Source organism: Pyrus communis, chromosome 2 (genome assembly GCF_963583255.1).
Source record: "Pyrus communis chromosome 2, drPyrComm1.1, whole genome shotgun sequence".
In the NCBI taxonomy this organism is placed as follows: Eukaryota; Viridiplantae; Streptophyta; class Magnoliopsida; order Rosales; family Rosaceae; genus Pyrus; species Pyrus communis.
The window spans coordinates 29,909,032-29,980,295 of NC_084804.1; the positions used below are offsets into that span (position 1 = coordinate 29,909,032).

The following is a 71,264-nucleotide window of genomic DNA, read 5'->3' on the forward strand; positions in this document are numbered from 1 at the left end:
TTTTGAGTGGTCAGGAATTCCAGTTCTTGTTTGTTTCCATTAAGTTAGTTTGAAAACCTAGATTCGAGTGCATAGGAATTGCTCACAGTGGATATTATGTTTGTAAATTAAAGTTATCATGTTATTTCTTGGAATCCATGTAGGGAATTATGGTGAGTTCCTTTATTAAATTCATGAAATGATTTGTGATTTTATTAATTGATTAACATAGTTAAATGTTAATATTGTGCATCTTTGATTCATTGAATCGCTTAATTGTTGTGATTGTGGATTGTGTTGGAAAATGTTGTGATATAGGTGAATGACAATCTTGTTTCACATGCATATGATTTCATTATATGTAGACGAAAATCTAGCAAGGCATGCTCAATTGGTTCCCTTGTGTGATTTTGGAACTCTATGTTCTTACCAGTTAATGCCTTGAGAATTTTAGAGCTTAAAAGAAGGGTGAACTACGAATAGCTTGATTCCATTGTAGGGTATGTAGGCAGTCTAACATAGAGGTTCAATGATCAAGTACGTAGTAACGTCGCGTGTTGATCCTGAACGTAGCTCGGGATCAAGGAGTGACATATAGACTCTTGCATTTGATCCCCATATACGCACATGCACATCACCATCTAAAAAAGAAACAACCATCTTCACCATATTCCTTTCGGGAATTGGCCGTGTCTTAAAATGTTTGTCTCAGTTGTAAGAATTAAGGTACGAATCGTTGTAAGGTTTGCAAGAGCACTAAGCTCAAACTGGGAAATATCAGAATAGAATTATTTTTACTTTCTAATTTATTTATGTTCAATGATTTCAGTCTGGACAAGTCTTTAATAGAAAAACTATTCTTTATCTTAGTTACCTACAGAAATAATAAGGATTGCAAATATGATGAGAAGTGGCTAACTTTTTTTTATCACCAATCTGTTCATTTTCTTTCCACCATTATTAGTCATCCACTAGCAAAGTTGTCTCCAAAAGGGAAGGATTTGATGATATGAGAGATAGAGATGGGAAAGACACTACTAGAAAATATCACTTTGTCGACAAATTTTAAATTGACAAAGAAAAATTTTGTTGGCACAAGAGTCATCTCCAACAAAAATTTTAATTTTGTAGGTTAGGGTCTAATGTTTTTATTTTTCTTTAAAGATCAACATTATTTGTAACCGCTCACCTAGCTTTAAGCTTATCGAGAGAAAGCAATGAGGAGTTGTGCCTATGAATGGAGTTCAGCTCCTCTTCCTTTTATTACACGGGAGCGAAAAACAATTTAATCATAAAAAAAAAAGTCATGGAATCTTCGTGATTTAACTTGTTTTCTATACCTTGTATTGTTTTGTTTTTTCCTCGACAACGTCATTCATTGTTCTTCATTTGCACATATACTTTTTTCTCACGCTCTCAAGATACGTTCAAAATTGATATATAACGGTAGGATGTAAGGGTGCGAGCATTAGAAATACACAAGGGCATTACTAAGTTTTGAAACAAATTTGTCTGTGCATCACTCCCTTCTAACTACAGAGATGTACCAGACTCACCTTCATCCAATTTTTTTTTAACAATCGATATTATCTATACTAAAGGAAGAGAATGGGTTAAGCCTCATAATTTGCTAGCAATAATGTAGTTCAAATTCGCATTTGGTTATTTGGTGAGAATCGAACATAAGACCTCACTTACAAGTGAAAATGACTACCACTACACTTTCATCTATCTTAACTCCCTTTAATTTATCATCCAACTTCAAATTTACAGAAATGGTCTTTGGCAGCTCTTTGTGGTGATAATCAAAGGCGTATAATTTGGTTCAAGTCTATAAGCCTTAATTAATTAGTAGCAAAAATATGGTTTCATACTAATCCCTTGACGAGAATGCTTGCGGCGATAGTGAAAGGTGTGTAATTTGGTTCAAGACTTTAAGCCGTAAAAGTGGGTCCACGCGTTGGACTAGAACGGAGATGGAAGAGGAGGGGAAAGGAGATAGTTGGGAGCCGCCGACTCCGGTGAGAGCTCCGACTACTGTGTTTAAGTTTTTATTTATTTATTATTTTTTATATATATCTTTATTCTTTAAAAGGGTAAAATGGAAACTTTGAATTCTGCTAGGTAAGAACAGATAATTATCAGGTGTAAATAGTAAAAAACAAAAATAAATTATTAGTAAGAGAAAGGAAAGGGCTCGAAACTATTATAAGAATTTGAGAGACGAGAGTTTTGAATCTAGAATTTATGGATAGATACCAAACACCCTATCTATTAAAATATTTGACTACATGTAACACTATGTTTGGATGAGGGAAATAAACATGAAATTTTGGTAAAAGTCAGAATTTATAAATTGATAGGTACCAATTCACTTGTTTGGATTCATAAACATAGAAATTTAGAATTTCCGCATGCGAAAAAAACTTGGAATTTGTGACCTTCAAATCCCAAGTTCAAATTCTATGTAAATAGGTGTCATTTCTTAACTTCTATGATTCAGAGTTTAAAAATAACAAATTCCGTATTCAATTTCATTGTTCATTTAGGTTAACCAAACAAGAAAATTTACAAATTCTAGAAAATAAAATCTCGTCATTTCAATTTCTGTCATTTTTAAATTCCTTAGTAATCTTAAATTTCTTCATACAAACATAGTGTAAGTGAAAATAGTAAATCCCAAAGTCTTATAGTGGTAATAACACCCTCTATGTTAGATAATAGGTAAATTAAATATTGTGAGTGATGTAATTACATCACTAAAATCAGTGATTACTCTATTTAAATGAGATGTTTTATATTCGAATCTTGTAAACAACAAATTTGATATCAAATTAGGTTGTTCATTGCGTAACTTAGCCGAATTCTTCATTTCCTTTACGTAAGATATCATTATACTAAAAAAAATACCCATGCAGAATTCATTGAAGTTCACTGTGAAGAAAGGGAGGGAAAAAACCATCCCACGGCAAAATGAAACACGACTTCAAGTCTCCACCTTAGATCCTTGTTATTTACCAATTTTTCCATTGAAAATGTGCCTTTTTGCTAAGGCCTTACCGCCCCCATACCTCTTGTCAGCCTAAGTGTAGGGTTGCTGCCTATTAGCTGTCCCTACAGGATCCCCTTCAGATTCTTTTGGTGATGATTCAGGAGTTTTATGAATCTTATCCGTTCATCGTACATTGTGTGATCAGTTTTTATAAGGTACTGTTTGTATTTAATTTTAAATAAAAATATTTAAAATAATTTTTAACTGCACAATATACGATGAACGAACATGATTAACGGATCTTCGGAATCCTCACAAAGAGGATCCATCTAGGATTCAGAATCTTTAGCTGCCCTGCACCATCATTTTAATATTATGTCGGCCGCCGCCTTCACCAAATCAGTCACTGGCCCAAAACCAATGCATTGGACAACTGGGCTTTCTTTGAATTAAGCCCAAGATTAATTATCAACCCAAACACTTGTCAGAGAGAAGGAAACAGAGAGAGAGAGAGGGAGAGAGAAAGAGAGCGCGCGCGTAGAGACAGGAAGGCCGGAAATTGAGAAAGAATGCCATGCTTGCAGAGAGTGACTGAGATTTGAAACCCATGCCTACCTCAGCTAATTAAAAAGGTGAGAAGTCGTTTTCAAATCTTTGTGCTTTAGGGTTACGTTTACAAACTCCATTTATTTCATAGAGTTTCAGATTCGAAATTGTATTGTGGTCAGCAAGAATTCGAAAAATACTTGAGCGTGCAGATGTCTAAGAAGTAGCCATGGATGCAGATGCATATGGCCTTTCCATGGCTGCTGCTGCTGCAAAGAATCAAATGGAAAGTTAAAATAATATTTTGTTCCTAACCTCAAGATCAAGTTTGATTGGCCAGGACAGCTTGGTCCGACGGATCCTGAGAGAACGATCCGGAGAGCAATCGAACATGCAAAGGTAGTGATTGAAGGTTTAAGACGTATAGGTGTTTCAGGATTAGTGCTGTAGGCTTCTGTTGGGGCGGTGAGTTCATTTTCCTATGTCAAAGACCATTGTTTTTTGTTGGGATTAAGAAAATGAATTAAGAAAATGAATTGAGTGCCCCAGCAGTAATCTTTACGTTGAACCAAAACACTATTAGGTTAATTGTACTGATCCACGCATCTTCTTTTATGTGCAAAATCTCTACTAAATTGCCCTACGAAAAAGACATAAAACTAATTAAATTCCCAATATATCTGAGAAATATAACTTTTAAAAGTGTGACAATATATGCAGCACCAGGATGTTGCAGAACTCACTGCCCCAATTTAACAAACGTACATATGCATTCAGGACACTATTACATAGGAAGCTTAGAGAAATCTTAACCCTTCTTGGGTCACTTCCAAATATTTAAAATTGGGGAGAAGACAACTTAATATATGCAAAAAACAATTCACAAAGGGACGCAACGATATATAAAGAATCCAATCATTTTTCCCCGTACAAGAATCAAGGAGAAAAGAAAATATTTGCATAAGAATGATCCTTCAAAAATCCAATTCCAAAATAGTAGAAAAATAGATATGCTCCTGATGCCAAAAGCAATCAAAAGAGAAGAGAAAACATTGACTTTCCAATTTATTCCTTTATATTTCTTGTGCATCGAAAATAAACGAAAGTTGTACATAAGTAGAAGGAAATTGAAGACTTTTCAACACCATATCAAACACTATGATTGGAGTGATCATAAGAAATGAAATTGAGAAAGATTAAACTATCTCGCAATCATTATGGTGTGTGTAGGATATACAATAGATATGTATTTGTTCATAAAATGGAAAGAAAATAGAAGAAACGAATTAACAAAATTGAAGGAAACTATGTACTGTAGAAAATATATATGAGAAGAAGACATGGTTCTCTTGACTCTGTGGATTACATTAACTATATGGAATTTAAAATTAAAAAATAGACAAAAAATAAATAACAAATAGGGAGTAAGAGATCAAACAAACAGTGAGTGGTTCAATTAACTTTTTTCTGTCGGTAGCGTCTGTCAATCCTTTAATCTGCAGAATCAGCTTGAGAACTCTTTCCACTAAACTCCTACCATCAACACTCCTGCTTCAAAAGGGAAAGCAAGAGTAGTTAAATATTTGAATTGCACCAAACAGATTGACTGATAAAATATAAACAAACATGACACAACCAATGGAAAAGTAAAAGAAAAGAACGTAGTGGTGGTGAAACATATGATTGGAATGAATATCACCAAACGGGAAGTAATAAAATATTGGAAACTGAATGAGTTGGAAAAAAAAAACTCAACTGCATTTTCTTATTCTTCTCATACGTTCATGTGGCTCCTTTTGCATCTTTATCTCTTCTAATTTCAAAGAACACAACAATGAAAACAGCTTCTTTTCCTCCCCATTTCTCACCATCCAAAAACAAAGCACCCATCTTAGTGGTACATTACACAAAATCCCATTAAATTCTTCACCAAAAAAAAAAAACATCACATTTAATTAACAAAATATAAAAAAAAATCCAAGAAAGTAAGTTCATAACCAATAATAACCAATCATCAAGAAAAAACCCCATCAAGCCCAAACCCAAATACAAACGCCACTAACATAATCACCCAAAAGTCACTACAGTAAACACAAAACCCACCAAAAAATTACCTTCATAAAAAATGCCACCAAAAACCTATTAAACCCAGTCAATAAAGAACCTATTTGACTAATTTCAACTCAGCAGATAGTTAGATTATTGCCCATTAAACAGGTAGATCAAAGTAAGAGCATATCCAGTTAATATTATAGTACAAATTTTGCATCCCAAGGAAGAGTACCAAATTCTACCTCAACCAATAAAATTGCTATAAGCAATGTGAATTTTCAACTATTTTGACCAAATAAATAACTTTCCATTCTAATTTCATCAATTTCTCAGTAAATAAAAAAGGCAAAAATGTATAATTAGAAGCCAATTCAACAATTAAAAAAAAGTTACCAGAAATTAACTCAAGTTCGGTAGCACAGCCTGCTATAAAGTAGAGGAAGTGTATGAGTAATGGATGTCCAGGGTTGGTCCTTATGCAGAAGGAAGCATAAATGGGATATCAAGTGAGGATCTCAAGTAAATTCGCAACAACACAAAACCCAACCAGCAACAATTTGTTCATTACATCTTAAAACACCAAATTTCGTCCGAAAAATAGTACATTTAATGTAGAAAGCTCAAAACTTTGCCTCCCAAAACTAACATCTAAGAGAGCGTTGCACTTCTTATCTTTAAAAGCATGAATGGGGAACGAAATAAAAGAATAAGAATCTGCAATGAACTAAATAAAAACACACTTTTTACAAACATTATTCGCAAAAAAAATTAAAACCGTATTGAGAAACTCACCATTTTGACAAAAGAGAAAAATCATACCAGTAACTGAACACTAATAAATGATTTTAGGATACTTGACCACTAATATAAATTTGCAAGTTTAAGAGACAATGACAACCTGAATCCTTAAAAAGGTTATTTACACCTAAAATGAAACAGACATATCCAAAGGACATAACATAGTTTTCTTTTGTGAGTTTAATATCTGGACTGGAGTTTATTTTTAATTTTAGTGTGGTGTTTGCTGTTCTGATCTGCACTTTGTAGGGGTTGTGGTTGGATCGTTCCAGGGAGGTCTGTTGGACTGTTTACTGGCCTGGAACAGATGTTAAAATGATGGTCCCTTCCTTAAGAAGAGATAAGACCATATCGCATGACAACTTTTAAAATATATGGGTTCATATAACATAGAAAACTGAACAAATAAATGCACACCCAAAATTACATGTGCCAATCAAATTAAAGGATGACTGCTTGCCGAAATGATGACGGTAAGAAAGTCAAAGAGAGAAGAACAAAAGTATAAAAAAAATGAATACTTAACCTGCATATATCGCACGAAAGTGCTAGTATAATCAACTGCTCTCCTCTGTGCAAGCTTTCTCATCTTTTATCCAAGAAAACTGTCAGCATGAGCTGCAACAAACAAACCATTTGTCACTCATTATAAAAAAAAGGGAAAATTCATTAAATTCTGCACTAAACTTCTTAACAAAATTAAACCACTATTTGCAAATATCATTTACACCCTTGGCCTCACTGGCCCACCCTTTTAAATTGCAAATCTCAATAACTTCAAGATCCAAAACCAGTTCTAACGGTTTAATGCACTTTAAAGTTGAAAATCCCAGTCAACAAAATAAGTATAATGCAACCAAATTCTTGTTTAGGTACTTCCCCACAATTCAAATTGTTTTCTTTTATTCTCCATTAATTTCCAACCGAAACAGGAAAGATCCAGAACAAAATAGCAAAGACAAAGGCATAATTTGGTACAAACCATCATTAGGAGGAAGAGGAGGAGTGAGCACAGGCGGGTTGTGATACACAGGGGCCATACTGACGGCTGACGCATCATTGGGGCCGGTGGTGATGTTGAGGGTGGTGCTGCTGATGTTGAGGGTGTTGTTGCTGATGTTGCGGGTGCTGTTGTTTGTGGTGTTGTGGATCAGGGTACATCATTGTCGCCCCAAATCAAAGTACTAAGAGGAAGAGAGAGAAAAGAAAAAAAAAAAAAAAAACCAAAACCCTAGGATTAGAGAACCAAGAAGTGGAAAGTTGCACCAATTTAAACGCCTTCTGCCAAGCCAAAAATTGAATTCAATTTGCAAAAGCAGTCACACTGGCTATGAATTCAAGTCAAAGAGGGCCTAAAGAGTGAAATTTAGAGTTTCAACACAGCATGGCCTTCTCGTAGATATGGTTTCTTTTCATGAATTGAAAGAAAAACCCATCAATTGATTGACAGACTTGAACAATTAGAGAGTAGTAAAGCATGTAAAAAGCAAAAATTTAAAGCTGTTATGGATCCATATTTCACTAAAGACCACACACGCAGAAACACCCCCCCCCCCCCCCTCCCCAATTCGAGCATCATCGCTCAGGCCCCCCCTTTTTCTTCCTGAAATCCTACACCCACCCCTGTGACTGTGCAAACCATGCAAACCTCTTTGTGACACCGACATCACCCCTCCCCCCCTCCAATTAAACGCATGAAGCAGCACCCATGTGTGCTCAAACGCGTCGAAAAACATATCACGCATTCGTTATACATTTCTCTATTAACTAATCAGCTAACTAAATTTAAAATTAGCTTCCAAACCAAAAAAGTTCTGAACTTTTAATTCTACAATCATATTCAATTCTTCATCTCTTACTCTAAATCCCAATTACAGAAAGACCTAAACTTTATTTCAATTTAATATTGTTTTCCCCAAAACAGCACAATCCCACAAAAATAAAGTATAAAAAACAACAATAAATCATGAATTAAATTAAATTTCTCACCTCCACCTCTGCCAGAGCTTTCACATTCTCAACCTATCACAAAAAAAAAAAAAAAAAAAAAAAAAAAAAAAAAAAAAAATTCAAGTGAAAAAAAGGAGAACTTGAACTTCAAAATTAATCGAAAGAACTATAATATCAATTGGGGGTTTCTGCTGAAGTGAAAAGTAAGGGTTTTACATTCTCATAAGGATCGATGTCTAAGGAGAGGGTCTGTTCGTCTCCGTTCATCACTATGATCTTCATCTTCTTCAATTCGTCGCTGCGATTGGATCTCCAATCTCTCTCTCTCTCTCACAAAATATACCCAAAAACCCAAAAGCCAGAAACTAAAACCTAATCACCCAAAATCCCCAATCCTTAACCAAAAACATAATCAGTCACATATACTACATAGTGAATGAAATGCGGAAACTCAAATCAAACGCCTTCAATTGCTTAAAGTTTCAAAATTTCAATCATTTGTCGAGCCTAAATTTGAAAAATTACAATGCCCTCTTGACTAACTCCATCCAAAGATTCAAAATACCAGAAAGCAAATAATTGTACTAAAAAATAAGTAAATTCGTTATAAATTCAAATCAACTTAACAAAAAACAACAAAGCTACCAATCAAAATAGGAATTCTGCAACTACACACACTATTTACAGTGCTATGCAAAACTCATATTTGAATGAGGTCCTTTACTATTGAACTGAAAGATGGCTGTTTTTTTTTTAAATTAGGATGACCTTACCAATCAAACTTACAGTGCTATGCAAAACTAATATTCGTAATCTATACCAGCTCTAGCTTGCCTCCACTCGTAACAGCTCCGATCTGAGAAATACAACGCAATTTCTGAAAAAAAAAAAAGGAGTCAGAAAACCTTAAAATCCCCAAGAACCCTAATTTATAAACTCCCAATCAAACGCAAAAAGGATAGAGGAAACCCAAATAAGGGGAATTCGAGAAATTCAACATACCTTCATCGACAATGGAGGCGGTTGTTGTCCGTCACTGTACCTCCATTTCGCGCCCACAATGTTTGAGGCTTTCAACCGTCACTAATCGGTTTGTGGGCTTCACATCGAGAGATAAAGGGACTTACGAAAACAGATCCCACTAACCTCCCTATTTAAAAACAGAACATGATTTAGGTGATTAAAACTCATTTGAACAATCAGCAAAACTTGAGTGAAAACAATTAACTAATTAACCACTTGCACCCTGCTCACAGTGAAAAGCAATTTCAAATCAACAACCATATGAATCCAGATTCATTAACAACCACTTTTGCCATAATTTTCTTCTTTCATTCAATTGTTTGAATGACCAAATGCCAAGTTTGGCACGGTTTCATCTGTCCCTAGATTCTTGTAAAACACGAAGTTTAAAGAAACATGAAGCTTTAAAGTAACAGAGGCATAAATGAAAAACCCTGGAATAAACTTAACTTAAATGTAAAATGGCAATTGGGTTAACAAATCTTGGAATAAAACTAAATCACAAAATGAAAAGCACCTCCAATAAATTGACATTTTATACTTTTGGCTGGCCAAAAAATATCTATCTTTTCTGGAATATGCAAATAAAATGCAAATTGACAAAAACATTGAAAGAAGCAAAGCAAATTACAAAACCTTAAACCAAATGACAACTTGGAAATGGAAGCAAATGTGAACTGTTTTTAATCATTTAGGTTCAAATGATTGGCAGGAGAAAGGGCCATTCTTTGAATCAACATGATAAAAAACAGAACATGATTTAGGTGTTCAAATCACCGAAACTGAGAAAAACAAATTACGAAATTTTTTGAGAAAAACAATTAAATTGAAATGCACAGAACAAAACAAATTGAGAAAAACACTTATTAAATTGAAAAGCCTTCATTAGATTAAAGTAATATTTTAAGTCATGAAATTTAGGTCTTGAGTAACATTCACTGTTTATAGACTTAAATTTTGTTTTTTAGTAAACTTAAATATTTGAGTTTGGAGTCTCAGTACTACGGTCTAATATTCCTCTTCACTTGAAAGTGAGAGGTCTTAAGTTCGAAGTTCATGGATGGTGAATTCGATACCAAATTAAGTTGCTCATTATGTGACATAGCCAAACTCCCTCTTCCCTTAGTGTAAAATATCAATGTACTAAAAAAAATTTGAATTTGGGTCCAAAAACTGAAGTTGGTCTTATAGAGAATTTACACGTGAAAAGCCCTAATAAATTATCTATACTAAAGCTCAATATGGAAAATAAACACAGTTTCTAAGTACAGTGAAGGACAAAAAAGCCCCTGTTTCACTATCATTTTTCAGTGCTATTTTTTTTAGCTACATTTTAAGATGGCCAAAAAGGCCATGCCTCTTCAACTTGTCGAGAAATTTTCTGTTGTTCATAACATAAATGGTACACTAAATGTTATTATATAAGCGATGAAAATTTTTATTTTTTATATTATTAACTTTTTAATACAAAAATCTTACTATTTATATAAAACATATAACGACTCACATCGTGTGTTCTGGGCATGTTAAAAAATCTTTCCAATTTGTAAACCCACCGTTTCTCTAGATACTTCCCAGTTCCCACATTGTTTTTCTCACCGCTAAAACGCTCACTGCGCTGCTTGCCTCTACTCTCCCCGTTTTCCTCCTCGCCTCATCTGCTAAATTCTCTTCAATTCTACCAACTGCCGCAACCGTTCAGACTTTCTCAAAGGTAAATTCTTTTCTCATCCTTACAAAATTTGATATTGATTTTGAAAATAGTGAAAACCCCATAAAACAAACTGACTTTCTCAACCGAAGATTATGATATATGTTTCGCATTTGATTATTTAGGATAATTACATGCGTGAGGATTATTAAATGATATATTTGATAAATACGTCTAATTTTAAGGTAGGAGCCTTTAGATTACAACTCACTTTATGGTTTTGCATTAGAAGACAGATCTGTACTCAACATCTTAAGCAAGTCTGGAAGAAATCTGCTGTTAGTTGATGCTCTGTCTCCGTCTCTTTTTGCCTGCTTTAATATGCTTTCTTATGATCTCTAACTTTATAAAGTTTTTATTTTTGTTTTCTTATTTTGATTCGGAAGATTTTCAGAGAATAGCTTCAATTGAGTTAGGTTTTGTTCAATTTATTCTCATTAGTTTCATTCCAATTCAATGATTTTGTGTAGCGCTGAGTTTTCTGTTGGAGAATAAATTTTCTTCATAGTTCATTCAATTTTGTTTTATTTTCTGATTTGGATTTTGAAATGTTACCAGGATGGGAAAGGGATCGCCAATTTGAAATCAGCTCTTCAAGTATGCATTCATTCCAGATTTAAAACATCACTTCTGTTTAGTATGTTGTTTATCATTTTTTATCATAACACCATCATGCGGTGTTATTGTCCGTCCTTGTAGTTGTTAAAATATGCTTTTTTGAGTTGTATATAGAACTCTTAACGCAGAATTAGTAAAATACAGGTGCAGAATGAACGACTAATCAATGTGGGAAACTTTTGGAAATGTATATAACTGTAACTTAGAAATCTCCCATTTGGATTGCACTTATGCTTTGAATGCAAAGTAAATAAAATGTAATGTAACTTAAAGAGTTATTTTAGAAATGAATGGGTTGATTTGTGAATTTATGGAATTTTCAGAAGTATCTATTATGTGTATAGTGATATATGTGTTTATGAATGCAATTAAGTTGTTGGTAGCTTTTGAGTATCAATTGCTTATTATGTACTTGTTATTCAAACTCTCTCTTTATTAGGGAAATGATTCATATTTGCTATAAACTACGAATTTAAAACCCACAGCAGAGCACGACACTTTTGCTAGTTTTGACCTAGAAGCAAATGGAAACAGGAAACGTAATTCCAACTACGTAGTTGATAACACTGAATTTGATCAAGTAGAAATATTATACAAAGCAAACTTATAGAACCCCATTATTGTAATATAACATAACAACATATGCTGAAGCACCAGAAATCATAAAAAACATGGCATTGGCCTTGAAGGCCCAAACATTTCTCTAGCCGGTAGACACATCAAGCTAAGTTCGGCGTCCCCTCGTCACCCTTGCGGTTGTTGGCTTTCTCCTCCTGCTGAATGTCTCCACAAACCATTCATGCTTCTTGTCTGCCAATGTGTTTCCAGCAACCACTCCCACTATTAGTCCGCTAATAACTCCCGGCAAGACTACATACTAATCAAACTCAAATGGAAACCCAGCCTCTTCATCTTCTTCAAAGCTTGATCGTGGCGGTCGCCTCGAGCTCTCAGAAGCCTCGCATTTCTTGGACAAAAGCTCTCCACACAGACCTGAGTTTCCTTGGTATGAATCTTCTAGGAATGTACCAAATTGTCGGCCAAGTGGTATAGGCCCCCAAAGATGGTTATACGACACGTTGAAGTACCCAAGGAAAGTGAGTTGTGCCAAACTACCGGGGATCATTCCTAAGAGCTTGTTTTGAGAGAGATCCAACGATTCAAGAGCAGTCAAGTTCCCTAGAGATGAGGGGATTTGACCAGAGAGAGTGTTGTTGGAGAGGTTTAGCACATGAAGTGCTCCTAGACTCCCAATGATACTTGCTGGAATCTCTCCTTCAAATCTATTACCTGAGAAATCTATGAGTCTCAGATCATAGGGGGTCTCATAATATGTCAACTCAACACCTTTTACAGGAACTATCATCCCGTATGAAACTTGAAGGTAATATCCATATTTATTTGTGATGTCGTTCGATGAGACTGTAAAGTACCGGCTTCCCTTGTTCGTGACAACATATTTCATGAAATTCCAGTTCTCCATGTACTTAGAAGGCAACATACCTGAAAACAGATTGTTGGATAAATCAATGATGCATAAGTTTGGGAACTCATGATCAGTTGGAGGCTTCCCAATTATCCCATGAAATGCATTCGACCCCAAAAAGAGACCCCTCAATACTGGAAGTACCCCTAACCAAGAAGGGAAGATGTCACTGATCTGATTGTTGCCAATGTGAAGATATTCTAATTGAGTGCAATCGGCCATTGATCTTGGTAGCTTCCCCTGTAACCGATTATAACCCAACCCAATAAATTTCAAACTATTTTTGTTAGCACAAAATGGAGGAATATCACCGTGGAAAGAATTAAACATCAAATGCAGTATTTCCAAGCTACTGGACTTCCCCAAACACTGTGGAAGCATGCCACTCAGGTTGTTGTTGCCCAAATTAAGAACTTGAAGATAATTCAAGTTGCAGAACAATGGTGAAACTTCTCCACTATAATTATTGTAGTCGACCATGTAAACCGTGATAGATTGTGATGGAATTGGCAATGACCCTTGTAACTGATTATTAGCAAGATGAAACACTTGTAGATTTTTCCATGGAAGAGTGATTAGATTCTCCTCAAAGCCTGTTAAGAAGTTAGAGCCGAGGTTGAGATTGACCAAAGTTTCTCTAGTTGCATTCCAGAGCCATTTTGGTATTTGGCCATGAATGTTGTTACTAAAAAGGTTTAGGTCTCCCAATTCGTATTGATTTTTCAAAAATTCTGGAAACTCTGTCAAGTTGCATTCACCCAAGTCTAGAAATTCGAACTTTGGAAGAGTAGCACTCGAACCAGATTTGACACGCACGGATAACCTATTGTTCGATAAACCAAGTACCTTCAACTTTTTGAGGTTGGAAAACTCATCAAACTTAACTAATCCACTCAAATTATTATCGGCAAGGCCAAGATGTTCAAGATTTCTGAGGTGGAAAAGCGACTTAGAAAATTCTCCTTGCAAATAGTTGGAGGCGAGACGCAGATGAGTTAATTGGGTAAGGTTTCCGAATGAAGATGGAACATAGGAATCAAAACCACAGTTTGAGATATCAAAGTAATTTAAGGAATGAAGGTTTCCGATAGAACTAGGAAGTTCACCAGAGAAATTTGTCTCTGAAACAACCAATGTTTTGAAGGAATTGGTCCTGTTAAAAGTAGGAAAATAACCATTTAGGTCTGTGTTCGAATATAATCTAAGCTCCTCTAGGTTTGGTAGGTGGAAAATGCCTACTGGGAATTCCCCATACAACCCACAATAGCTTAGTTTGAGAGATGTGAGAGAAGATGCATTGACTAAGATATCAGGCACAGTGGAGTATATGCCGACATCACTAAGATGAAGTTGTTTTATGCTGGTCAAGTTTTGGACTAGGATTCTCATGATGGACTTCCTAAGCTCCAAACCATTATTGTAAGACAAGACAAGGGTAGACAGTTTGGATAGCTTTGAAATTTCAGATGGAATTTGGCCAGAAAATACAGAATATGAAAGGTTGAGATAAGACAGACTCGAAAGGTCATGACCCAATCTCGATGGTATTTCAGACGAATTGAAGTTGTTATCTGAGAGGTCAAGCATCTGCAAGTGAACAAGTCGGAAGAGGGTGCTGTTGGAATTAATAGAACCATAGAGACAGCTGCTCTTGAGGTCAAGGCCAATGACACGGCCAGACTCCGCATGGCACTCAACACCATCCCACGAACAACAGTTACTCTGATTTTGATCTCCTTCTCGAGCCCAAGATGCTACTTTCGGATAAGCAAAAGGAGATCCAGAAGCTGACTTGTCTATCGTAAAGCTTTCCTTGAATTGTAACAAGAATGAATGCTCGTCAGCATGGCAAAGTGTCTGTGTCTGAGTCTGCACATATGAAAAACAGTGAGTAGCATTGAGTAATAGCAAAAGAAGACAATGCAAACAGGTAAATTTGGACAACAAAGATTCCATTTTCATGGCAGTGTGTTTCTGGTTATAGGAAATATAGTTTTATGGCTCTCATATAATTAAGAGTAGAGAAGTTAACTCCTTTTATAGACACAACTCATGCAAAGTATAAATAAATAAAAAAGCATGAGTCGATTGATTAGTGGGTGATGAATTGATGTCTCAATCAATTGAAGACTTGGAAGTCATGAATTGATTAGTCGATTGATTAGTGATGAATTGATGAATTGCAACGGCTCTAGCTAGCCTAGCTACTATAGGAAAGCTTTGCGTATTTATTAGGCAACCTCAATTGAAGTCAAGCGATTAAGGACAAGGGTATTAAAAATTCGGCAAATTTATTTTCTAACTTTTGAAAATCGTTATAAGCGTTAAAAAAAGTATTATTTTGCACTCTTTTTTCTTTATTTTTCACTAAAGCCTCTTTGCCTAGGATCGAATTGGAACATGTAACTCTTGAAGGTAGAATATAGATTACTCATTAAAGAAACTTATCAATTTCAATCAATCCGCTCAAAAAATGGGAGAATTAGTGCCAAGCCCTGATCTTGAGAATCCTCTAGAAACGTGCTAACATTTGGAACATCAAAACATGATGGGAAAATCAATAAACAAGACACCACAAAGTCCACATTAGATAATCAGCGGAAAGATAGTTTCTGATAAATACTAGTTCACTGTTGAAAGCTGAAAACAATTACCAATTAAATTTCCTTTATTCAATCCTTCAAAAGAAATCTGAAAATTGAAAACTAAAAATCAAAGAGAAATGTTGTAAACACTCTAGTTTTCTAACCGTACACACATTTGTTTAATCCTAGTCGTTGTTTTTGTTTCATCTGTTCAATGCACTGATTAGATATAATGACGTGTGTGTAATAGGAGAGACAAGTGTGTGGTTATTTCCCAAAAGGATAGGGCAATAAATTGGTATGAATTTGTTATTTACCAAATTCGAGTCTAAAATATCTCATTTACAATTAAAGAGTAATATCACTAAATCGCAGTACTAAATGACTTCATTTCTCAAAATTAAAAACTAAAAATTTAGGTCATCAAAAGGACTCTTATTTTTTCAGATTATGATGTATGTTTTTGTTTTTATTTATTTTTATGTCCGGATTAAATATGCTTAGGATCTCACATAATTAAAGGTGGAGAAATCGACGTCCCTTTTTTGGTAGACAGTATATACAAAGTTGTTTCTTTCAATGAGCTACGAGAGCTATGGACTACAAAAGAATCCAAACAAATAGTGATCCTAAACATACAAGAAGTCAAGACGGTGGAGAAATGGGTGGTGATCGCGAATATAACAATTTGCTCAGACCATCGCTTCAAGACTTGAAGTCAAGTCATCGTTTGATAAAATCAGCCCATCCCCATCACTTGAAGACTAGAAGTCATTCATCGTTTGCATGTAATAATTTACAAACTCGATCATTTAGTTTAATATGTATGTTTGTTTGATCTTAAAGAATGTGAACATAATACTTTGAGCAGATAAAATCACTTGAAGACTTGCAGTCAAGTCGTCGTTTGCATATGTGACTCATCTCAATGCTTATTTATCTTTTTAATACAGGTTCTAATTCTGTGTATATATACTCCATACCTCAATTTATTTATCGTTATACTTACTTATCTCATGTTAATTACATGAGTTGAAGTTCTTCCATGTAGTAGGATTTACAATATATACACACAATTTATTCAATAGTACGTGAATATTAATTAATTTAGCCTTCAATTTAGGTTTAGTATTCTATTTTCTCAAGCTTTGCACGCATAAGAATCAATTAATTGTCACTCCTACTAATAAAAATGTCACTGAGGCTCCTATCTCTTTCATAAACAAAGTAACTTTTGTTCCACTAATCACAGGGATGAGGTCTCGTGAACCAGATTATAAGCCACTGATCATCAACATAAACGTTCTTGTCGAGCTAACCATGCATTCAAAGTGACAGGCCGACAAATCGATGGAAGTCTTTCAAAGTCAGCTAATATCCTATTCAGCACTTACACATATTTTTGGGTGCTCACAATATTAATTATATATTGCAGGATTTAACATGATTAATTTTATAGATAAAGTTTTTAAAAAGGAACACTTTGGATGCGGTTCCTGGCAATATTTTTTGATTGAAACCTTGTGTGTTTTTAGTTTTTTATCAAAGTTCCTGACATTAATGTAATAGTGTAAGTTACTATATTTTTTAATTAAAAATTTAAATTTAAATTTGTTTATATTAATGAGATTTTAAATAAAATTCATAATTTGTGGGATTAAAAATAATAAAATATAAATTATACTCTCTCTCTTATATATTGTGTGTGTGCGCGTGTGTATGGGTACATTTATCAAAATTAACAACAAAAAACTTATTGTACCAAAACATGAGTACATTCTTCAAAATATAGAAAGAAGAAGATATTAGGCTTAATAACATTAGTACATTTCTTCGATTAAACTTGACATGGATATATTCTCAAATCAACGAAAAAGAATGTACCCATATAAGTTTAAAAATGGATTAAAAAATTTTGAATAGATTTTATATTAAAAAATTGGGTACATTTTATATAAAAAATTTTGTACATTTTATATTAAAAAAGGGTACATTTTACATATAACAAATTGGTATATTTAAGAATGGGTACATTTAAGATTAAAAAAAAAAATTGAAAATTATATGAATGGGTACATTTAAGATTAAAAAATTGTTGGCATAAGTGACACACCCCGACCGAGATCAGGGCGTGCTGGCCGTCACACGAAGGTGACGTAACCATGTGCGCGTGCGGAAGCTAATTAAGAAGGTAATATAAAAGTACGAATAATTAAAAACCTAATAACATACAAAGTACTAGTGTATGTGAGACACAATTCAGAGCAAGTCTACAACAGTCCAAAAGGAAAAGATACGACATATGTACACCCGAAGGTGACCCTACAATGGTGAGTGTCTGTCAGAAATTGCCGGGACGCCCTCTGGGGAAAACCACCGAACCTTCTAGACCACTAGAACCTGGAGGGGCGCAAAAACAAAAGCGTGAGTGGGCAAAAACAAAGTTCTTTGAAAACTCTTTAGCAAAATACGTTCTAACCCCTCGCCGTAAAACCTGTATACTTCCCAGAAAATGAACATATATACGTATGTATAGATATGTCAATCATGTCCCATGATATGCCATTCATGCTCACAATATGCCATTCATGCTTGAGAATATGCCACAATAGAATCTCATAATAAATGTAAATGCTCAAGCGTAAATCACATCACAATATATAATCTGGCAGCCGGGAGTCACCTAACGTGACATGTACCGCTGCACCTAGAGCTCCACGCTCAACTCAATCACTGAATCTGCACACGAGTCGGAACCACCTAACGTGGTCTGCACGACAAGCTGGGTGTAATATATATGTATGCTCTAGTGCTACGATCACGTGAAGCTGTGCGATAAATCGCGGGTCACCTACAAGTCGGAACCACCTAATGTGATCTCTACGACAGGCTTGCACCTAACTTGGATCCAAGATGAGCATGCGGTGCTGGTGAACATACACGTGAAGGCTGTGCCCTGGCCCTGGACGGGAGCACTAACACCGGGGGTGCAGATTATGAGCTCTCTAAGCATTTCAACTACTATTGCATAATAAACAGGAATGTATAACCACCTGAATACCGCTTACCTGGCACTTACCTGTGCATCCACAGCACCAAATACACATGTATATATGTATGTATGTCACCAATAATACATGCAATGATGCGTAAACAACATTCATATAATGCATGGCATAAAACAATAACCTTTTCTATTTAATTTCTGGGAATTAATATGTATATAGGTATATACGGAAAACAAAAGCCCACTCACTGATAATTAGAAGGGTCGTAGCCCCCCTGCCTCGAGTGTGTACGCTCGTCCTCGGAAAACGAATCACCTATACGCGACAAAGTTACGAAAACATTAATTTAAAAGCACCTAAACAACTTCTCGTAATAACTTCTCATACATTGCTCAAATTGGACAAATGAATATACCAATGTGATCTACACAACCTCAGGATCACACCCATATTTTTAGAAAAATTTTTGGACCACGCACGCGCCCCCACGCGCCTGACCCCGCACGGACCTACGCGCCCCCACGCGCGGCCCACGTGCACTGCACACTGACGGTGTCAACAGACGCCGTCAGGAATATTCTGTTAACTGACGGAATATTCCTTCAAATCTAACCAGATTCCGTCCACTGCCGTTAGGAATATTCCGTTAGACTTAACGGAATATTCCTCTTTCTTCTCCGGCGAACCTCCGGCGCCGGCGACGGCGCCGGAAAACTGGGTAATTTTCAAACCTTGTTTTCTCCTTCGTTTTTCAACCAAATTTCACGTTCTTTATACCAAAATGAAGCCTAGGACTAGTAGAACAACGTTAGACTAGTTTTAAGGCCTAAAAATTGCTAGATCATACCTGTCTTCAACTTCAAGAATCGGCCAACTTCGTACAGGACGATCCCGACGTCCAAATTCACCCAACGAACCACTCCGAGGCTCCTTGGGACCTCACAAACACATCTACAAGCTTAGAATCTCCTAAAACAAGCTAGATTAGGTTTGCATGAACAGTGCAATAATCGGACCTCGTTGAAACGACGTGAAAACAACGATATCCTTACCTGAAAATGGCACCTTTGAACTCCTCTCAGCTCCACGAACACGATGGTGGTCTTGGTTTCTTGTTTGGTGAAGATTTGATTAGGTTTGTATGTGTGTCCGTGTGTAGAGGAAGAAGAAGAAGATGGATTCGGGGAGAGAGAGAGAGAGAGACTGAGAGACAGAGTGACAGGAAGTGAGGAAAAGAGGGAGGGAATCCCGGGAAGAAAAAGAAATACATGATTGTGTGTGGTCCCACAACCCACACAACACAACATTTAACGTACACAAACAAATTAGGGTAAAATTGTAATTTCAATGTACGTTAAAATGAAATTTGGGACGGGATGTTACAACCTACCCTCCTTAATAGAATTTCGTCCCGAAATTCAAAACAACCTCAATACACCCCTAATAGTCAAAGAATAATCTAGGATACAAATCCCTCATTCGTTCTTCTGTCTCCCATGTAGCTTCTTCAACCGAGTGACTCCTCCACAAAACTTTCACCAAATTCACCGTCTTGTTCCTCAGAACCTTTTCTTTCCAATCTAAGATCGTTAACGGTTCCTCGTCGTACGTCAAATCTGGATTTATCTCTAACGGTTGAGGAGGTATCACATGCAATGGATCGGCAACATAGTGTCGAAGCATAGACACGTGAAAAACGTTATGCACTTTAGCCAACTCCGGAGGCAACTCCAACCTGTAAGCTACCTCACCAACTCTTTCTGTGACTATATACGGTCCGATGTACCTGGGACTCAACTTCCCTTTCTTTCCAAACCGCACAACACCTCTCCACGGTGAAAGCTTCAGAAATACCCAATCTCCGACCTCATACGTTCTGTCCGTAGCATGTCGATCTGCTAAACTTTTCTGCCTGTCCTGAGCTGCTTTCAGGTTAGACCTAATTACCTGAACATTCTGAGTAGTCTCCTCGACAATCTCCGGACCTACCAAGATTCTTTCGCCAACCTCTGACCAACATAACGGAGTGCGACAAGATCTACCATACAAAGCTTCGAATGGCGCCATGCCAATGCTCGAATGGAAACTGTTGTTGTAAGCAAATTCCATCAAATCTAACCGCTGGTGCCAAGCATCACTGAACTGTAACACTGATGCTCGCAGCATATCTTCCAAGGTCTGAATAGTTCTCTCAGACTGTCCGTCCGTTTGTGGATGATATGCCGTACTGTAAAGTAGTCTCGTACCCAAAGCTTCCTGAAAGGCTACCCAAAACTTCGATGTAAATCGTGGATCACGATCCGAGACAATACTTACAGGGACACCATGGTACTTCACAACCTTTGAAATAAACAGCTCTGCTAACCGGCTCAAAGAGTATTTCTCTCTCACTGGAATGAAATGTGCCGACTTAGTGAGTCGATCAACGATCACCCAAATGCCATCAAAGCCATTATGTGTACGCGGCAACTTGTACACAAAATCCATAGTGATATTTTCCCATTTCCACTCTGGAACGGGAAGCGGCTGCGATAGCCCAAATGGCTTCTTTCTTTCTGTTTTAACCTGTTGACAAACAGCACACCTGCTCACATACTCAGCTATCTCCCTTTTCATACCCGGCCAATAGTAAAATGGTCGAATGGTATGATACATTTTAGTTGCTCCTGGGTGCATAGCATAAGCCGAGATATGTGCTTCATCGAGAATTTCCTTTTTCAACTCCACATTACTAGGCACGAACATTCTACCTTCTAACATCAACATGCCATCAGAATCACGAACTCTGAGATCTCGCCTCTTTCCTTGATCTCGAGCTCGAATTAGTTCTTGAATCTGTTCATCAGCTACCTGAGCTTCAAGCACCCGATCAACTAAGATTGGCCTAACTTGAAAATTAGCAAGTAATGCCACTTCTCGATCTTCTGCTTCTAACCTTACTCCCGTAGCACGTAAGTCCACCAAAAGAGGAATACGACTAGCGTACAACGCATTTATACGGCCATGTGACATCCTGCTAAGTGCATCGGCTACTACGTTCGCACGACCAGGGTGATAATCAATCGTGCAATCGTAATCGCTGAGCAACTCCAACCACCTCCGTTGACGAAGATTAAGTTCCTTCTGGGTGAAGAGATACTGAAGACTCTTGTGATCTGTGAAGATCCTACACTTTTCCCCATAAAGATAGTGTCTCCACAACTTCAATGCAAAGATAATAGCAGCCAACTCCAAATCATGTGTAGGGTAATTCATCTCATGGGTTTTCAACTGCCGCGAAGCATAAGCAATCACCCTACCATGCTGCATCAATACACATCCCAGACCATTCAAGGAAGCATCGCTATAAACTTCGAAATCACCGCTATCGTCCGGGAGTGCCAAAACAGGTGCATTAGTAAGACAATGCTTCAACTGCTGGAAACTTTGCTCACACTTATCATTCCACTCAAACTTAACATCTTTCCTTGTTAACCTCGTCAGTGGCAAGGCAATTACCGAAAAATCCTTAACGAATCTCCAATAATATCCCGCCAAACCAATGAAACTTCTCACTTCAGTGACGGTTCGTGGTTGCTCCCAACTCTCCACAGCTGCAACCTTCTGAGGATCAACAAGAATACCTTGAGCAGAAATGATGTGCCCCAAAAACGCGACTTGATCTAACCAGAACTGGCACTTGCTAAACTTAGCATACAATTGGTGTTCTCTCAACCTCTTCAACACCAAAGTAAGATGTCGGACATGCTCCGCTTTTGACTTAGAATACACCAGAATATCGTCAATGAAGACAATGACAAATCTATCCAGGTAAGGTTGAAATACCCGGTTCATTAAATCCATAAAAGCTGCTGGTGCATTCGTCAACCCAAACGGCATAACCAAAAACTCGTAATGACCGTAACGAGTCCTGAACGCCGTCTTAGGAACATCATCCCTACTAATCTTCAGCTGATAGTACCCAGACCTCAAGTCTATCTTAGAAAATACACAAGCACCTCTCAGCTGATCAAACAAATCATCGATACGAGGCAATGGATAACGGTTTTTAATCGTCACCCGATTCAATTGTCTGTAGTCGATACACAGCCTCAAAGTCCTATCTTTCTTTTTCACAAACAATACTGGAGCGCCCCAAGGTGAAATACTAGGCTGAATAAATCCCTTATCCACTAATTCCTGTAACTGCACTTTCAATTCCCTTAACTCAGCAGGAGCCATACGATAAGGAGTTAAAGAAATAGGATTGGTACCTGGAAGCAACTCAACATTGAAATCCACGTCTCGATCCGGGGGTAAACCAGGTAAATCCTCAGGAAAAACATCAGGGAAGTGTCTGACCACTCTCACATCCTCAATTCTACTAGGAACGGTCTCCTCTAGCACCACATGAGCTAGATACCCCTGACAACCTTTAGTCAACAACTTCTTCGCTCGCAAAGCCGAAATAACACCATGTCTTACTCCACTCTGCTCACCCACAAAAGTAACCTCGGGTAATCCAGGACGGTGAAACGTAACTACTTTCCCGTAACAATCAATGTTGGCACGATAGAAGTGCAACCAATCGTTGCCCAAAATCACATCAAAATCGACAATATCTAACGGGATAAGATCGGCGGGCATAACAACACCCTCTACTAACACTGGACATCCTGGGTACATACAATCTACAACACATCTCTCTCCTCTAGGCATAGCGAATTCTAGGTCGTACCCTAGAGGTGTGGGGCGAGGTTGCGTTACTTGAGCAAATGTATGAGAAATAACGGAATGTGTAGCTCCACAATCAATTAAGACTCTAGCAAAATAACCAAGAATGTTTAACGTACCCATTATCAAGTCCGGGTTGTTCTGAGCATCCTGCAGGGAAATATTGTGAATACGCCCTTGGCCCTGCTGTCGTCCGCCACGACCTCTGCTCGCTTGAACACCGCGACCTTGAGCTCCACGCCCTTGACTGGGCTGACCCATTTGTCTCGAAGACCCGGCACTACTAGTAGCAATCTCACCCTGCTGATATTGTCCTCCTTGGTACCATTGAGAACCACCCGTTGGAGCTGGAGGATACGGCATGTAATTGCTGGGATACGAGGGATAACCACCTTGTGAATACGGGTCCTGGGGGTACTGATACGGTCCCGGAGCATAGGGAACAACATCACCCTGATAGTGATAGGCACCACCTCTACCTGCTTGCCCATAAGTACTCGGACCTTGGATTTGCCGAATCGGTACAGGTGGCGGCAGAAAGGTCTGCTGCGGCTTCTGCTGCTGACCCTGGGGACAATCCATCGCTCTATGTCCCAACCGTCCACACGTGAAACAAGCACCGCTGATCTGCCTGCACTCGCCGAAGTGTCGGTTATTACACCTACGGCAAAATGGGGGTCGGTTTCGGCCACCATCACCTTGTCTCTGGCCTCGAGCACTTCCATAAAATCTACCTCCACGTCCTTGTCCAGAGGCACTGAAACCACCACTAGACGAACTCGAACTGGCACCACCCCTTTTAAAGTTCTGAGTTTGGCGAGGCCCAAGTGACACTTGACTTTTCCCCTTTTCATCTTTCTTTTCGTCACTGTCACTAGACATATTCTCTGAGTCCTCTATTCTCAACAGTATCTCATAGAACTCCTGGTAGGACTCACAGTGAGTAGTAGTGGCCATAGAACGCCATCTCTTTCTAGTGCCCAAGCGAAAACGACGAAGCATCTCCGCCGGATTACCAGCGACATCAGGATAGTAACGAGATAAATCAGTGAACTTACGATAATACTCGTTAGCCGTCATTTTTCGCTGTTTCAATTCAGTGAATTCCTGTTTCTTACGGTCGATATACTCAGGGGGTACAAATCTCCTTTGAAACACGTCTTTGAAAACATTCCAATCGGTCCTCTGAGCTGGAGTCAACCTCCGAAGTTCTTGTTCCCACCAAGCTGCAGACTCCATCTCCAGAAACCAAGAGGTTGTCTCAACCCACCTATCCATAGGAAGGTTCCCCTGGTTATGTAACACACGGAAAGTCTTCTCTATGTGTTCCAACCAACGTTCTGCGCCTTCGTGACCCTCATTACCTTTAAACTTATCCAACTTCAGGTTATACATAGTCTCCAGAGGAGTCCTCTGGGGAGGGCGCATCACTGTTTGAAGGGCTGTAGCAATCACTTCCCCCAACTGAGTAAGATCAGGGAAACTAGACTCATCTGAGCGACGTGGTTCCCGACGAGGCAGCATGATTCTGACAGAAGACACCAACTATTAGAATACTCACAAAGACACAGGACTGCCAAACCTAGGCTCTGATACCAAGCTGACACACCCCGACCGAGATCAGGGCGTGCTGGCCGTCACACGAAGGTGACGTAACCATGTGCGCGTGCGGAAGCTAATTAAGAAGGTAATATAAAAGTACGAATAATTAATAACATACAAAATACTAGTGTATGTGAGACACAATTCAGAGCAAGTCTACAACAGTCCAAAAGGAAAAGATACGACATATGTACACCCGAAGGTGACCCTACAATGGTGAGTGTCTGTCAGAAATTGCCGGGACGCCCTCTGGGGAAAACCACCGAACCTTCTAGACCACTAGAACCTGGAGGGGCGCAAAAACAAAAGCGTGAGTGGGCAAAAACAAAGTTCTTTGAAAACTCTTTAGCAAAATACGTTCTAACCCCTCGCCGTAAAACCTGTATACTTCCCAGAAAATGAACATATATACGTATGTATAGATATGTCAATCATGTCCCATGATATGCCATTCATGCTCACAATATGCCATTCATGCTTGAGAATATGCCACAATAGAATCTCATAATAAATGTAAATGCTCAAGCGTAAATCACATCACAATATATAATCTGGCAGCCGGGAGTCACCTAACGTGATTTGTACCGCTGCACCTAGAGCTCCACGCTCAACTCAATCACTGAATCTGCACACGAGTCGGAACCACCTAACGTGGTCTGCACGACAAGCTGGGTGTAATATATATGTATGCTCTAGTGCTACGATCACGTGAAGCTGTGCGATAAATCGCGGGTCACCTACAAGTCGGAACCACCTAATGTGATCTCTACGACAGGCTTGCACCTAACTTGGATCCAAGATGAGCATGCGGTGCTGGTGAACATACACGTGAAGGCTGTGCCCTGGCCCTGGATGGGAGCACTAACACCGGGGGTGCAGATTATGAGCTCTCTAAGCATTTCAACTACTATTGCATAATAAACAGGAATGTATAACCACCTGAATACCGCTTACCTGGCACTTACCTGTGCATCCACAGCACCAAATACACATGTATATATGTATGTATGTCACCAATAATACATGCAATGATGCGTAAACAACATTCATATAATGCATGGCATAAAACAATAACCTTTTCTATTTAATTTCTGGGAATTAATATGTATATAGGTATATACGGAAAACAAAAGCCCACTCACTGATAATTAGAAGGGTCGTAGCCCCCCTGCCTCGAGTGTGTACGCTCGTCCTCGGAAAACGAATCACCTATACGCGACAAAGTTACGAAAACATTAATTTAAAAGCACCTAAGCAACTTCTCGTAATAACTTCTCATACATTGCTCAAATTGGACAAATGAATATACCAATGTGATCTACACAACCTCAGGATCACACCCATATTTTTAGAAAAAATTTTGGACCACGCACGCGCCCCCACGCGCCTGACCCCGCACGGACCTACGCGCCCCCACGCGCGGCCCACGTGCACTGCACACTGACGGTGTCAACAGACGCCGTCAGGAATATTCCGTTAACTGACGGAATATTCCGTCAAATCTAACCAGATTCCGTCCACTGCCGTTAGGAATATTCCGTTAGACTTAACGGAATATTCCTCTTTCTTCTCCGGCGAACCTCCGGCGCCGGCGACGGCGCCGGAAAACTGGGTAATTTTCAAACCTTGTTTTCTCCTTCGTTTTTCAACCAAATTTCACGTTCTTTATACCAAAATGAAGCCTAGGACTAGTAGAACAACGTTAGACTAGTTTTAAGGCCTAAAAATTGCTAGATCATACCTGTCTTCAACTTCAAGAATCGGCCAACTTCGTACAGGACGATCCCGACGTCCAAATTCACCCAACGAACCACTCCGAGGCTCCTTGGGACCTCACAAACACATCTACAAGCTTAGAATCTCCTAAAACAAGCTAGATTAGGTTTGCATGAACAGTGCAATAATCGGACCTCGTTGAAACGACGTGAAAACAACGATATCCTTACCTGAAAATGGCACCTTTGAACTCCTCTCAGCTCCACGAACACGATGGTGGTCTTGGTTTCTTGTTTGGTGAAGATTTGATTAGGTTTGTATGTGTGTCCGTGTGTAGAGGAAGAAGAAGAAGATGGATTCGGGGAGAGAGAGAGAGAGAGACTGAGAGACAGAGTGACAGGAAGTGAGGAAAAGAGGGAGGGAATCCCGGGAAGAAAAAGAAATACATGATTGTGTGTGGTCCCACAACCCACACAACACAACATTTAACGTACACAAACAAATTAGGGTAAAATTGTAATTTCAATGTACGTTAAAATGAAATTTGGGACGGGATGTTACAACCTACCCTCCTTAATAGAATTTCGTCCCGAAATTCAAAACAACCTCAATACACCCCTAATAGTCAAAGAATAATCTAGGATACAAATCCCTCATTCGTTCTTCTGTCTCCCATGTAGCTTCTTCAACCGAGTGACTCCTCCACAAAACTTTCACCAAATTCACCGTCTTGTTCCTCAGAACCTTTTCTTTCCAATCTAAGATCGTTAACGGTTCCTCGTCGTACGTCAAATCTGGATTTATCTCTAACGGTTGAGGAGGTATCACATGCAATGGATCGGCAACATAGTGTCGAAGCATAGACACGTGAAAAACGTTATGCACTTTAGCCAACTCCGGAGGCAACTCCAACCTGTAAGCTACCTCACCAACTCTTTCTGTGACTATATACGGTCCGATGTACCTGGGACTCAACTTCCCTTTCTTTCCAAACCGCACAACACCTCTCCACGGTGAAAGCTTCAGAAATACCCAATCTCCGACCTCATACGTTCTGTCCGTAGCATGTCGATCTGCTAAACTTTTCTGCCTGTCCTGAGCTGCTTTCAGGTTAGACCTAATTACCTGAACATTCTGAGTAGTCTCCTCGACAATCTCCGGACCTACCAAGATTCTTTCGCCAACCTCTGACCAACATAACGGAGTGCGACAAGATCTACCATACAAAGCTTCGAATGGCGCCATGCCAATGCTCGAATGGAAACTGTTGTTGTAAGCAAATTCCATCAAATCTAACCGCTGGTGCCAAGCATCACTGAACTGTAACACTGATGCTCGCAGCATATCTTCCAAGGTCTGAATAGTTCTCTCAGACTGTCCGTCCGTTTGTGGATGATATGCCGTACTGTAAAGTAGTCTCGTACCCAAAGCTTCCTGAAAGGCTACCCAAAACTTCGATGTAAATCGTGGATCACGATCCGAGACAATACTTACAGGGACACCATGGTACTTCACAACCTTTGAAATAAACAGCTCTGCTAACCGGCTCAAAGAGTATTTCTCTCTCACTGGAATGAAATGTGCCGACTTAGTGAGTCGATCAACGATCACCCAAATGCCATCAAAGCCATTATGTGTACGCGGCAACTTGTACACAAAATCCATAGTGATATTTTCCCATTTCCACTCTGGAACGGGAAGCGGCTGCGATAGCCCAAATGGCTTCTTTCTTTCTGTTTTAACCTGTTGACAAACAGCACACCTGCTCACATACTCAGCTATCTCCCTTTTCATACCCGGCCAATAGTAAAATGGTCGAATGGTATGATACATTTTAGTTGCTCCTGGGTGCATAGCATAAGCCGAGATATGTGCTTCATCGAGAATTTCCTTTTTCAACTCCACATTACTAGGCACGAACATTCTACCTTCTAACATCAACATGCCATCAGAATCACGAACTCTGAGATCTCGCCTCTTTCCTTGATCTCGAGCTCGAATTAGTTCTTGAATCTGTTCATCAGCTACCTGAGCTTCAAGCACCCGATCAACTAAGATTGGCCTAACTTGAAAATTAGCAAGTAATGCCACTTCTCGATCTTCTGCTTCTAACCTTACTCCCGTAGCACGTAAGTCCACCAAAAGAGGAATACGACTAGCGTACAACGCATTTATACGGCCATGTGACATCCTGCTAAGTGCATCGGCTACTACGTTCGCACGACCAGGGTGATAATCAATCGTGCAATCGTAATCGCTGAGCAACTCCAACCACCTCCGTTGACGAAGATTAAGTTCCTTCTGGGTGAAGAGATACTGAAGACTCTTGTGATCTGTGAAGATCCTACACTTTTCCCCATAAAGATAGTGTCTCCACAACTTCAATGCAAAGATAATAGCAGCCAACTCCAAATCATGTGTAGGGTAATTCATCTCATGGGTTTTCAACTGCCGCGAAGCATAAGCAATCACCCTACCATGCTGCATCAATACACATCCCAGACCATTCAAGGAAGCATCGCTATAAACTTCGAAATCACCGCTATCGTCCGGGAGTGCCAAAACAGGTGCATTAGTAAGACAATGCTTCAACTGCTGGAAACTTTGCTCACACTTATCATTCCACTCAAACTTAACATCTTTCCTTGTTAACCTCGTCAGTGGCAAGGCAATTACCGAAAAATCCTTAACGAATCTCCAATAATATCCCGCCAAACCAATGAAACTTCTCACTTCAGTGACGGTTCGTGGTTGCTCCCAACTCTCCACAGCTGCAACCTTCTGAGGATCAACAAGAATACCTTGAGCAGAAATGATGTGCCCCAAAAACGCGACTTGATCTAACCAGAACTGGCACTTGCTAAACTTAGCATACAATTGGTGTTCTCTCAACCTCTTCAACACCAAAGTAAGATGTCGGACATGCTCCGCTTTTGACTTAGAATACACCAGAATATCGTCAATGAAGACAATGACAAATCTATCCAGGTAAGGTTGAAATACCCGGTTCATTAAATCCATAAAAGCTGCTGGTGCATTCGTCAACCCAAACGGCATAACCAAAAACTCGTAATGACCGTAACGAGTCCTGAACGCCGTCTTAGGAACATCATCCCTACTAATCTTCAGCTGATAGTACCCAGACCTCAAGTCTATCTTAGAAAATACACAAGCACCTCTCAGCTGATCAAACAAATCATCGATACGAGGCAATGGATAACGGTTTTTAATCGTCACCCGATTCAATTGTCTGTAGTCGATACACAGCCTCAAAGTCCTATCTTTCTTTTTCACAAACAATACTGGAGCGCCCCAAGGTGAAATACTAGGCTGAATAAATCCCTTATCCACTAATTCCTGTAACTGCACTTTCAATTCCCTTAACTCAGCAGGAGCCATACGATAAGGAGTTAAAGAAATAGGATTGGTACCTGGAAGCAACTCAACATTGAAATCCACGTCTCGATCCGGGGGTAAACCAGGTAAATCCTCAGGAAAAACATCAGGGAAGTGTCTGACCACTCTCACATCCTCAATTCTACTAGGAACGGTCTCCTCTAGCACCACATGAGCTAGATACCCCTGACAACCTTTAGTCAACAACTTCTTCGCTCGCAAAGCCGAAATAACACCATGTCTTACTCCACTCTGCTCACCCACAAAAGTAACCTCGGGTAATCCAGGACGGTGAAACGTAACTACTTTCCCGTAACAATCAATGTTGGCACGATAGAAGTGCAACCAATCGTTGCCCAAAATCACATCAAAATCGACAATATCTAACGGGATAAGATCGGCGGGCATAACAACACCCTCTACTAACACTGGACATCCTGGGTACATACAATCTACAACACATCTCTCTCCTCTAGGCATAGCGAATTCTAGGTCGTACCCTAGAGGTGTGGGGCGAGGTTGCGTTACTTGAGCAAATGTATGAGAAATAACGGAATGTGTAGCTCCACAATCAATTAAGACTCTAGCAAAATAACCAAGAATGTTTAACGTACCCATTATCAAGTCCGGGTTGTTCTGAGCATCCTGCAGGGAAATATTGTGAATACGCCCTTGGCCCTGCTGTCGTCCGCCACGACCTCTGCTCGCTTGAACACCGCGACCTTGAGCTCCACGCCCTTGACTGGGCTGACCCATTTGTCTCGAAGACCCGGCACTACTAGTAGCAATCTCACCCTGCTGATATTGTCCTCCTTGGTACCATTGAGAACCACCCGTTGGAGCTGGAGGATACGGCATGTAATTGCTGGGATACGAGGGATAACCACCTTGTGAATACGGGTCCTGGGGGTACTGATACGGTCCCGGAGCATAGGGAACAACATCACCCTGATAGTGATAGGCACCACCTCTACCTGCTTGCCCATAAGTACTCGGACCTTGGATTTGCCGAATCGGTACAGGTGGCGGCAGAAAGGTCTGCTGCGGCTTCTGCTGCTGACCCTGGGGACAATCCATCGCTCTATGTCCCAACCATCCACACGTGAAACAAGCACCGCTGATCTGCCTGCACTCGCCGAAGTGTCGGTTATTACACCTACGGCAAAATGGGGGTCGGTTTCGGCCACCATCACCTTGTCTCTGGCCTCGAGCACTTCCATAAAATCTACCTCCACGTCCTTGTCCAGAGGCACTGAAACCACCACTAGACGAACTCGAACTGGCACCACCCCTTTTAAAGTTCTGAGTTTGGCGAGGCCCAAGTGACACTTGACTTTTCCCCTTTTCATCTTTCTTTTCGTCACTGTCACTAGACATATTCTCTGAGTCCTCTATTCTCAACAGTATCTCATAGAACTCCTGGTAGGACTCACAGTGAGTAGTAGTGGCCATAGAACGCCATCTCTTTCTAGTGCCCAAGCGAAAACGACGAAGCATCTCCGCCGGATTACCAGCGACATCAGGATAGTAACGAGATAAATCAGTGAACTTACGATAATACTCGTTAGCCGTCATTTTTCGCTGTTTCAATTCAGTGAATTCCTGTTTCTTACGGTCGATATACTCAGGGGGTACAAATCTCCTTTGAAACACGTCTTTGAAAACATTCCAATCGGTCCTCTGAGCTGGAGTCAACCTCCGAAGTTCTTGTTCCCACCAAGCTGCAGACTCCATCTCCAGAAACCAAGAGGTTGTCTCAACCCACCTATCCATAGGAAGGTTCCCCTGGTTATGTAACACACGGAAAGTCTTCTCTATGTGTTCCAACCAACGTTCTGCGCCTTCGTGACCCTCATTACCTTTAAACTTATCCAACTTCAGGTTATACATAGTCTCCAGAGGAGTCCTCTGGGGAGGGCGCATCACTGTTTGAAGGGCTGTAGCAATCACTTCCCCCAACTGAGTAAGATCAGGGAAACTAGACTCATCTGAGCGACGTGGTTCCCGACGAGGCAGCATGATTCTGACAGAAGACACCAACTATTAGAATACTCACAAAGACACAGGACTGCCAAACCTAGGCTCTGATACCAAGCTGACACACCCCGACCGAGATCAGGGCGTGCTGGCCGTCACACGAAGGTGACGTAACCATGTGCGCGTGCGGAAGCTAATTAAGAAGGTAATATAAAAGTACGAATAATTAATAACATACAAAATACTAGTGTATGTGAGACACAATTCAGAGCAAGTCTACAACAGTCCAAAAGGAAAAGATACGACATATGTACACCCGAAGGTGACCCTACAATGGTGAGTGTCTGTCAGAAATTGCCGGGACGCCCTCTGGGGAAAACCACCGAACCTTCTAGACCACTAGAACCTGGAGGGGCGCAAAAACAAAAGCGTGAGTGGGCAAAAACAAAGTTCTTTGAAAACTCTTTAGCAAAATACGTTCTAACCCCTCGCCGTAAAACCTGTATACTTCCCAGAAAATGAACATATATACGTATGTATAGATATGTCAATCATGTCCCATGATATGCCATTCATGCTCACAATATGCCATTCATGCTTGAGAATATGCCACAATAGAATCTCATAATAAATGTAAATGCTCAAGCGTAAATCACATCACAATATATAATCTGGCAGCCGGGAGTCACCTAACGTGATTTGTACCGCTGCACCTAGAGCTCCACGCTCAACTCAATCACTGAATCTGCACACGAGTCGGAACCACCTAACGTGGTCTGCACGACAAGCTGGGTGTAATATATATGTATGCTCTAGTGCTACGATCACGTGAAGCTGTGCGATAAATCGCGGGTCACCTACAAGTCGGAACCACCTAATGTGATCTCTACGACAGGCTTGCACCTAACTTGGATCCAAGATGAGCATGCGGTGCTGGTGAACATACACGTGAAGGCTGTGCCCTGGCCCTGGATGGGAGCACTAACACCGGGGGTGCAGATTATGAGCTCTCTAAGCATTTCAACTACTATTGCATAATAAACAGGAATGTATAACCACCTGAATACCGCTTACCTGGCACTTACCTGTGCATCCACAGCACCAAATACACATGTATATATGTATGTATGTCACCAATAATACATGCAATGATGCGTAAACAACATTCATATAATGCATGGCATAAAACAATAACCTTTTCTATTTAATTTCTGGGAATTAATATGTATATAGGTATATACGGAAAACAAAAGCCCACTCACTGATAATTAGAAGGGTCGTAGCCCCCCTGCCTCGAGTGTGTACGCTCGTCCTCGGAAAACGAATCACCTATACGCGACAAAGTTACGAAAACATTAATTTAAAAGCACCTAAGCAACTTCTCGTAATAACTTCTCATACATTGCTCAAATTGGACAAATGAATATACCAATGTGATCTACACAACCTCAGGATCACACCCATATTTTTAGAAAAAATTTTGGACCACGCACGCGCCCCCACGCGCCTGACCCCGCACGGACCTACGCGCCCCCACGCGCGGCCCACGTGCACTGCACACTGACGGTGTCAACAGACGCCGTCAGGAATATTCCGTTAACTGACGGAATATTCCGTCAAATCTAACCAGATTCCGTCCACTGCCGTTAGGAATATTCCGTTAGACTTAACGGAATATTCCTCTTTCTTCTCCGGCGAACCTCCGGCGCCGGCGACGGCGCCGGAAAACTGGGTAATTTTCAAACCTTGTTTTCTCCTTCGTTTTTCAACCAAATTTCACGTTCTTTATACCAAAATGAAGCCTAGGACTAGTAGAACAACGTTAGACTAGTTTTAAGGCCTAAAAATTGCTAGATCATACCTGTCTTCAACTTCAAGAATCGGCCAACTTCGTACAGGACGATCCCGACGTCCAAATTCACCCAACGAACCACTCCGAGGCTCCTTGGGACCTCACAAACACATCTACAAGCTTAGAATCTCCTAAAACAAGCTAGATTAGGTTTGCATGAACAGTGCAATAATCGGACCTCGTTGAAACGACGTGAAAACAACGATATCCTTACCTGAAAATGGCACCTTTGAACTCCTCTCAGCTCCACGAACACGATGGTGGTCTTGGTTTCTTGTTTGGTGAAGATTTGATTAGGTTTGTATGTGTGTCCGTGTGTAGAGGAAGAAGAAGAAGATGGATTCGGGGAGAGAGAGAGAGAGAGACTGAGAGACAGAGTGACAGGAAGTGAGGAAAAGAGGGAGGGAATCCCGGGAAGAAAAAGAAATACATGATTGTGTGTGGTCCCACAACCCACACAACACAACATTTAACGTACACAAACAAATTAGGGTAAAATTGTAATTTCAATGTACGTTAAAATGAAATTTGGGACGGGATGTTACAATAAGAGTCATCTCCAACGAAAATTTTAATTTTATAGCTTAGGGTCTAATGTTTTTATTTTTCTTTAAAGATCAACATTATTTGTAACCACTCACCTAGCTTTAAGCTTATCGAAAGAAAGCAATGAGGAGTTGTGCCTATGAATGGAGTTCAGTTCCTCTTCCTTTTATTACACGGGAGCGAAAAACAATTTAATCATAAAAAAAAAAAGTCATGGAATCTTCGTGATTTAACTTGTTTTCTATACCTTGTATTGTTTGTTTTTTCCTCGACAACGTCATTCATTGTTCTTCATTTGCACATACACTTTTTCTCACGCCCCAATCTTAAGATACGTTCAAAATTAATACATATTTTTTGGTGCACACAATATTATATATGGTTGCAGAATTTAACATGATTAATTTTAATGTTGTAAGATTATTGATTACTATGTTGTAGTGCCGATAAGGAAATAGCATATCGAAGGGAAGAATAGAATTTGTTTCACGTTGAATAATTTGTCTAGAGGAATGATTTCCTTTTATAGATTTCCTCATACATTTTCGAAAGAGTTGTGAGACTTCTATGAATGGTCTTATCCATTCATGATAAGACATATAGAAGGGTATAACACTTATGATAAGCCATACCTCTTATCATACCCTTAGGTTAAGTGTATATTAGTACTTCTCCATACGGCTTTTTGTACGTTTCCCATAAACGGTGCCAACTATTGGAGAGAAAAATTTCGTCTCCTCCAACAAAAATATTGTAGCCTTGTTGAGAAGCTTAGACACTATCTTCACTTGTCATCAATGAGAGCGGAGGGACTTGCAAGAAAACACTCCGAAACTCGAGTTGATGTTTGTTCACTATGTTTGTAAAACATAGAACAATCTCATACCTCCTTTTTTCCCTCATTCTAGTGGGATTCTAGGCCCTTTATAGGCATAAAATTCTTGGGCTCCAAGTCCCAGCTTCCTTGTATTTCTCCATGTTCCATGGAGTGGGTATTATATTGCTTGATTGTAACTCCACTCCTCATGTTTCGCATGCTAATGGCTTGTTTAGTGGAGAAGTAATTTTTGGTTCCCACAAGAATATAGGTAATTTCCCAACCTTAAAACAAGGCAAACAATAATTTTATTATAACTTTAATACGGGGCTTTGCACTTGGCTTTGCCCTTATACCAATATTCACCAAAGTGCAGTTTGTTGCAGGTTTTACAAGCCTCTTTTTGTGCCTTCCCTGTTACCATTGTGTTTCACAATTCACCAAATTGTCACTAGTCTTAAAACTACATTTCTTATCATAGTTCTTCCAAAACTTCATCTGCTTAGAATTACTAGCTTTTGAGCTTTCTCTAGACTGTAATTTTAGGATAGAAAATGCACTTTTGGTCATTCCTCCTTCAGCATGCTTAATCAGTCTTAGCCCAAAACCCTTGAGTGTTGCAACAACCTCAGGAGCTCATACAAATTTTTAGTCCACTCAAGCACAAACACTATATTATCATAGGTCCTAGTGAGATTGCCCTTCTTACTTTGAAAATCTTTCTTTCACTTAAAAAAGATTACATGTTCGACTAACATGAATGACGTTGATTTCTCTACAATTATGGGTGAGCCATAGACTTCCCTTTAATTATAAACCAAATTGCCTTGATAATGGAGTGGCGGTGATAGAAGTTTTTATTTATTTATTTATTTATTTATTTGGCACATTGTTTAATGGTTTATTTTTAGTTACGACTCTAGAACTCGATTTCATCTCACTTTGCTTCATATAATTCAAAAGCGGCAACTTTATTCTCTGAAACTCAAAAGTCACTCCACTTTGGCCCCCTCGAACTCGATTTTGATTCCATTTTACCTCCTGAAACTTGAAAGTCGTTTCCATAAAACTCAAAATTCGCTCCACGTTGTCTTAGATCTGTTAATTTCTTATGTGGTTGATTTGTGTGCACCAGGCTAATCAATTTCATTTTTATATTTTTCATCTCTTTAATTTCTTTTAAACATAATATTGTCTGATTGTTGAATATATGTTAACGTATAGTGGAAATTTATAATCAAATTTATTGCACATGTGGCATAGACTTATTGGGTGTTGGGTCCCACATATGTTTTAGAAGGCATCCTATAAGTTTAAAAGGAAGAAATAGTCCACAAGTCAAAGTGAAACGAATTCTGAGTTTCAGATAGTAAAGTGCAAGTTTTTAGTTACAATGGGCAAAACGAGATCAAAATAAAGTTTTAGGAGGCATAGTTAAAAATAAGCTTATTTAAATTTGCTATTTCTCGATGTTACTCAATTGTTTTTTCTTTGTATAGATACAGACACTTTGCCACAATGATGAAAAAAGTTATTATTTTTCAAATTTCATCATTCATTGAGTTGAGCAAAAAAATGGTTCAAGAGTATAAGTCTTAATTAATAGTGGGACAAACACTAATCCCTTGACGAGAATGTTTGTGATGATAGTCAAAGGCGTGTAATTTGGTTCAAGCCTTAAAACTGGTACAAAACAAAGGTAAATAATTATTAATGTTATTGAGGAGAATGTTTGTGGTGACAGTCAAAGACTCAAAGGTGTGTAATTTGGTTCCAACAAAGACTTTAAGCCTGAAAAGTGGGAGAAACCAAAGGTAGATGGATTAGCATTTTAGAAATATGAATTAATGGAACAGTATGAGTGGAACATGAGTTCAGCTTGATAAAGACCAAAGAAATTAATGGAAGAGTCCATGCATTATGCATACGACTAAAGGGAGATGGAAGAGGAGGGGAAATCAAATATATTTTCAACAAATTTTGTTCAATATAGATCGCCTATTTGGTTAATAAGATCCAAATGGTTTATACATCCCTTCCAAGGAGCACAGATCGATAGATTGACTTTCTTACTTTAAAAATCTTTCTTCACTTGTAAAATATTTTAAGTTCGACTAACATGAATGACGTTGACTCTCCACAATTATGGGAGGAAAATGCTAAGAAGACTCTCTCAAAAATGAGACTTTTAATAAACTCTCTGTCACCTCACAGTTTAATCAATTCATGTGCCAACATTATAAAACATTGTGTTAAAAATATAAGGTGGCAGATAGTTCATGAAGAGCCATCGACTTCCCTTAGCATTTCTCTTATGTGAGAGCCATAGACTTCCCTTTAAACATAAAACAAAATTGCCATGGTAATGGAGTGGCAGTGGTCAAAATTTACTTTTTGTATATTGTTTAATTTTCCTGTTACTCGATGCTACTCAATTATTTTTCCCTTGTATGGACTCAGAAACTTCCCCACGATGATGAAAAAAGTTGTCATTTTTCAAAATTTCATCATTCATCGAGAAAATATGATTCAAGACTATAAGACTTAATTAATCAGTAGGACTAACACTCTCAAGGGATTAGTGTTTGTCGTTATAGTTTAGGGCGTATAATTTGGTTCAAGACTTTACCAAAGGTAGGTAGATTAGCATTTTAGCAATATGAATTAGTGGAAAAGTATTAGTGGAACATGAGTTCAGCCTAGCGTCAGAAGGGAGATGGTATGGAAGAGGTGGGGAAAGGAACCGACTCTGATGAGAGCTCCAACTACCGTTTTCATTTTTTTTTTTTTTTTTTTATTTTATTTTTTTACAACTTTAAAATGGAAACTTCATCATTAATCAGAGTAACTGTTGTTCGTGTGATGGTGTTGAGTGCGATAAAGAGTCTGGCCATGTCATTGGCCTTGAACTCGGCAGTAGCTGTCTCTATGGTTTTATCAACTACAACAGTAGCCTCTTCCAACTTGTGCACTTGCAGAGGCTTGATCTCTCAGATAACCACTTCAGTTTGTCTCAAATACCATCAAGATTAGGCCGTGACCTTACGAGCCTAACCTATCTCAACCTTTCACATTCCTTATTTTCTGGCCAAGTTCCATCTGAAATTTCGAAGCTATCAAAGCTATCTTCCCTTGATTTGTCATTCAATGATAAATTAAGAAGCCTAGTCCAAAACACGACCAACTTAAAACAACTTCATCTTGGTTGGGTAGAAATATTCTCCACTTTTCCTGATAACTTTGTCAATGCGTCATCCCTCACATCTCTCTTTCTTGCCAACTGTAGGTTCTTTTGGGAGTTCCCTGTTGGTGTTTTCCACCTACCAAACTTAGAGGTTCTTTATGTTTACGAGAACTTAGAGCTAACATGTTATTTTCCTAACTTTAACAGGACCAATTCCTTCAAGAAATTGGACATTGGGGAAACAAGTTTCTCCGGTCCAATGCCTGTGTCCATCGGAAATCTTCGTTTCTTAACCATATTTGGCATCTACTATTGTAATTTTGATCCCAATATTACATCTACTATTGGCATCGGAAATGTTGTTTTTTGAAATGACGTCCAACTTGTTACAAGGTTCACTGCCAATTCCACCCCAATCAATCATGACTTATGATGTTGCAAACAATGATTATAATGGAGAGATCTCACCACTATTCTGCAGCATGAATCTACAAGTTCTTGATTTGGCTAACAGCCACCTAAGTGGTATGCTTCCACAGGAACTCCAGTTCTTTGAAAGTACTCAACTTGCCGAACAATTCTTTTGACGGATATACTCCTCAACTATGTCCAAATAAAAATAGTTTGAGGATGGTAGATTTTTGGCCCGTTGCACTCAGTTGGAGGAATTACCAGCGTTCAAGGCTCTCATTTTGGGTCATAATGAATTTCATGAAATAATTGGGAAGCTTGCAACTAACCATGAGTTCCCAAACTTGTGCATCATTGATCTATCTCACAATGCTTTTTCCGGTGTGTTGCCCTCTAACTACTTGGAGAACTGGAATTTCATGAAATTTGTTAATGAAACCAATCAAACTTATTTTGAAGTCTCTTCGACCAACGCAACTAATGCCACTTATATCTATCAATACAAGATCGCAATTCTTGCCAAAGGGGTTGAGTTGAAATATTTGAAGACCCCTTATCTTCTGAGACTTATAGATCTATTATCACACCCTGATCCTAATATACGTCTAAGATTGACACGTGACATCACCACATTCCTATTTATCTATCACGTCTCGCCTCCGAGACAAGACCACAACAAAATCAATGATTTAACCGCGCAGTCATTTTCTTTTATTTTATGGCTGCATCTAACTTTAGCATTAGACTGCCTACGTACCCTAAGAAGGGATCAAGCCATTCGTAGTTCACCAGTTCAATAAACTCCTATGACTACTGCAAGACATTACTACATACATGTAATCAGAATAACTATTAAAAACTGTATGTTTTCTTTGTATAGCTTGTCTAGGCAAATGAGACATATATACATATAGCTTCAGAACGTGAATCATCAACTTGATTTTGGTTTCAGTATAGGCATGCGTATAGATATTTATGTTTAATGGGACATCATTCTACCATTTAAGCAAACAACATGATACGTGTAAAGGTGAAGAACTTAATCGAATAGTAATCACACCACATTGGATCTGTCGACTATTGATATCTATACCAGCCATGACATTACTAACCAATATACTTTAGATAAATTGTAATCAACTACTATAAGCATACCCCTTTCAAATTGTATACCAAAATACAAACCCAATAGTACATATAAAAGCAATAATATAACTATAATCTAATAATAACTAGCTGGACTAATTATAGCAAATAAAATGGTTCGTTAGAACTAATCCAATTGGAGTATATAATGAAATTGAGTGAGGAAGATACGTATAATTTGATATATAGGCAGATAAAACTAGCTGCCTACATTTTCTCTGTATAAGTAGTTATGTATTTAGCATATAATAGTTTGAAAACAACCACCTCACATAGAATCCAGTATATTTATAACTTCACTAAATTTGATAACATTTATTTGCACTAGTTAATCAAATAAGCATGCCAAACAAACCAGACGAACTTGACCCGCCATATTAAATTGGTCTTGAATTCAGAACATAGTCATATTCAACTAGAGAATAGGTATAATGTTTGATATCAAGGAACTAGTTCTCAGGCCATAGAATAACATGCAATCCCTAAACGATAACATTTGAATAATTATTCGGAACTAGTACACCAGCCAAACCATATCAACGATTCTTAATAATTAACATAGAAAACCAAACTGTTTATCCAAGTGCCTCAAAATAAAATATAAATTCCTAGCAGTCTTAAGCTCTTTATCCGCTGAAAGAATGAAATAAAGAACCACCAATAAATCAATGACCAAAACCAAGAGTCATATACTGCTCTAGTAATAGCATTTTCCAATCAAGTATTTAGCATCAGCATCTGACAACGCCATGGAAAAATATAGAACCACTCAGTAGTTTTAGAACTCTAATTATCTACACAAACCTAGGCTACAACACATACAAATTCAGCAATGTTCTTCAAGGGTAGGACAAATAAGGCGCACAAAATATTCAAATAAATCTGGCCTCCATTCTGGAATAACATTAATACTTATAAAACAAACCCAACTCTTGCATTTCTAAAGAGAACCAAATTGAGGTTAGGATTTCAAGGTCTTCCCTAAATATGCAACCAATCCTTATTGCCCAGTTCCGATTCAACTCCAAAACAATACAACGAGTATCATCGCAAGTATTCATACAGAATACCAAATTAAAATTCGAAATCAAGAACTGATCCCAAAACTGAAAGTTAACACCTTGGGAAAAACTTACGCTAGAGGAGAGCCCACGGGGAAAGAATCATTATTTTCACTTGGGTCGAGGCCAGGTTCCAGCGGGGTTGGCCGAAATCGGAGGAAAGTTGCCGGAAAACGTCAATATGTTTGGGCCTCGTTTCTTTGTACACCGGTTTTCAAAGGGTGGGTATGGTATCAGATTGAAGACAGCTTTGCTACGAAAGCATAGCTTCCGGCCTAGTGTGAATTCATTATCGTATGAGGAAGTTATGTTGAAAATAGTTTGCAAGGGGTGAAGTGAGTAAAGGAGGAAGAAGAAGAAAATGGCCTCTCCCTCTCTTTTTTCCCACGCCAAATTCCCCTTCTCCCTTTTTCCCTTCTTTCTTTTCTCGATGGTTCTCCACCCTTCCCTCTTTCTTATTTTATTATTATTTTATTCTATTATTAATATTTTATATCTAGTGATATTATCTTTTTCCTCACTTTGAATAAAATGATCGATACTCGTTTTGTAAAATTTTCCTGGTTCCAAGTTCCATTTTTCGCTACATTTGTACTCAGTCGTTTGTAATGATGAGTACTATAAGAATATACTAATTAATATCTTACACGTGTGTTGACTACTAAGTTAATGAAAGTTGACACATACCCTCTAAGGGCATATTGATCATTTAACATTTTTCAAAAAATATATATATAGTAAAATTATAGACGGGTTGTAATCAGATAGTATCCCCAATAATTTGGCGTACCTCAATTTCCTTGCGTATTTCAACGTATCCCATAACCATCTTTGGGGGCCTATACCACTTGGCTAGCAATTTAATAAGGGGTGTGATATTCACACATCCTATTTTACTTTTCACACATTTTTCTAGTTTTTGGCTGTCAAATCGGATGAATTGAAGAAAATCAACGGATAGAAATTAACAAGGGATGTGTAAGAAGTAAAGTGCGGTGTGTGGATAGCACACCTTTTAATAAATTTCAAAAGGATTCATACCAAGGAAACTCGGATTTGTGTGGAAAACCTTTGTCAAAGAAATGCAAGAGAGCTCAACACCGCCACCACCTTCGGTCTTTGAAGAAGATGAAGACCCTGAAATTGCATTTAAGTTTGATTGGTATGTGGTTCTTCCAGGAGTTTTTTGTGGTCTAATTGTTGGATTCGTTTGCAGACAAGAAGCATGAATGGTTTGTAGAGACATTTAGCAAGAGAATGAGGCAGTCAATAGCCAAAAGAGGGAGGAGGGGGCAAAGGACTTGGTCCTTATCGTAATTCATGTTGCAGTTGTTGGTAGTGTCTGCTGTACTATTGTGTGTGGTCTAGTTCATGTTGGTATTTTACATTAAGTGAGTTAGTATAAGTTTGTTTAACTTGCTTGGTTTAGACCTTTTTGGTTTGGCTTTGAAGGGATTAGGTTTCATATCCCATCCTTTTTTACTTGTATCTTTTGTGTTTTTGTTTCTGGAGGGGTAATGTTTATGTCCCCCCTTCTTTTTCATGTTCTTTTTCTCATTTTCTTTGTATTATGAGGGGTAAGGTTTATGTCCTCCTTACTAGGTGTAACTTCTTTTTTCGTTGCGAATAGAATTTCTCTCATACCATCAAGGTTTTTTATTATTTTATTTTATTTTAAACTTGCTTGGATTTTTAGAGTCTCCTAATTCTTTTTTTTTTTTTTTTTTTTTGGGAAATCAAAATGAACTTTTTAACAAATTTTGTTCAATACAGATCGCCTGTTTGGTTAAAGAGATCCAAATGGTTTATGCATATGTGACAGATTGATAGATGGCCCCTTTTTTTCTTGATAACATAGATGGCCCTTCCTACTTTGAAAATGTTTTTTCATTCATAAAATTAAACAATGTGTGAAATCCTGTTCCCGGATTTCACTGTTATAATCTACATATTTGTATTGTTGAGATTTTATATTATTTTTCGAGAATTTATATTGATTTATTTGAAATTAGATTTCAATTTAACTAGTTACGAAGAGTGAAGTTTGGAAAATTATTATTTACTCAACCTTTCGAGGTCACAAGTAACGCTTTCGAATAGGTTTCTAAGCTACGAGCGTATAGGCGAAAGCCGTTTGCCAGTCTAGATTATAACGGTATAGTTATAGACGTTTGAAGTTGTGAAACTTTAGATTGTGAAAATTATTTAATTTCCACTAGAGGGTAAAAGGCCCAATTATTTAATGGGGTTAAGGAACAGGCTATTTTTGTGTTTTTGGGGGGAGGGGGGGGATGTTTTTTCCCTTCCATTTCGTCAACCGGTGCACCCACCAAACCCGATTTCAACCTGGCCGAATTCCGGCCAATCTCCACTATTTTTCAGGCCATTCTCACCCCTCCTTCACCTGCAACTTATTCCACAACCTCTCATCTACCATATTTGCTCAAATTCAAAGAAATTAAAAAGAAAAAAAAATGTAGATGAGGAAAAATAAAAATTAACCATCTACACTCATTGTTGTTTAGGATTGCACAAGCTTCCACCAGTTGCCGATGCCTTCATTATTTCGCCACCACTTTTTAGGTTTTGATGTTAGAAATTCTTCATCTAAAAGGGTTTTGGTTTTTTAGTTTATTTGGTTTTAAAGTCTTAGGGTATTTGTGTCAACTTTAGTGGGATTTTAGATATATTTCAAAGCTTTTTTAAAAATTGACATTTTTGAAATTAAAGGCTAATATTTGGCTATATTTGATAAATACTCATTGTCCATTGTGCAGTCTTTCTCTCTCAATTTTTCATACTTTGCTTTGCGCACGAGACCTTGAGTCCCGCGGGTTCCAAGTATGGATACTATATAAAGAATGTAATCTCTTTTCGATGGTGTGGATTTTTCATGTTCATTCTTGCTAAAATTTCCTTTGTTTTGGGTCTTTGATACTGCCGGCTGCTATGTTCTTGCTCTTCTTGTTCAACGCTTTGCAGGGAAGACTCAAAAGCTGCGACCATAAATTCAAATATCAGTACACAAACAATGCCGACTGAAAAAAAATGTAAATCAGTAACTAACTATGAAGGTTGGTCGCTGGTGTTTGCAGTCTCTTACATTGCATTGATTTTGAACCTTTACCTTTTCAGGTGGAAGAGATTCCTAAATCATTTCAAATACACCTATCTCAGGAGAACGAGGTATCAAATTCCCCTTTTGCGTCAACAGCTGATCCACGGCACGGAAGCCGGTCAATAGTTTGTTAAAAAGAGACCCACATCATAAGTGAGGTGAGTTTTAAGAGAAAGACGGGAGAGGAATTTGGTGTTGTAGTAGTTTCCAATTATTTTAGTCAATAAAGGGTATTTTAGTATTTTCATGTCAAATTTTGGTTAAAATTCTGTTCATAGTCTAAAATTTGGCTAGTTTTCCAAATTTCCTATTAATTACCTAATTTTAAGTGATAATGAAATCCACTTGGCAAGCAATGAATGGGAAAGGAAAATTGGAGAAGGCATGAGGGGAAGGTAGCTAGCATTCCTCACTTGGAAATACGATTCATATAATGTTGAAACTTAACAAAGCAGTAGTCATCTTTTTGTTTTCGTATCCTTTGGCCGCTACGAAAATGTTTTGGGTGCCTAATCTGTCACTAAACGCTCTAGTCACCTACTTGTCACGATTAATTACATGCGGAAAAATGATTGAGAAATTTTGAAGGAGAAGAAAAGGCCTTGAAAGACAAAAGCTATAAATGGAGGGTGTGAGTGTACTGTGGACAAGAATGCAAAAGAATATGCCGAGAGATATAGGGGGCGTTTGTTGCGCCGGACTATCTCGGACTGGATTAGCTTCAAGGACTAAGCTGAACTGGCTTAGACTAGACTAAACTGGACTAACTTAGTGAAGCGTTTGGTGCAGTATTGGACTAAGAAGCTGGATAATAACAAATTCTAATATTATTTTATTTCATATATAAATTATTAATATTTTATTATGATCTTATCTTTTTCTCCATCTTTTCCTACCATTTCCGTCCCACTCTTTTCCTCTTCTCTCATCGTCCCACCCTCTCCCTCTTTTTTTCCTCTCAGACCTCTCAATTCATGTCTCTTTCTCATTCCTGGTCAAACTCCTTCAGTCTCTATTTCTCTGTCCTCCCTCCCTCTCTAGCTATGCGTTGTTCGAACGGAACCTCACGGCTCCAATTTTCCCGACGAGTTGCAGGTTTCCCGATGTGTTTTTTTTTGCCAACCCTCATTAAATTGGAGGAAGTTAGCACCGCCAAAAAATTCATCACCATCCCTGGACCGAGATCTTAGCTTTGCATGCTCGAATTTGTCATGGATTTGAAGAAGCCCAAACAGGCCGAGACTTCCAGGCCATTTTCCGGCCACATTCGACCACATTTTGGCCTCGATTCAAGTAAAATCGTAATCTTGTCACTCTCAGCTTCAATTTGGTATATTTTATATGAAAGTTGGTTGTGAAATGGATCTGAAAGAGAGTCGGGAAGTTAATGATTGATCTAGGTGACCGGCGATGACGAGGAGTCTGTCGGGAGTGGTCGTTGAGCATGACAAGGACGAGAAATAGAGGATAGTCTTAGCTAGTCCCATGGTTATTGGGGGGGGTCTCACTAAGACCTCTTAGTGAAGGGTTTTGTCCATGCTAGTCCCCTTTAGTCTCATTAATGTTAGTCCCAGCATGGAACAAACACAGTATTGGACTAATAGCTAGTCCAGTCCAGTCCAGTCCAAGTTAGTGACGGCAAACAAACGCCCCCATAGAGTTTAAATGTGAGGGCAGAGTAAGGAGAACAAGCAAAAGCAAGAGTGTAATCAATGGTAATAAGTGGAAAGAAAAATGTCATAGTTGGGGTCAGATGCACTTACATTTTCTCTTAATTTGAGTGGTGGAAAGCAATAATTATATATCATGATGCGGGTCAATCCCCATTGATCTCCCTATTCTTCTAATATTCAACAATTTAGTCCACTAACGTTATCGTTTCTTCAAAAAAATTAAAAAAAAATAAAAAATAAAAAACTAAAGAAGAAAAAAATAAATTGATTGTGAACTCATCACTCCGGAAATTCGATTGTAAGAAAAATAAATTGGTTTATGAATTGACTTGTTGACTGGAAGTCTTCCCTGTACATTGTGGAAGAAAGCAGATGACAACGGTCGCATTCTCACCCCACTGGATTTGGGAATTTGAAAATAACAAAATGGGAAGAGTGCTGCCTGTCAAAGATAAGCATTTAGGCCCGTTTGCTATTGTCTTTTCAATCCAAAACAGCTCCACTGTAAAGTTAAGCAAAAATAAAAATGTTCGGTAAAAATAAAATATTCTGCATATTTTCTTTTTAACTAACGATATTATCTACCTTAAGGGGGTAGGAGAGTGGAGTAAACTTTACAATAGGTTAGCAATAATATGGTTCAAATTCGCTTTTGACTAAAACCAAACCTAATACCTCTCACTTATAAGTGAAGATAAATACTACTAGACCATAGTACTAAGTGGCATATTCTTCTTATTTTTAAAGCAATGACTTTCAGGCAGTAGCTTTTACAAACAACATGAAAGTTACTTTTAAAAACAGCTTTTGTAAATAGCGGAGTTGAGCCTTCAATGCATAATTTTAATTCATGTAATACCTTCATTAATTTTTTACAATGAAATTATTTATCATTTTATATACATCTTCTCTCTTGGAGTACAAAGTGACCACCATCACCTACCACTACAATCACTAACCTTACATCACCACTGCCACAACAATCGTCGCCACCGTCACCACCTCCGGAATTGCCATTACCGTCACCATCATTGCATCATCGTCATCATAATCGTCACCACCGCCACCATCACCACCACAACCACAACCGCCACCACTGCAGTCACAACCGCCACCTTCGTTGTCATCGCCTCTACCACCATTGTAAGCATTGCACCCCAACCACCACACCCCACTATTCGCACCACCATTATACCCTTACAATTGTAGTTGCCATCAATATCGCCACCATCACCCCACCACCACTGCCACTGCTACTACCATCATCATCACCACCACCTACGATTGCAAACACCAGCCTTACACCATGTTGCCATCACCACCACTGTTGTTGTCTTATCCACTATCAACAAAGCTGCAATTGCCACCATACTTATGCCACCACTACTACTTTACACCCCAACAACCACACACCACCACACCACCCCCACCATTGTTGCTGCCATCACCACTACTACCACCATTGTAAGCTTTGCACCCCAACCACCATACCCCACTATTCAAACCACCATTATACCATTGCAATTGTTGTTGCAATCACCATCACCACCGTTGACCTCACCACCACTACCATTGCTACTACCACCATTGTTGCCACCACCTACAATTGCAACCACCAGCCTTACACCATGTTGTCATCACCACCATCAACAACGCTACAAATGCCACCACTGCTACCTCTACTTACCCCAACCACCAAACTTATTGGAATAATATTGGCATCACCATACCACTCCCACCATTGATGCTACCATCACCACCACTACCCTGCCACCACTATTGTTGTCTCCGCCCGCACTACTATGTTTGCTTTTGTCATTATATACAATTATATCACTTTTACATTAAATTTATCAAACGTTTTTACACTACTTTTTATACTCACAACATTTAGAAAAATAAATCAAACGCTCAACAGCTTTATTTTACAGCCAATTATTCTAAAAGACAACAACAATTTTTTTTTTATAAAACAATATATTTACACACTAAAAGGAAGAGAATAAATTAGTTGCAAACTCATCACTCTCGAAATTTGTACCTAAGACCGCTCGTAAGAGAAATATTACTAAACAATATTACTAAGTGGCAAACAAGGATGAAGCTAGTGTATGCATTTCAAAAAAAAAAAAAAAAATTATGGTTTGCATTTCACTTCTCAATGATGAGAAATTTTTCTTTGTGACGGGAATACGGATTGTACACCACGTGTTTTTATAGAAGTGGTGGAAATTTTTATTTTTTATGTTATTAACTTTTTAACACACATATCTCATCATTTGTATAGTGATACGTGGTGTACCGGTCACACTGAAAAATCTCTCATCAATGACTAGCCCTAATTAAACTACAATTAAAAAGAAAAAAAAATAAATGAAAAAAGCTTTAAAACTTTGAGTTTAAACCAAAACCCACCCATTAACTTTATTTAATGACAAGGACAAGAGAAAGAAAAAAAATACCTAACAAAAGCACGTGCACCTGCACCTCTGTCAATACGTGATCCACCAATTACAGCCCTGACTCTTTCTTATTTTCCCGCCATGGAAGCCATGGCAATCGATTCGAAGAAGAACCTCCACAGAAAGCATTCTGCCTACAACTTGCTGGTTCGTACTCTCTCTCTCAAGAAATTTTACTTTCTTGCATCAACTTGTTTGTTTGCTGAGAAAACACACGAGAAAGTATAAATATTTTCATGCTCAATCAGAAAGTTTAGTTCTTTTCCTAGGGTTTTTTCAGCAACCGTTCCCAAATTACGAGCCATAACTGACATGAGCACAACAACGCACATGAAAGAAGTCCTTTATATACTTGATGCATTCACAAATCTTTATCATTGAAGAATCAATTTCTTTAAGTCCATCTTGAACTATCAAATTCAAGACATGAGCACAACAACGCACATGAAAGAAGTCACCATTCATCACGAGAAGACTTCTAAGATTCAATTGATTCTTCAAAATGCTAACAAAAGAAATATTTGAAGAAGCATTATCCAAAGTAATAGAAAATAACTTTTCTCAATCCCCCACTCAATCACTAATGCATTAATTTTCTCAGATAATGCAACACCAGTATGAGGAGGAGGCATGTGACAAAAACTTAAAATTCTCTTATGCAATTTCCAATCTTTGTCTACAAAGTGAGCAGTAAGAGCAAGATACTCATTAGTGCATTGCGAGGTCCATAAGTCTGATGTCAAACAAATTCTACCTTCAACTGAGCCTAACAAATTATAAAGCCTTTGTTTTTCATTTTTGAACATCCTTAACACACATGCTTTAATTGTATTTCCACACGGTAACTTAATATCAGGAGATATATATGCAAACAAAGCCCTAATTCCCTCATATTCAAAAAAACTAAAAGGAAGATTATGCTTGATGATGGCCTCTACCAATAAGCCACGGAATACCACAAGATCAAAGTTTTGGGAACAGAATTCAGACACCGACGACAATAATCCACCAGTCTGTCCAGGGAATGTTTTCAAATGTCTATTCATATTACCCGTCTCATGATGACTATCATCTATTACCAGTTTCTTACACTCTTTACATTGAGCATGACTTTTACCATCTTCAAAAATAGTAGTCAATTTGTTGAAAGTTTTCCAAACAGGAGACCTGAGTGTTCGCTTACCTAATTTGATCACTCTAGCCTTTTTCTTTGTCGGACCTGCATTTGTATCTTCCATATTTTCACTTCCATGATCAGGTTGTATTCCCATTGTCACTTCCACTGACCCTTCATCACTAAGGTTCGTAAAATCTTGCTCTACAACATCCATTGCTTCAAGAAAGAAAAACAAAACTATAAAATCTTGCTCATACCAATTTCATACCATATCCATTTCAAATTCACATATCCATTTCAATTTCAAATAGATTAGCATATAAATCAGCAAATAGATCAGCATTTCATTTCAATTTCAATTTCAAAATCACACATCCATTGCTTCAGCTTAATCCATATGGCACAACGCCAAAGTAAATAAGTAAACAAGCTATATGTTACACACACACGCACGCATGCACGCATATATATATATATATATATATATATATATATATATATATATATTGAACAGCAAGTTGTATGTTACTCTCAACCAATCCAAATTATATTTGTAAAGTAAAACATGCAAGTCTATTTCTCTCCAATAATTCATCCAATTCAAAAACCCTCACCAAGCCTACTATAAAAAAAAAAATGATGAATAGCTAGCCACTGTGAAAACGTGCAACTATAACATAACGATTAGGGTTATCCCCATCAACACAACACCTCTCCATTTCTCTCCAATAATTCATCCAATTCAGAAACCCTCCTCACCAACCCTTCTATACAAAAAATGAATACTTAACCATTGCGAAAACATGCAATTATCAGATAACAATACGGGTGTTGGACAAAGGGCATGAACTTCAAAGCTTTCCCCATCATAGCCTCATTTAGATGTGTTTGATATATATGGTTCAATCTTTTTAACACACATTTAGAAACCTTAATTTTAGAAATTCCTAATTCGTGTGATTATTATTTATAGCAATTAGCAAATACCAAATAGATCAACAGTTTCAACACAACAAACTGAGCAAAGAAATCATGAAGCAAATTAACCTTCTCCAAAAGCCCTAATTTAGAAACCCTAATTTCAAAAATTCCTAATTCCAAAAGCCCTAATTCAGAAACCCTTGAGTTTATTGCAGGAATTTTTTACCTTGTGCAGTGAGAAGTGCGGACTGAGACCGAGAGCTCAATTCAGGAACCGGATTTGGGTAGTACTGGTATGGAGTCTGGAGTTTGGACAGCGGGTGAACCGATGAAGTAGCGATTTAGGTGAGGAGTGAGGACTGACAGAGTGATTGAGTGAGAGGTGACAGTCTGGGTGTGGTTGAGGACGACAAGGAGGGTGAGCCGGTGAGGTCACTAAGACTGAGGTGAAGGTGACTCAGTGAGGCGCCGCGTGAGGTCGATCAAGAGAGACAAAAAGAATGATTTGAGTTTCTGATTTGAGAGAGAAGAGAATGATAGCCTACAATGGACAGCTGAGATTAAATCTCAGCTGATCCAATGGTCATCAATTTTTTAAATTTAATTTAATAGATATATAATTATATTATATAATTATTATAGTTTTTAGAGGTATAAAATTGTTAAATTAATATATATAATTATTATAGTTTATTTATACTTTCATTAAGTAAAACATAAGATTTTGTGCTATCCACTAGTGTAAATATTTTAAATTGAAGATCGAATTCATTCATTGTATTCATATAGGGTCAAGGAGTGTAGTTGTAAAATATCATCAAATTCGGAGTTAAAATAACCATTAAATCGTGATTTTTCGTTTATAACCGTCAAAAAGTTTTGTCCCGTTACTTGATCTTTGAATGTTTTTTTTTTTACAATTTTTGGCATATGCGATCTCGAAGCATATACCAACAACTTTGACGGTTAGATCGTTGAAACTAGTTTTGTAGAATGCGTATCCCATCAAAACAATATATTCACTAACACTTAAGAGTTTATTCATACTTTCATTAAGTATAACATAAGATTTTGTGGTATCCACTAGTGTAAATATTTTAAATTAAAGATTGAATTCATTCATTGTATTCATATAGGGTCAAGGAGTGTAGCTGTAAAAAATCATCAAAATTGGAGTTAAAATAACCGTTAAATCGTGATTTTTCATTTATAACCGTCGAAAAGTTTTGTCCCGTCATTTGATCTCTGAATTGTGATAGCCCGTCCCGAAATATTTGTATCGATGGTGTGGAATGACGATTTTTCCCTTGGACGTTAGTTGGTATAGTGGGTGATTTGTTATTGGTTGGTTGTTTTGTTGCTAACTAGGACCACACACACACACACACACACCCAAACAAACCCGTGGACTCTCTCTCTCCTCCCTCTCAGATTTTTCTGCATTTTCGTACAACCCGTACGGATGAACCTTCAATCAACCATTTCAGGCACGGATCGAGATCATTGTTAGTGTTTTTGAGTTCCTTGCAAGCTCAGGAACCCTTTGATACCTTTGGTTGGACGTGAGGCCTTCATTTTCCAGAGAAACCAAGAATCCCAATTTGGTGCACTGTTCATGCAATCGTGATCGTGAAGTTTTTAGAAGTTTTTAAGATTCTAGGGAGCTTTAGAACGTCTTCACGAAGCTCGGAGAAGAAAAATGAAGTGTTTTGGACGTCAGGAAGTTGAGTTTGGCGAGTTTCAAGTTTGGCCGGATTATCGTGGATTTTTCCGGTGAGATTCTGTTGGATTTAAGTTCCAAAAGTGGTAAGGTTTTGTTCTACTCGTTGTAAGCTTCATTTTGGTACAAATTTCATGGAATTTGGTTAAGAATTGAAGAAGATATGAAGTTTTGAAGTTTTTCCAGAAACCAATGAAAATTCAAGTTGCAGACGGCGGGGCTAATAGCGGCGGACGGTGGAGACCAGCGAGACTGACCAGAGAAGACGAAAAATATTCCATCAACTTTGACGGAATATACTAACGGCATCAGGTATATATAACGGTATATTCCATTTTTGGACGGAATATTCCCTAACGCTATTAGGGTTTCCGTACGTGTGCCAAGCACGTACCTGCGCGTGGCAGGCGCGTCTGGTTGTGCCTTGGCCGGTGCGTGGGTGGTCAGAAAATTATTTTTAAAATATGGGGATGTTCATGGTGTTGAGTAGATCACGTTGGTATATTCAAACACCCCATTTGAGCATTGTATGAGAAGTTATTACCTAGTTTTAGTTATGTACTTTAAATTAACATTTATATAGTTGTTTCGCATATACGTGAGACCTATCCTGAGGACGAGCGCAGTCACTCGAGGCTCGGGGGCTACAACCCTTCCACATACCAATGAATGGACTTTTGGTTTTCCGTATATACCTATATACTTGAGATTTATCCCAGAAAATGAAATTGAATGATTATATGTTTTAAAACGCCATGCAAAGTATCTGCCTATTTTACTTATGCATTAGTAGTTGCATATATTTATGATTGGTGATGCGGACGCACAGGTAAGTGCCAGGTAAGTTCATAAATTAAATATATGAGATTGCTTTAGTTAAGCGATATACGATGGGAGATGCATTGAGAACTCATAAACCTGCACCCCGATGTTAATGCTCCCGTCCAGAGTTAGGGCACAGTTATTCACGTGATGTTCACCTCCCGCACCATACGCTCACCTTGGATCCAAGTTAGGTGCACAGTCCTGTCGTACAGACCATTATAGGTGGTTCTGACTCATAGGTGACCCGCGATTATTTGCACAGTCTTCACGTGATCGTAGCACTTGAGCATATTTATTTACACCCAGTCCTGTCGTACAGACCACTTTAGGTGGTTCCGACTCGTGTGTAGGTATAGTTGTTGAGATGTGGATTTGAGCTCTAGATTTAGCTGTACAGGTCACGTTAGGTGACTCTGGCTGACATATCATTTGCATTGGCTTATATTACTTGGCTTACTTATATTTTATGCTGAGATATTTGATATGGTATATTTGTGAATGTTGCTATTCTGAGCATGGTTATGGTGTGTGTGTGTGTGTATATATATTCTATTTTCTGGGAAATTATACAGGTTTTACAGAGAGGGGTTAGAACTTTTGAGAATGAAATGATTTTGAAAAGTTTTGTTTTTGCCCAGTCACACTTTCTGTTTTGCGCCCCTCCAGGTTTTAGGTAGAAGTGCTTTGGTGGCTCACGATGATCTTGACGGTGGTTTTGACAGAACAACACAAATGTAGGATCACCTTTGGGTGTTATATAATTATTATTCGTCCTGCTGGACTGCACTTAGGCTACTTATGTTCTGGTTATGAATTCACACTTAATCTTGCACTTGTTCTTAGCTAGTACTGCTAGTAGTTTGGTTTTTATTTATTCACATTTCTATTATTATTTATGCTTCTGCACTGTGCACATGGCTACGTCACCCTCACGTGATGGCCAGCACGCCTCGATTTCAGTCGAGGTGTGTCATGAATGTTTGTTTTTTGCAATTTTGTGCGTATACGATCTCAAAGCATATACAAACAAGTTTGATGGTTGGATCGTTGAAACTAGTTTTGCACAATGCGTATCCCATCAAAACAATAGATTCACTAACACTTCGAGTTTATTCATATTTTCATTAAGTATAACATAAATTTTGTGGTATCCACTAGTTTAAATATTTTAAATTGAAGATCGAATTCATTCATTGTATTCATATAGGGTCAAGGAGTGTAGCTGTAAAAATCATCAAAATCGGAGTTAAAATAACCGTTAAATCGTGATTTTTCGTTTTATAACCGTCGAAAAGTTTTGTCCCGTTACTTGATCTCTGAATGTTTGTTTTTTGCAATTTTTGGTGTATGCGATCTCGAAGTATATGCAAACATGTTTGACGGTTGGATCATTGAAACTAGTTTCGTAGAATGCGTATCCCATCAAAACAATAGATTCACTAACACTTAAAAGTGTATTCATACTTTCATTAAGTATAACATAAGATTTTGTGGTATCCACTAGTGTAAATATTTTAAATTGAAGATTGAATTCACTCATTATATTCATATAGGGTCAAGGAGTGTATTTTTAAAAAAATCATCAAAATCGAAGTTAAAATAACCGTTAAATCGTGATTTTTCGTTTATAACTGTCGAAAAGTTTTATCCCGTTACTTGATCTCTGAATGTTTGTTTTTTGTAATTTTTTGCTGATGCGATCTCGAAGCATATACAAACAAGTTTGACGGTTGGATCGTTGAAATTAGTTTCGTATAATTCGTATCCCATCAAGTTCAATGGTGGTGTGTGTGTGTGTGTGTGTCTATATATATATATATATATATTAAGTAGATTTAAATCTATTTATTTTGTATGTATCATTATTATAGTTTTTAGAGGTATAAAATTTAATTTAAAATTTAATATATATATATATATAATTATTCTAGTATTTTTTTAGGGTTATAAAATTATTAAATTAATATTTTGCTTATCATGTTGCCCACGTGTATACCCGAATCAACCCGTTAGCTTAACATGTGCTTATCGAGTTACCCGATAACTACCCGATTCGTTATCATGTCGACCTGAACACTTGTTAATTTCGTGTTGTATCGTGTTATCGGGTCGTGTTAGGAATTGCCAGGCCTACCTATTACTATCCACAAATGGAAGTATATTCCCGGCAATGTGAAGCACGACCTAATGGAACAACTATCAGTAATTGTTTTTGTCACAACCCGTCCCGGAATTTTCAATTCCGAGGACGTGAAGTTACGAAGACGCCCTTAAACGGGACTAAGGGGCGTAAAGTTGGCAGTGGTTTTTACCTGAAGTTCCTAAACTAATGTTAATTGGAATATTCATTAGTTTTAGGGACTTAAATTTAAGACTTAGAACTAGGTTTATATGTTATAACTTGATGATTTGGGGATTGGGTAGGATCCCACATCCTTCAAATCTCTCCCCCATTTCTGCATCTTGTCTCTCTCTCTCCTCCCTCACAAATCTCTCATTCTCTCTGTCAGTTCTCTCTCTCTCCTTCGAACTCACACGGACCACCCACAAACCACCCTAAAACTATACCAACGAAGGATCTAAGACCACCATCGTACTCCTGAAGACCACACGAACACGATGGTACCAATTTTAGGTGAGTTTCACTTCGGAAAACATGGATTTCAATTTCACTGTGCGTGTGCACTGTTCATGCACACGTAAAACTTGATGTTTTTTTGGGATTTTGAAGCTTGTAGGAAGCTTGGTGAGGTCCTAAGGAAGCTCGGAGTGCTTCGTTTGAAGGATTTGGACGTCGGGATCACGAACTGTAAGTTCGGCCGAATTTTCTTATTTTTGGAAAAGTTTGATTCCGTTGTTTTTAGCCCTAAAACTAGTCCAACGTGGTAGATTATGATTAGGGCTTCATTTTGGTATAAATTACGTGAAACATTGACGTAGGAACACGGAGAACGACAAGTTCAAAGTTTGGCCGGAGCTTTCGGGGCTTTTTCTAGTGAATCCACACCGAGTTAGAGGTCAAGGAAGGTATGGATGTGTTCTTCTCGTCAATACCTTCATTTTGATATATGGTACGTCGAAAATGGTTAAGAAATGAAGAAGTTATGACACTTTGAAATTTACCCAGAAATTCCGGCAAAACACCCACCGCCGGCGAAACCAGTCCGGCGACGCGAGGAAGAAGACGCGCGCGTGGGCAGCGCGTGAACAGGGCGCGTGGGGGCGCGTGAGAGCTCCAAATTGAGTTCTAAAAATTGTCACGCGTTCGTGACGTCGTGTAGATCACCGTGGTATATTCACACACCCAAATTGAGCAACGTATGAGAAAGTTATGGACGAATGTTTGTGTGTGCGTTTAATTGATGATTTTATAATTATTCTGTTATAGGTGAAACTTGTACGGACGACGAATGTAACCAAACTAGGCGTGAGGGTTACGAGCCGGCTACTTATCAGTGAGTGGGCAGTTATTTTTCAGTATATATATATATATACGTATGCTTGACGTATTTCCCAGAAAACGTATTTAAAAAGAAATACGAATTAAATATCCTGTCATATATGCATCATATTTTAATATGTGCATTACCATAATTATGCATACTGTTGCATGGTGCTGAGGAGGCCCAGGTAAGCTACATTTGAGATACATTTGATATACGTACGAAATACATTTGATATACGTATGAAATACGTTTGGAATACGATTGAAATACTATCATCACATGTATTAGTAGTGGCATACATTTATATATGTGTATTGGTGCTGTGGACGCACAGGTAAGTGGTATTCATGTTTGTATGCAGTAGTAGTTTGAGATGCTTAGAGAGCTCATAATCTGCACCCCCGGTGTTAGTGCTCCCGCCCGTGGCCAGGGCACAGCCTTCACGTGTATGTTCACCTCCCGCACCGCATGCTCGCCTTGGATCCAAGTTAGGTGCACAGCCTGTCGTACAGACCACATTAGGTGGTTCCGACTCGTAGGTGACCCGCGATTTATCGCACAGCTTCACGTGATCGTAGCACTAGAGCATATATATATATTACACCAAGCCTGTCGTACAGACCACGTTAGGTGGTTCCGACTCGTGTGCAGATTCAGTTATTGAGTTGAGATTGGAGCTCTATATGCAGCCGTACAGGTCACGTTAGGTGACTCCCGGCTGCCAAATTATATGTTATTGATATGAGTTATGCTTGAGCACTTACATTTCATTATGAGTTTCCGACATGGCATATTCTTGAGCATGAATGATATACCCTTGAGCATGTTTGGCATATTTATACATACGTATATATGTTTATTTTCTGGAAAGTATACTTGTTTTACGGCGAGGGGTTAGTATATTTAAAGAGAAAAGAAAGTTCTGAATAAGTTTGTTTTGCTGACCCACTCAATTTTGTTTTGCGCCCCCTCCAGGTTCAAGAATTGCAAAGGTGTGGTGACTACGAGGAAATTCAACGGTGTTCTGACAGAATGGACCAAATAAGGACTCACCTTCGGGTGTTTCATTTTAGAAGTTGTATATTTTAAAGCTTCCGAACTGTGCAAATGGTTACGTCACTCTCACGTGACGGCCAGCATGCCCTCCTTCGGGACGGGGTGTGTCAGTTTTATTTTTTCATATAATATTTTTATTAAATTTAATTATATGTATTTAGCAATTTATTGTTTTTTTTTTATAACTAACGCTTGTTTGTTTTTCTTTCTTTTTTTTTTTTTTATAACTAACGCTTGTTTGTTTTTCTTTCTATTTTAGACCGAGTTCGATACTGGTTATGGTGAACCGCAAACGTTTGACTATATTTATGGGCTGCGGACGGCACAGTTCAAAGAGTGGATGTTCAAGCTACGCGACTACTATGCTGATCAAGAAAGTCATCAACAAGCTCTGAACAATCCGCCCAATGAAGTTCAGAATAGGAGGGAGCAGTGGACGTGGCTATGTGAAAATTTTGACTTCTTTTTTTTTTTTTTTTTTTTTTTGTGGTTATTTTTCAAAGGACAGTTACTTGTTTTTTTTTATTTGCGATGGACAATTACTTTAATTAAATAATTTTGTTTAATATTTTAATATTAAATAAGTTAATTTTTTAAAAAAAAAATATGTTTGATTAATTAATTTGTTATTTTTTTAAAAAAAATTATTACGTTTGTCGGACGAATCATTCCGCCGGTTTACTTAAACTAAACCGACCAAATTGGAAGCAAAGCATTAATTAATAATTTTGTGTTACCTACTCAACAACAGCCTTCATCGCTTTAAACTGTTGAAATTTAAAACCAGTGTTGACACGACCACTAAAATTTCATCGATTAAACTTCATTCTGCCGAGTAAAGAACAGTCAATGCAAGTTTGCCCACCAAATTGTCATCGCAATTGTCGTAGGGTAAATATAAGTTAATCAATGTAATCATATTGCCGTTGGGAAAATATATTTATGATAGTGTTGACACGACAAATTTTGACCTACAAACTTCCATTGGGTAAATTTTCAAGCGATGATTGTTGGTTTTAGGAGACGGTTCTTGTTCTTCTCGTAATTTATTTTTTTCCAGTAGTGGCACTAGCTACGTAGTCCTTAGACAACATCTCATTTATTTCATTGAAATATTACAAATTCATGACAATACCAATGTGTTAAAATTAATATAGTTTATTTCTCCTATTTTATGTATAGTAATAGATAAAAGGGAAATTTTCCTCTCAAAGTATCTATATTTTTAGGCTGATATGTACAGAGGTTGTTGATTTATTTGATACATACATGGTTAATTTATTTGATACATTTGCAAAACAAAATAGTCTCTCATTCAAGGGAAATTTTATTTGAACCCATATAACCTCATTCTATACCTAACTTAAATTTTAAATGTGAATTGTCTTTTTTATCCTATTGAATAATTATCATCAAGTACAAGATGAAATTAATAATAAAACTTAAATTTATTAATAAATCCACACTCAATAATCACACTCTATCATCACTCAATCTTGATCACACGTTCATTTTGACCGACAGATGATGATTTTCAAGTTTCAAATCCTTCAACTAATATGATATAAACCAATTATGCAAGGTTTTTTTTTTTCTTTTGATTTTAATTTTTTAAGAGTTTAAAAGTAGAATGCTTGCAAAGAATGTCTTTATTAGCCCGTGAGTAAATTTCTCTATAGGACTCATAACTCTTCCAAAGGGCATTGAGAATTCAATACTGCCACCAACTGAAACATAAAAATAATGAAGCTAAAACACTAGTAAATAGTTTGGCATATACATAACAAAAACAGAGAGGGTAAAAACAACTGAAGTGAAGAAATGTATTTTTTGAAGTTCTTGAAAGCAGCAGTGTCGTCCATCAACCAATGCGAAAGGATTCATCTTCAGAAAAGTGAAGTCCAAATCCGGAACATAATGATAATTAGCAAAATTGTTCTTACTTCTAACAACTTCAAATACAAAAAACACAGCTTTGATAAAGTCCTCGGGTTCTGCTTTGATATATATTCAAGAATAATAATTGTCAATGATTTCCATAAACCAATGAACAAGAACACACCAGATACCATATTATTGACGCATTAAGCAAATATGGTTTTTCCGTGGCACTAAAACAGAAGATGGTTGGGACATTGATGATAATGAATATCATCCGTCCTATACATACGAGAACAATGGATATCAATGTGACTATATTTTCAACTCTAGTGGGAAAAAAAGAGAAGAGCATCACCATCCTACATGGGCACTTTTCTCATGAGAAATATTGGAGTAGCAAGTTCGCACATTTAAGAATCAAATATGAAAATAGTTTCAAAAACAGAGTTGTCTCCAACTGATTTTGGGTTTATTTTCTATATGGGTGTAAAGTTCACATATTGAATTGAGTTTGTGAGGCTAGATTAGATAGTAAATTTGAGTTTAAAGAGATATTGATAGTTAAATTGAAAATAATATGGGTGTAGAGAATAAGTTGGGTGTAGAAAGAGGTTATACGGGTTTAAATAAAATTTCCCCTAGTTTTATTAATAGTTAGGGGTGGATCCACTAAAAGACCAAGGTCAGACCCCCTCCAAATGTCAGAGAAAATGCATGGGACGGTCCTCTTGTGGACCCTCCTATTGCCTTGTACAAACCCTTTGATTATCTAGTACAAAGTCTAGGGGGTGCCCACCAAGCATTCAATGAAATGGTCACTAGACGGAATTTAGAGATAATTGACGCTTTTTGCTCAATTTAACCTATCAAATAGAGCTTTATTTGATCTCTTTATGAGGGTATTTGCCACATCAACTTGCACTTGCCATCACATAGTCTTTATTTATTTATTTTGGCTAGTAATTTTCGACACTCCTCTCGTAGCCTCATGTACTCCACATGCAAGTGCAAAATAAAGAAAAAGAATACCAAAAGCCGTAACCATATTTTTCTTGGTTTGTAAGCTACCGAGACACCCAAGGGCAAGATGATCACATAACAGTCTATACTTTTGAGGAAAGGGAGTGAGTAGGCCCAAAGACTATTGTAACCAGCAACCTAATCTTTTGGAGATACAAATGTCACTGGGACCAAACATTCCTTCAACTTTGCCTGAATAATTAGAGAGAGAGAGAGAGAGAGAGAGAGAGAGAGAGAGAGAGGACTGCCAAGATGTAATAGATGCTTTGCGCAGGCACACCAACTGCGGGAGTCACCCGCTCCAGTGGCTGCTAAGATTCCTCAATTTAGAAATAGTTCAAACAGTTGTCTGACTAGGCATTCATTCTTTACCACCACCTTTGCGGAGTTCATTCATTGAATACAAATGTTTCTAAGATAGGCAAAAATGTGGCTAATCCAGCACCACCATTGACCCGATTTTAAGGCTATGGTGCTCAACAAAAAGGTTTCCAGCCTTGAAAACACTATTTGTTATTTATGTAGCTCATTCATGTACATACAAAATAAGTACAACTAAATACAACAGAAACAAGCAAAGGGAATCAAGTCAAGGGTGCCAGACTAAACTAACCAAATTAAGCGGAAACATGCTCCTCAAAGTTCAACTGATGGCTACGATGCTATTAAAACCCCGTCACCTCACAGTGACGATGGAAGTGCTTTTTGTATATAAGAAGCAATTACGGTGATGAAGCAGAATCTATTTTGGTGTCATTTTCATGGCGGAGACTGTTCTCTCTACTGTAAGCAGCTTTTGCACCCTGAAAAATAATGAAAATTTGAGATTGTAGAACTTTCATTCGTCAATAACAATTACTCAGTTCAAAATTCAGGCAAAAAGAAAATTCTGGGTCCTGGAATGATATACTTCTACAATTCAAGGAAAATAAACGCTTACTTGGAAGATTGTTCCTAACTTTTTCAATGCTTGAGCCCGAACCCTCAAAACATCCCTGGACACAGTGGGGTCTTTAAGTACCTGAAAGGAAAAAACAATTCTTAATGATTTCAAATTTTACTTGAGGCCATTTTCAATTATATTCACCCAATACAGCAAAGTAATAGCTTGCCGGAAGAATTACTATTATTAGGCTTAAGAAAGGAAATACTGGAACTCACTGCTTGGCAGACATGTGACAAGGTTGACTCAATATCAACGACGTTAATCTGCCATAGGGAATTAAGCACTAGATCCTTCTTATCTTCAATGGCTTTTATTAAGGTCTCTTCCTTGTTTTCAACTTGGTTCAACTTCTTTAGATCTTCCTGTAGTTGAATTAAAGCTACAGCACCTGCACAGATCAAGATAATCATGAGTTTCCCGGACCATAACAAATTTTTACATTGAAGGATATACCGGCAGTCACCAAACAGAACCCCTTAATAGCAGAAAGTCTACCTGAAGCTGCTGCTACCTGTGACTTTATCTGATGTCCTTTATCTCGCACCCATTCTGCTAAAAATGGTACCTTCATGTATCGTTTGTCCTTTCCAATTTCTCTTGCAGCTTTCCTCGTGTAAATATAACCAATCGTATGCAGCATAGCCTCACCGAAGGCTAATAAAAAAAAATCAATTACAGCTTGCAGCAAGCACAACGCAAAAATAAGGTTTCATTTAGTTAGCATTGAAAAGTTTTGAAGTGTAAATCAAAAATATAATTGGTGAGAATGCAATATTTTTCCGGTTTATTTATTTATTTATGTTTGGAACAAAGCATGCCATTTGGTGAGTTTTGTTAGAAGTGAGAATTAAGCTTCATTTTCCTTAGGCATTTTCTTATCGAAAGTTAAAATTGAGCTTTATCTTCAGTAGCTACTAATGAGTCAATTTTTTGTTACAAGAAAATGACCAGGTACAAAGTCATAACTACAGATTTTTAAACCTTTTGGTAATAAAATAGTCCTTTTGGGGAAGACAAAGAAAGGGGTATACCAGCTGATGAGAGGCGTCGTGCTTCTGAATTTGCCCATTTTACAAAATCATCTGTACAACCATCAACAAATGGTTGAAGGCGATCTTTCAGAATAGTTATGAGCTTTACTTCCCTTTCCTTCTGCAAGGCCTACATAATAAAAAAATAACATAAAAAATAGGCAGAGGATTTAATTATGCATACTGAAAAACCAATATATTGTTAACACCAGTTTAAAATACATACCCTCATTTTCTCTGTGACTTTCTGCCTACGGACTTCAGGGTCCTGTGTCTCTTCTTCAATTTCAACAGATGACAAAGAAGCCAAAGCAAGTTGACCTACATAATCTTCAAAGAATTCGCTTCCAAAAAGCATTCCAAACACAGCTGCAGGGTCTACCATGGAATCCCTGGAAAGATAAAACAGAATTGCAGACATAGGTATTTTCCACCATGTTTCCCTTGAACATACTCTCTTACAAAAATCATTTCAACACTATACTTGTAGATACAACTGAAGAAAAAACATCATCTACAATTTAGAAAAACTTCGTTTAGGCACAACTTAATATCATGAAGACTAATTGGAGGAAATGTTTAGAAATGCATAACAACTCTTTCCAGGAAATTACAAAATCGCATAATATCTTAAAGGATTGCTTTTCAATGATAAAATATTTAAACGATCCTTATACAGAATTGTTATTGGCACTCCAAAATTATCATGGTGCACTCCAAACTTTCTATATTTAGAAAGAAAAATAAACTTGTGAGGAATGCACAATGAGATTTTTGGAGTGGCAATAACAGTTCCCTTATTATATTCCCTAGTTTGTAAAAACTTACTGTTGTATGCCTGCCTTTCCATGCTTGTCATATGCTTCACGCTTCTCTGGATCACTTAGAACCTGATAAGCCTCGCCAAGTGCCTTTATGAAAATACAATAACCAGGAAATTAAGACACAATATGACAAGAAAACTTAAATAAAAAGCAGCATTTAGATGCGAATGAAACATTTTCCTGTACTTTCCCACAACTCTTCAACAAACCAACCAGCCAAATATACAACTGGCCTGGGGAGGAAATGTACATGTACGTTCAGGGTGGGGTAGCACATATACAAAGCATAGTTGCCCAATTCAAGTTCCCATCAAATTACAACATAATTCTCTGAGACTTGAGTATTTGTTTTACAACGTTGCATCTTGGGAGTTTCCAAAAAAAAAAAAACACACATCGATTTTATAAGCTCAACAAGATGAACACAAGTATAGTGATGGTTATCCATATGAAATTTCAATCACAAGATTTGCTTGTCTATAGACAATGAAGTTTAATGGCACAGATTTGTGGTTAGCTTACCTGGAAATTGTCGGCAGCCTTTGGATCTCCAGGATTTTTATCAGGGTGAACACGCCTTGCCTAGAAACAACACATAAACCCCATATTATAATTGAGTATATGTCTCTATCCAAACATAAATAAAATCTGGGCATAGAAATATAACAAGAAGAAATTCCATATATTTTAAACATGAGAAAGAAATCAAGAAAACATACAGCAAAGCACAGTGCATAACGATGCGGACCATAACTAATATACGGATCAATGCAGCGTAAGGATCAGTTCTGTGATGTGCTTAAAGCTTTGGACAAACAGTAATCTTGAGGCCTTCGAAGCCCGATAGTTGCAGGAAATGGCAATATTTCGTAGAGAACAAGAATAAAATAAAAAGAGAGTATATGTTCCAAGCCAGATACCTATTAAAGTTGTGTGAACTGTACCGAACCATGCTGCTGAATTCAAACAGTGCACTAACTTAAATAGGCAGCTATAAGTAACAAAAAAGAACTACTAACTTTTGAAACTCCTGATTGGGGAAAACAAAATTGTTCTTGTTAACAGTTAAAATTGCTTCCAAAAGCGAAAACAATGAAGAAATTGGGAGAGGGAGAATTTCTAACTACCTTGAGATAGTAAGCCTTTTTTATCTCAGCATGAGAGGCGTCGACATTGACACCCAATACTTCATAGTAGGCAGTGTCCTTCACCATAATTCTCAGATCACAACCCTATCAGACCAACATTACAGAAACAAATCAGTCCATAAATTGGAAAAAGAAAAGAAAAATAGTATTAAAAAAAAATTAAAAATTATAGAAATGATAGGCTAAATTAGCTTCCAAATTAAAACTCCCAGGAAACCAGAAAAAAGATTGAAAGTGAGTATAGCCAGATCTGAGGAGGAGAAAGAAACCCAATTGAAAGTAAGTAGCAATGCAAATATACAACACCTCAAAATTAGGACACTGTTATTATATTCCAGTTTAATTAAAGCAGGCAAAATGGAACAAAAAGAAAAACCCCAAGAAGGGAAAACTTTGAATCGAGCAACTTACGGTTTCAAGGGCTCAGGCAATGAAATTTGGACGATGGCACGAGCAAAGCATAGGCGACAGAGAACGAGAGCCCTCTTATTTTGTTTGTTTTTTTTTTTTTTTATATTTACAGCTGAAAGCTGAAACCCTCGTTTAGCCTCATGTTTGCTTCATAAAATTGGTTTCGTCTGTCTATTTTCTGAAATTGGCATTTTTATTACATTTTTATCTTATATTTTCATTCATTTCGTTAGAGCCATTGTTTTAATAGGCAAGTTTTTTTTTTTTTTTTTTTGGCCAAAGTTTTAATAGGCAAGTTGGAGCCAAATAGTTGTGTCAAAAATGAAATGTCCATATTAACCTTTAATATAATGTCTATTTGACAGAATGAATAAAAATGAGGTGAGTTAAGACTAAATGGGACCAAATGACAATTTCAGATAGTAAAGTGAGACAATACTAATTTCAGTGGATAAAATGAGACCAAATGACAATTCATGGGACAAAGCAAGTAGTAAATTTTTTTTCTTTAGCTATGCTCCATATTTATTTATTTATTTCTTTGAAAGTGTTTGTACATTACATTTTATTCTGTCTTACTTTATTCTTCTACTCACTCTTCAAATTTGGTGTTTCATATTACCTCATTTTATCAAGAGGGGCTTTGAGATAGACACCTCATTTTTGAATTTTTTTAGATAAAACATCTGTTTTTTTTTTATGAATTTCATTAAATATTCTTCCTAAATCTTCTAAAATGTAGTAGATGAGTTTTAAAAATCTTAAAACACATCAAACTTTATCTAGTTATGCTTCTAACATACATTGTCTTCCTAACTCCACATCGCACAAATAAGACCATCTCCAAAGGAGATGTTAAATCCTAGGTGGAATTTCTTGTAATCAATTTTGAAGGTAAGAGTGAGCTCCAACAGATATGTCAATCCTATGTGGATTGACATATGAGTTTTCATATGTCAAATTTGACATATGAGAAAAGGTGATGTCAATTTTTTTTAATTATTTAATTATGTGGATTCTATTAATGCATCAATTATAGATCTTGAAAAATGTATTTTAATTGATTTCTTTTTAAAATAGGTCCTACAAATATCATTTATAACAAATAAACATATAAGTTGGAAAAAAAGAAAATCTGACATTGCCACGTCAACCATCAATTTAACATTTGACATTTATCTTTTGACATCTCCTTTGGAGATGCTCTAATGTGCTATCTTCTTAAATTTTCTAATCTATCGTCTACTCTAACAAAGTCTATTGTTTGCTTAAAAAAAAAAAAAAAAAAAAAAAAAAAAAAGAACTTCAAAAATGTAGTAGACAAGTTTAAAATTAGAAGTCTGAATGGGATAAGACCGAGACAGCAAAATCTACTAGAAAGGAGCTGCCATGCACGAGTGGAGCAGCATTGCTGATTCTCCCTCAAAGCAATGGAGATCACCACCATGTCTGAAGCCATCCAACTCCATGCCCAAATTCTCAAAACAGGCAGCACCCACCATAACCAGAACCAGAACCTCTCGAAGCTCTTCACCTTCTCTGCTCTCTCCCCCTCCGGCAACCTCGCCTACGCCCGTCTCATACTAGACTCCTTCCCTACCCCCAACTCTTACCACTACAACACCATGATCCGAGCCTACTCTCAAAGCTCCGACCCCATTCAGGCCCTCCATCTCTTTCTACCCATGGTTGCCGAACCGACCCGCCGTGCGCCCCGCCCCGACAAGTTCACCTACCCCTTCCTCCTCAAGTCATGTGCCCGTTTGAGACTGACCCATGAAGGAAAACAGCTTCATGGGTTGATGGTCAAGTCGGGTCTCGGGTTGGACCGGTATATCCAGCACTCGTTGATTCATATGTACTCTTTGGGTGGGGAGTCGGGTCTTGCTTATAAGGTGTTCGAGAGAATGTCTGACAGAGATGTGGTGTCCTGGACTTCAATGATTGATGGGTTTGTTGACGATGGGAGGCCCGTGGAGGCGATAAGGTTGTTTGAGAAGATGGTGGATGATGGGGTTGAGGTGAATGATGCAACGGTGGTGTCAGTTTTGAGAGCGTGTGCGGAGACAGGGGCGTTGGGCGTAGGAAGGAGAGTGCATGGGGTTGCTGAGGATAGTGGGATTGGTTTGAAGCCTAATGTTAGTACTGCCCTTATTGATATGTTTGCAAAATGTGGATGTATGCAGAGTGCAAGGCGGGTTTTCAATGACGTTGTGGATAAAGACGTTTTTGCATGGACGGCTATGATATCCGGCCTTGCAAGCCATGGCCATTGTCAAGATGCTATTGAATTGTTCAGTAAAATGCAAGATTTTGGTGTGAAACCTGATGGGAGGACTATGACTGCAGTTTTATCGGCATGTAGGAATGCAGGTCGGGTTGAGGAAGGTTACGCGTACATGACAAGTATGCAGAAGGATTATGGAGTTAGGCCTACAATTCAACACTATGGATGCATGGTAGACCTCCTTGCTAGAGCGGGTCATTTGAAAGATGCTGAAGAGTTCATCAGGAAAATGCCCATGGAACCTGATGCAGTTTTGTTCAGAAACATGATATGGGCATGCAAAGTGCATAACGATACCAATCGAGCGGAACGCTTGATAAAATATCTTCAACAGCTAAAGACGAACTCAAATGATAGCGGAAGTTTTGTACTTATTGGCAATGTGTATGCATCAGCAGGAAAATGGCACGACAAAGCAAAGGTTAGAGATTTGATGAAGCAAAAAGGACTAGTAAAGCCACCAGGGTTTAGTAGGATTGAGGTTGATGGGGAAATCCACGAATTTGCTGTCGGAGATTCAGGACACCCTGAAGCCGAAACAATTTACAGAAAGTTGGAAGAAATAGAAGATTATTTGAGAAAAGAAGGGTACAGTCCCAAACTTTCAGAGGTTTTGCTTGAAATCGACAATGAGGAGAAAGCTTTTCAATTGAGTCACCACAGTGAGAAGCTTGCTCTTGCCTTTGGTCTGATTAGAACACGTCCAGGGTCTGAAATTCGGATCGTGAAGAACTTGCGGTCTTGTGAGAACTGCCATGCTGTTATGAAACTAATTTCAAAGGTGTACCGACGAGAGATAATAATGAGGGATCGAATACGATTCCACCATTTCAAGAACGGAGATTGCTCTTGCAAGGATTACTGGTAAGCGTCCAATATTAATAGAAAGATTCATTTTGAGTGATCAATTCTTTTACATCTTCCATTGGATATATAAGCATCATAAGAAAAACAAAGTACAACAGATTATAACACATCACGAGAACCAAACAGCCCCATAAAATCGGGAACAAAAAAGCCTGAAGAAGTTTCATCTTCTTCCAGTAATCCTTAACAGAGGAGAAACTATACCCTATCTCTTGGAACAACTGTTGTATCTGAATTTCCTCCTCAATGGACCGTTTAAGGTTTCGAATATGGCCCTCAAAGCATCAGAAACCCTAATCTCTTCAGCCCTCATCTCAACAACCTCTTTTGTCAACCCATCAAGAACCCTGAGTAGCTCGGCACACTCAAAGCGCTTATGCAAGAACATCAGCAGCAATCCCAGCTCCTCCAAATCCAAATTCAACACGCATTTCGGCAGTTTAGTCCGAATAAGTGGTGGTGATGATACCGACATGGCATTCTCAGATTCTTGCTGCGCAAGAAAGAGACCAGATCCTCCTTGTGCCTACATTTTTTTAACAGCTTGTCATGCTCAGCCAATTTCACTTATTTTTGGCCTCATTACCAAGTAGTCCTGGCCGACGGCTTCTCATGTATACTAATTAATATACATGTATATTAGCATAAATGGACTGTTATCCGGTGTACGGCCATTTGGCTTGGCTCGATTAGATTTTATGTCAAAAATAAATTTGTAGAGACGCCATCCGAAACTTGTAGAGCATCAAGGACATAAAAAAAATGAATTAACACCTACATAGAAGGGTTCATTGCGTTTTCCCCTTTCTCTCTTGTGTTTGGCCAATGTGTATTGTTGTTGATATGTGCGCTTCCAATCCACATCGGTCTACTTCCAGTGTATGATCCTTGTTTGGGTGCTTGTGAAATTTGTGTGATTGCCATTTAGGATGTGTAACAATTGAAAGTGGATTTTGTTGAGATAACTCACATATTTCTGAGAAAAGAAGAGTTTAAACATCCCAACTCCGCTCCAACTAATACCGAGACCTTTTGTGATAAAATCTCATACCTGTTAGACTATGAAAGTGGCAATTAGTTGGGGACAATATCAGTGTTATTGCAAGTGGACCTTTAACCTGTCGTTTTGATAGTTTGACATGGTATTAGAGCCATGGAGCTGGTCTTTACTGCCACGTGATGGGTGAGTTCCATTGACCCTGTGCGATGATGATGGGTCCCTTAACCCTCTGTGTAGGGTGAGTCCCCTTGGCTCCAAATGGTTTCCGATGTATATATCTCTCACGTGTGACCCACTAATTGAGTCTCACGTGAGAGGGCGTGTTGAACTATCCTACATCAACCATATCTCTGATAAAAAAATAGTATAAATAACTTGACCATACTCCAACTAACAATGACGCCTTTTGTGATAAAACCTCACACTTGACAGACTATGTAGGAGGTAAGTATCAAGTTAGGCACAATCTTGATGCTGTTGGAAGTGGGTCTTTGGTCCGTCTCTCTAATAATTTGACATTGTATCAAAGTCAGGGAGCGGTCTCGTACTGCCACCTGATGGGTGGGTCCCCTTGGCCTCGTGCAATGATGGTGGGGTCTCTTGGCCCCATGTGTAGGGTGAGTCCCCATGGCTCCACGTAGTTGCCATGTGTAGATCTCCCACATGTGAACCACTAATTGGATCCCACATGATGGGGCGTGTTGAAATATCCCACATGAGCAATATGAAGGAGAAAGAAGAGTTTAAATATTCTAAATCCACTCCAACTAGTACCAAGGCTTTTTGTCATAAAACTCCACACCTGATAGCTTGTGCATGTGGTAATTACTAAGTTAGGAACAATTTCGACGTTGTTAGAAGTAGATATTTAACCTGTCTCTATGATAATTTGACAAATTTGATAAAGGTCATGACTCATCAACTGATGCGGATGTGGAAGTGCACGCATCAACAACAACCGCATATTGGAAAATCATGGTAGAAAAGGATGAAAAGCAACGAACCGTTGCTGCTCTATATAGTATAGTGCATAATTTCTCTACTTTGCATGATTATAGTTGCTGATTGAAGCATTTCCTCCAGATCAATGGTAAAATAAAACATATAGATTCTCCTCCAAAAAAAAGAGTACGAAAAAAAAAAAAAAAAAAAAAAAAAGTAAATCTATTAAATTTAGTCCCAAAAAGTTGTGTTTCCCGCAAGTGCACAAGCACAACCGCCAAGTTCATGCTTGTGCTCTTTTATTCCTACATATATATTCGAGATCATCTTAGAAACTATTAGCATATTTGCTGACTAACATGACATAAGACTGCATTGAATTTCATATGAACTTGTAGTTTGGTTGTGCTTGAGAAAGCAAAAGATATGATACTTGATAACAAATTCAATTACTAAATAAAGAGTACATGACAACAATATCAGTTAGTTGCATCTTTCTTTAAATCCAACATCTCCATATATCACAAGACAAGAAGAATTACAAGTTGAGTGTTTCCGGAGAAAAACATATATATTCTTAATTTAAGGGCTGTTTTGGAAGTGCTTTTAAAATAACTAAAAACGTTTTTGGATCATCAAAAGGGCTTCTGACTATGTTTAATTAGCAGAAAAGTTAGAAGTGCTTTTAGGTTTAAAAGAGCGATTGAATTGTTTTATGGAAAAAGCTACTATTGTGTGCTTTGTTGAAGAAACATTTCAAATGCTTTTTTAGGGAGCACTTGCATTTTTATTAAAAATTCCAATACGCTTCTAATAGAAGTGATTCTAGTGAAACTGCTTTTAAATTTTTGAAGGAGCAGTTCCAGACGAATTCTTAAACTTTCTTTGTTTATCCTTCTTTATTATTTCACTAATTTATATGATCGATGAAGACACACAGTATATTGGTGGCAGTCAATTGTTAAGAATAACATCAATATGATTAATAAATTATTAAGTCTTAAGTTACAGCCTATCTAACATGCTCAGCATAAATTTAATTAATTTAAACTTCCAAATAAAAACTAAAATCTGGCACTAAAAATGACAAAGAATTGGGACACCTTTTGGTCCTTTTTTCCCCAATCCATGTGAGCCATTCAAAGAGCATGGCTGGCCTCTGGCTTTCACTATCCATTCAGTAATGCCTTTAAGGACACTTCTTTACCATCATGCAATCAAAATCCAAACATTAGTGAGATTGGCAGGTGGTTGTATCATCCTTGTTCTCTCTTTTAGATGATGGGTCTTATTTGTAATGCATACAAGTAGTATATACTTCCTTTTCTTTTGGACTCACTAAAACCTAAATTCACGGGCACGTGGTGAATTGCGTTGGCTGGGTTTTTCTTTTCAACCTA

At 38.0% G+C, this 71,264-nt stretch overlaps 2 protein-coding genes, 1 long non-coding RNA gene and 1 pseudogene across 3 annotated transcripts; 1 reads left to right on the top strand and 3 right to left on the bottom strand.

Annotated features, from left to right (window-relative positions):
• Window positions 1-4,843: 4,843 nt before the first annotated feature.
• Window positions 4,844-9,265, bottom strand: LOC137726735 (uncharacterized). Its single transcript, XR_011067673.1, has 5 exons — window positions 9,138-9,265; window positions 7,350-7,551; window positions 6,894-6,985; window positions 5,274-5,330; window positions 4,844-5,065 (listed from the first exon to the last, which is right to left on the bottom strand). It is a non-coding gene; the product is annotated as an uncharacterized lncRNA (long non-coding RNA).
• Window positions 9,266-12,393: 3,128 nt separating this feature from the next.
• LOC137727091 (receptor-like protein 7) lies at window positions 12,394-15,123 on the bottom strand (annotated as a pseudogene).
• Window positions 15,124-60,896: 45,773 nt separating this feature from the next.
• On the bottom strand, window positions 60,897-64,922 carry LOC137725877 (chaperone protein dnaJ 10-like). The gene is made up of 10 exons (XM_068464706.1): window positions 64,769-64,922; window positions 64,337-64,441; window positions 63,732-63,791; window positions 63,214-63,296; window positions 62,612-62,777; window positions 62,386-62,515; window positions 61,850-62,008; window positions 61,570-61,742; window positions 61,349-61,429; window positions 60,897-61,211 (listed from the first exon to the last, which is right to left on the bottom strand). Exons 2-10 carry the CDS (start codon window positions 64,421-64,423, stop codon window positions 61,131-61,133), a joined length of 1,020 nt encoding a protein of 339 aa, XP_068320807.1. The 5' UTR covers window positions 64,424-64,441; window positions 64,769-64,922; the 3' UTR covers window positions 60,897-61,130.
• Window positions 64,923-66,137: 1,215 nt separating this feature from the next.
• Window positions 66,138-67,979, top strand: LOC137726855 (pentatricopeptide repeat-containing protein At4g21065-like). The gene has a single exon (XM_068465811.1). It carries the CDS (start codon window positions 66,199-66,201, stop codon window positions 67,921-67,923), a length of 1,725 nt encoding a protein of 574 aa, XP_068321912.1. The 5' UTR covers window positions 66,138-66,198; the 3' UTR covers window positions 67,924-67,979.
• The last annotated feature ends 3,285 nt before the right edge of the window (window positions 67,980-71,264 follow it).

Coding starts and splice junctions, on each gene's coding strand:
- LOC137725877 (XM_068464706.1), bottom strand. CDS start 64,423: ATGGTGAAGGACACTGCCTACTATGAAGTATTGGGTGTCAATGTCGAC. Junction 62,009..62,385: donor ACGACGCCTCTCATCAGCTG/GTATACCCCTTT, acceptor TTTTTTTATTAG/CCTTCGGTGAGGCTATGCTG. Junction 61,743..61,849: donor ACAGGTAGCAGCAGCTTCAG/GTAGACTTTCTG, acceptor TGATCTGTGCAG/GTGCTGTAGCTTTAATTCAA.
- LOC137726855 (XM_068465811.1), top strand. CDS start 66,199: ATGGAGATCACCACCATGTCTGAAGCCATCCAACTCCATGCCCAAATT.